This window comes from Sardina pilchardus, chromosome 19 (genome assembly GCF_963854185.1).
Source record: "Sardina pilchardus chromosome 19, fSarPil1.1, whole genome shotgun sequence".
NCBI classification, from domain to species: domain Eukaryota; kingdom Metazoa; phylum Chordata; class Actinopteri; order Clupeiformes; family Clupeidae; genus Sardina; species Sardina pilchardus.
Genome location: NC_085012.1, coordinates 27,160,840 through 27,226,210, shown reverse-complemented (window position 1 = coordinate 27,226,210; position 65,371 = coordinate 27,160,840). Strand labels below are relative to the sequence as shown.

General features: G+C 42.0%; 3 protein-coding genes across 3 annotated transcripts; all 3 read right to left on the bottom strand.

Annotated features, from left to right (window-relative positions):
- Window positions 1–17,570: 17,570 nt before the first annotated feature.
- On the bottom strand, window positions 17,571–26,161 carry LOC134065641 (ras-related protein Rab-18-B-like). The gene is made up of 7 exons (XM_062520612.1): window positions 26,004–26,161; window positions 22,888–22,943; window positions 20,787–20,848; window positions 20,038–20,110; window positions 19,634–19,752; window positions 19,465–19,531; window positions 17,571–17,892 (listed from the first exon to the last, which is right to left on the bottom strand). The coding sequence occupies exons 1-7, from the start codon at window positions 26,069–26,071 to the stop codon at window positions 17,723–17,725; spliced, it is 615 nt and encodes a 204-aa protein (XP_062376596.1). The 5' UTR covers window positions 26,072–26,161; the 3' UTR covers window positions 17,571–17,722.
- Window positions 26,162–28,092: 1,931 nt separating this feature from the next.
- Window positions 28,093–34,413, bottom strand: LOC134065640 (tripartite motif-containing protein 16-like). Its single transcript, XM_062520611.1, has 6 exons — window positions 33,754–34,413; window positions 31,079–31,174; window positions 30,627–30,860; window positions 30,048–30,201; window positions 29,891–29,950; window positions 28,093–29,516 (listed from the first exon to the last, which is right to left on the bottom strand). The coding sequence occupies exons 1-6, from the start codon at window positions 34,342–34,344 to the stop codon at window positions 28,978–28,980; spliced, it is 1,674 nt and encodes a 557-aa protein (XP_062376595.1). The 5' UTR covers window positions 34,345–34,413; the 3' UTR covers window positions 28,093–28,977.
- Window positions 34,414–37,689: 3,276 nt separating this feature from the next.
- On the bottom strand, window positions 37,690–39,704 carry LOC134065811 (E3 ubiquitin/ISG15 ligase TRIM25-like). The gene is made up of 5 exons (XM_062520900.1): window positions 39,098–39,704; window positions 38,597–38,692; window positions 38,225–38,458; window positions 38,040–38,123; window positions 37,690–37,710 (listed from the first exon to the last, which is right to left on the bottom strand). The coding sequence occupies exons 1-5, from the start codon at window positions 39,686–39,688 to the stop codon at window positions 37,690–37,692; spliced, it is 1,026 nt and encodes a 341-aa protein (XP_062376884.1). The 5' UTR covers window positions 39,689–39,704.
- Window positions 39,705–65,371: the final 25,667 nt, after the last annotated feature.

The window sequence follows — 65,371 nt, the reverse complement described above, 5'->3', positions numbered from 1 at the left end:
TTACAGAGGGTACGTCTGTTTATGTCTCTGTTTTATTAGTCATCCCAAAACCGTACCGTCTGATGACTCCTCGGGCTGGATGCGAGTGGAAGGAATCTTCCTCTCCCGCTCCGAAAGGGTGCTCGGCACTTAAGGGCTATTTACATTGTCACGACGACTCCAAATACACAGTGGACAGAAAATCAACGGTGACTGTGCTGAGTTAAGCGCTGTTGGCCAGGCCTGTCCAGCTCAGTTTTGTGGTTGTGTATTTCAAAGGTACTGCTTAGCGCGTGTGTGTGTGTGAGTGTGTGTGTGTGTGTTGGTGTGTGCACACGTGCGGGTGTGTGTCTTTTCACATGAGCTTCCTTTGCGTCTTTGCTGTGTCTGGTTCCAGGTTCAGATGTGAGTGCGAGACAGAGCGAGAGCGAGAGAGAGAGAGAGAGAGAGAGAGAGAGAGAGCGCAGTGGGGAGAGTGTTACTTCATGCAGAGGGTGGCCTAAACGTCTGATGAAGAAGAGCTATATATTTGCTCTTCCTCTGACAAACTCCTAATTGTGAACGTGCCGACAGTTGGAAGTAGCACTTAAACATAATTCAGACAGGAGGGAAGGAGAAAGAAAGACAGAAAAAGAAAGAAAGAGAAAGAGAGAGATAGCAAGATAGACTGTTCCCAAGGAGGGATAGAGAGAGTGTAAAAAGAGAAGAGTTGTCTTAAATGCAAACACATCGCCTGCTGTCCTTAAGCTCCCCTGACACTCATGTGGAAAGGTAATATTAGGCTCGCTGCCTCAAACCTTTTCTGGGCTCCGGTCTTTAAGCTGCAGCACACACACACGCACACACACACACACGCAGTCTTTCTATTTCTCTCTCTTTCTCTCTCACACGCACACACACACACACACACACACACACACACACACACACACACACACTAATGTGTTGTACCACGCCGTAGGGCAGTATCCTGTATTCAGTATTCTGCACATGGGAATGCTGAAGTTCGCACCTTACAGATGGAAAATGTTTCACCACTGAGGATCCTTTGTCACCTGCACACACACACACACACACACACATACTTTCTCACTCTTTCTCTCCCGTTTCTATCTGTATAACGTACACACTACGCACACACTCACTCACACACAGCCATTTCACATGGAAACCTATAAAAAATGGTTACTCCTCTGTCCATTCTCGGTACTGTAAATTTACAAGTGATATGCACAAACCCTGTTGAGAAAACAGAAAGCAATTACTATGTTCGTACTTCTACAAAACCTTTAAATTATTAAGGATTGTAAAAAAAAGAAAATAAAAAACTGGGACAGACAGTCTGATTTTTTTATTGTTGTTTTTAAGTTATATGAACATGTTTTCTGTTAGAGACTGGATGTTTATCCAATGACCAAATGCATAATATCTCATTATATTGTCTCAATTTCTTTTGACGTTTTTTCCAAGAATTATGGTTACTTCTACAGAACATCGAATAAACATTTGGAAAAATGCTCCTAGCCTCCAGCTTTTTTCCTTCAAGTTGAGAATTCATATTCACTGTTTTATTAATTTTCAAAATGGTTCCCTTGAACTTTTTTTTTCAGTGAGACAAAGGAAGGTAATAGTTGGATACATTTGTATTCATTTTAGTAATGAATTAATTTCTAAAGAAACAGTTTGGCTTTGATCCCAAATGTAATCCAGTAACTACAGAGACAGAGTAGTCATGTAGAGGGAAGAATCCTTTTTTGGATCAGCACAATTAAAATATGATGTCCAAACTGTCCGTTTTCATATGATATTCCTCCCATTCCATTGTGTGCCTATTGAAGAAAAGGAAACATGGATTTATGATGGATAATTCTCGCAGCCACATGCATTACAACACTATTAATCTGCAGAGTTCGTGCCGAGTTCAAACGATAGACATTTGGCTTATTTAGCCCCCCCACCACCCCCCTCCCTCTCTTCTCATTCCGGCCTTTATTTCAGCACTAGTCCATTAATTAAAGGAGGGAAACACTCTCCTTTGGTTTTCCCCCAACACACTTGAAAACACACAGTCAAAGCACGGGTCAGACGAGAGAAACAGCGTCTGTTTGATCAGCACGAACGCCGGGGTCCTTCATTTTGGACGGGAGGGAGGCGACGGTTGACGTTAGCGGTCCTGTTGTGGGGAGTCGTTATTTACCAAAGATGTTTACAGTGTAGAGAGGTGCGGCACCCCGTGGCCTTGGGCTGGCTAAACAAACTAATCAGGCCAACCGCGCTCTTGCTCTCATGCGCTCCCCCACCCTCTCCCATTCCCTGCCTCTTTTAGGACTCAAACCAGGGAACATTTGGAGCCACAAAGAACTGAGGGACCCCCCACTCCACCCCAGCCCAGCCTAACCAATACACACACACACACACACACACACACACACACACACACCCTCAAAGGATTTAGTGCCTCCTTTAGATCAGTGTTGGTGTGGGTAAAAAGCTTTGGGCAAAGTGGTATGTAACAAGTGCCACTGTGAGTTTTTTTTTCTTTTTTTTTTGTACGGTGCCCCATTCTAATGGGTCTGCTGGGTTGAGCATGGGAGCTGTTTGAAATTTAATTTGTTTGAAATACAAGCATTATTTTTGGACCTTTTTGGCGTGCTGAAGTTTGCTTCAATTTACAGCTCAGCTGCGGTGCCAACTGCCCTGTGATGATGTGTTGTGGAGATACTGTGCTGGTTGTCAAACCGCAGAATCTTCATATAGCGTTGGACACACACACACACAACACACACACACACACTCCGAGTCAATAGGTGTGTCCTCATCCTTCTGGGCCCCAGGGCTGGGTCGGATCCACCCACCCTTCTGCTTTCTCTCGTTCTCCCCATCTCTCTCTCTCTCTTTCCCTCCATCTCTCTCTCTCCCTCCATCTCTCCGGTAATGGGTCTACCATGCCACCTCTCCCGCTCTGCTCCACACAGTCTAAACTGAGCCGCCGAGCCAAAGACCCAAGTATGCCAACTCCTGGAGAGAGACAGAGAGAGAAAGGGAGGGAGGGAGGGAGGGAGGGAGAGAGAGAGATGATCAGGGCATAAAACAACAGGCAGTCGGGGTAGAGGACAAAAAAGGAGGGATTGGGGTAGAGTGGTGTAATGGATTATTGGGAACACATGATGCCAAAATGAAAAGAAGCTAGGATGGAGAACAACACGAAATAGCCAGAGATAACAGAGAGAAAGAGAGAGAAACGGAGAGACAGAGAGAGAAAATAAAAAAGAGGAAAGCAGACAGATCAGTACGAATGAAGTGTTGAAAGGTGAGGGAGGAATGAATATTTCAGATTTCAGCATCCTGAACAACTATTTCCATTATTTATTCTGAAACGCACTTCATGAACACACAGACAGTGTGTCTTCTGGGGCAAATAACCATATGTAGTCACTTCCGCACACACTGAAAATTCCCTCCCCCTGCCTCCATTTGAAGTTGTAGAGTCATGTGGTTTTCTCTCAGCCAATTAGGGAAGATCAAGCTATCTTACAAATATTGACATCATAGCATCTGACCAATCAGCAGTGGACTACAGCACCTCAAACACAACCATCTGGCAGAAATTACATATTTTAGGTTTTTGAACCTGGCTCATCCCACAACTATCATAATAGCATCAAAACTAAACATTGTAAGTTGATGTAACTCACACATTATTTGGTTGAATAGTTGTGTTAAAGATTGAGATTGTTGTTATTTGCATAGCATTTTTAAAAATGAGCTTATTGTTTGGCTAAAAACTAAATGCACTATATTTGATCATACGCCCTATTCACATAAGTGGCACAAGTGTCCATTTTTAGACATATGCCTGATATATGTATCTTTTTTAAATATTATTAAATGACACACAGGTGCTTATTGTTAGTGTGAAACCTAGTACTGTGTGCATTTATTTTAATGACTCAATACTGGTTAGTGATAAAACACAATTATGAGCAAATATAAGTGGTAATTTAGTGATTATAGTTGTATTTCGGTTTTTATACACTGGTACATAGGAGTATAGCATTCATAGTACTAGGCACCTGTATATGCCATTCATGCCATTTAATTATATTAAAAAGATACATGGTACACGAGTCCATGTACCAAGTTTGGTTTTGATACATGCAGGGGTTGCTGAGATATAAGCTCACTTTCTGTCTGGCGGCTTCACAAAATTGGCAAAAATGGGCAAAATTGGCTGTTACGGGCGAACGGTAAAAGTTCCGAAGAAAAAACTGAAATGGGTTGGTAAGGCATCAGCTGAGGATGCTCTGTGTCAAGTATGGTGTTGATCGGAGATTTTTTTTTCAAATTCACCCTCTGTTTTTCCCCCCCCCCAGACGGGCAAGGACACACATATGGTAACTTCATTGACCATGATTTGCTATGCCAAGATGAAAAAAAAAAAAAAAAAAAAAACATTATTTATGTCCTGAAACATCACCCATTAACTTTCTGAAGTTAAAATTTAGAATTTCCAAAGATTTCAATGAGTGCCCTATAAAGGGTTAAACAAAGAAATATAAGATCCACACCCCACCCCACCCCCACCATCATACACACATGCGCGCACGCGCGCACACACACAAAGATAAATGCTGATGTCTAAAGTCCAACACATCAGAGTAAAACTGCACTGACCCCTCCCTTCTGCCCCCTCCAACCCCCCCACCCCATCCCACTCTCTCATCTCCCTCTAAGTGTACTAGCTGGCAGAGTCCTGCACACTGAGCAAGAGTTTCCATCAAGAACTAAGCGATGTTCCATCGTGTTGTTTTATTTATTTATTTATGTATTTCTGCTCTCATTTTTGGGGCTCAAATCATGCTTTTGCTGAAAGCTGTGTGATGTGCTTGCGCGGATCTGGGACGTTATCTTCATGTGCGAGACGTCTGCTTGGAGATGGATGCATGGATACGCTGCCTGAGCCAATCACGTAACAGAGCAGAAACCCCATCCAACTCTCCCCCAGCTCTCCTTCCTCAGCTCAGTGCAGTGGATGAAACTTAAGACCTCCCGTAGAAATCATCAAAATTACTGCAGTAAATAAATAAATAACGTAAAACAGGCATTTCCGTCTGAAGGAGGAAATATGAACCATTCTGCATGCTGAAGTAATTAGCTAACTTGCACAGAGGGGCCAATTCTTCATTAATTAGACAGGTCCAATATTGTGCTTGCTTACTCTCTTTCTTTCTCTCTCTCTCTCTCTCTCTCTCTCTCTCTCTCTCTCTCAACTCACAAATGAACATACAGTACTTGAGCTCAATATATTTCCTCAAAAATTATAAAATCTTTAAAAAGTCAGAGTCATAATAATCAGTAATAAGCACAATTGCCATGCTTGTTAATATGTAATAACACATGAACAGGTGGTGGATTTGAGAATAAATCCACCATATGTACACACCGGGGTGGAGGCGACAGAGAGCATCCCAGGGGATTGTATTGATCTCTGATCAGTCCAAAAGCTAATTTTAATTTTGGATTAAGTCAAACAAATCCACCCAGCAGGTGTTTGTTATGTCTCGCTCTCACTGGAACATGGAAAAGCTCTCCTCACAAGCACAGGACATTAAAGCTCCCTCCTCGTCTGAGATAAATCAGATGTTCTTTTCCCGATCCGCAGCATTATGTAGGCCCCGAGGTATGATGTTTTTGCATGGTGCTGGACTTCCAGTCATATGCTGTTTCCAAAACATTCGACAGCATTCCACTCCAGATCCCCATGTGTGATGTCCTTTGGGAGAGAGGAGAGAGGCAAAAAAATTGACCAATTTTAGAGACATTTTTTCACACAGTGATGGGAAATTAGTGACATTGTTTTGGTCAGAGTGGAACAGGTTTAATGTATTACATTAGCGGGCTTAATGGTTTATTTCCCCTGTGATCCATTCTGTCAGGGTTCATAGGGGGACAGAAAGGCAGAATACCACGCTCATTTTCCCACTACTTTCATTATATCTCCCCGAGTCACAGATGTTTGACTGTTTGCCCCTATTTCTTTTCTCCCTTTCTTTATTACCTCCATTTACTCTCTATTTCTTTCATTTTTCTCTCGCTCTCTGGCTGGGATGATGCCCTTTGCGTCTGTCTTTTTAGTAAACTAACCTAAGGTGATGAAAAACATTTCCTGGCTTTATTTCTTAAAACACACCGTCTAAGAAACCATCTCACTAGTTCAATAATGTCAAAGAGGGCCTTGTGTGTGTGTGTGTGTGGGGGGGGGGGGTTGGGGTCGGAGAGGCCTTCTGAACATGTGAGCCTTTCGTTGAAAAGTTTCTTGCGTTAATGACGTTCTCCCACGCCAAACAATACCAGAACACATGGAGTATTTAGTCAGGTGTGTGTGCGCTTTCATTTGGGGTTGGAAATTCCTGTGTCTTGTTCGGAGGGAAAACAGATAGCGATCAACGTCCAGACTGACCGCTGAGCGAACGAGAGGGGCGGGCGCTGCCAAGGCGGTGGCAGGAGTGTGTGGTCAGCTCTGGCATGGTGTCCTGAGCGAGCGGAAGGGAAGGGGGAGAGGGTGGGATCCCCCACCTCAGATCAAAGCAGGGCAACACTGCTGCCAAATACGGCAATTACTTTCAAAGGGGAGCGGGGTGGGGGAGTGTAAGCCAGGTTGGGTCTGTTCTATTATCCTGAGCACTGTAATGATGTGGGGGCCTCACTCAGCGCTTACAGGGTTTAGGAGAGGTGAAAGGTCACTGTGAGGGGAGAGGAGGGTAGCGCTGGGTTGCACATGTCTACATGTACTAGAAACCCACACACGCATCACTTCCTTAAGCATCCCTGAGTTGAGGTTGGTTGGGGAGACATCCATCCTGACACTACACACTGTCTCACCGTTAGCCCTATCATCACCATTCATTTTCTCTTCACTTTATGTGCAGCGTGTGACTTCATGTAAAGTGTCCATGTATATATAGCGTTATCCCTCCACTCATCTGTTCATATTTTATAAAATGATCTCACGCTCTCTCTCTCACTTCCTCTTCACCCATCCGACCCCTCCGTCAGAGAGGAAGTGTTTTCACAGTAATATGTCGCAGGTCCAGTTTTTCCTCTTTGTTCTTTTTTTCCCCCTCCTCTCCAGAACTATTTGGTTTTGACTTTCATGTCCTCAGCGAGCCTTGTGCGGGTCAGAAATGTCATTCCGCAACAGCAAGTAGCCTAGTGCACGAGGCTCCCTGAAACCCCGCGTGTGATCTAATGACAGCTAAGGGGGTCGCAAATGCGAGAGAGAGGGAGAGCGAGCGAAAGAGAGAAAACACCAAGTCCGTGTTCCCCCGTCTAAGATTTCAGAGGAGACAGTTAAATAAATTCCCTACTACAGTCAAGTGAAACCACGTCAAGGCAACAGATGGAGAAAATGGCAGCCGCTGCAGGAATGTGGTTTGGCTTGGCGCTGCGTGAGTGAGTGAGGGAGGGATGGAGTGCATGCGCCCCTCTCACGTTAACACTTTGTGTTGTGAGGCACGCAGATACGCGGGAGGGGAAACGCGCCGCCGTTTCCGTATGCTGTACGTGCGCTATCTGTGCATTTTGGCGTTTTCTAGCTCCTTTCTTTTTCTTCTTTTTCTTTTCTTCTTTGTTTCCCTCCCTTTTGTTCTCTCCTCTTCATTTCTCCCTTGCGCTCTACTCATTTTGGGTCGTATCAGTCTTTCCGACTGAGACACATGGACTCCGTGTCTGCTGCTATTTCGGTCTCTAAATGGCTTTACTCAGCGTTGCCTGTTTATCACACGTTTACTGTCTCTCATCACCAATCTGTTCTACCCAAACTTTCTCTCTCTGTCACACAAACACAAGCAGGCGCGCACACACACACGCACACGCACACGCACGCACGCACACACACACACACACACACACACACACACACACACACACACACACACACACACACACACACACACACACACACACACACACACACACACACACACACACACACACACACACACACACACACACACACACACACACACACACACACACAGAGAGAGAGAGAGAGAGAGAGAGTGAGAGTGAGAGACACACACACAGACACACACACAAGCAGTAAAGCATTAAGGGTGTTGTTTACTCCCGGGAAGCCATAAGCACTCATCCCACGTTGGCTAGCCTGATGGCATCACTGCCATGGATGCCAGCAGCAGATGCCAGCAAGTAAACACAACCAGCTAGCTGCTGGCCTCCGCTCCCTCTCAATGGCTGCTGTAAATCTGGGCACTGACAGATGAACCGACAGGCCTATCCCCACAACCACCCGCCCCCAAAACACACACACACACACACACACACACACACACACACACACACACACACACACACACACACACACACACACACACACACACACACACACACACACACACACACACACACACACACACACACACACACACACACACACACACACACAATCCGAGTTCTGCCTCCACCTCCTGATTTACTCTGGCTCTAATGTGCCTTTATGTGTTTATATTTTGATAAAGCAGCCACATCTGAATTTATGCTCCGAGGGTAACCAGTTAAATGAGCTCGCTTTACAGTTCTCTCGGCTCGAACCGCTCCCTCTCTGCCGAGCTAGAAATTTATGACAGGACCCTACATTAACTACTGAGCATTGAACTGATCCAAGGTAAAGCAACGGCGGTGGTTTGGATCATACAAAGTTTCTTATCGCACAATTTAATGCATTCAGAAATGTCAAGGCACTGAAGGTCACACTCGGTGACCTTTTGTTATACAACGCTTTTTATATGAAATAAATGTGTACGTTCTGTAGCCACTGGACAACAAAGGCAACATTTATTTGATGTGTTCTACCTATTCACCATCACGGCTATTGTTCTTTTCCCCCGTCAGTTTCTGTTTAAAGATGATATACAGTGCACGCTGTCCAGACGTTCCACTGTATGTTTCCAGGGAATGATCGATTGGCTTGCTTAATTGAGTTAACTTTGAATTTATCTTGATACACATGCTTATCACATCACACATACTGCTCAGACTGTTTCTCTCTCTCTTTTTACTCTCTTTCACTCTTTCTCTCTCTCTTTCTTTCTCTCGCTCTATGTCGCTGGGCCAAAGCAGTAAAAAGACAATAAAAACTCGGAGATTTGCCTGGGAATCATACACGGACAGTAATATATGTCTCTCCAGATTGTCTGGCACCAACCAAGCTGCTTCTTTCCATTCAAACAAACGAACCTCTAAAAGGAGACATCAGGTCCAAAATGTTATTCCTGACCCGACCCAGAATCAAAGATTACTTACCCAAACTCAAAGTCCCTGTGGAGGAGTGGTCTTCACCTGGCCAGGCCCGTTTGGATTTTAACTGTGCTCCCACAAAGGCCAACAATGAAGTCATCAGGGAGTTCAAAACCGTGTTGTTGTAATATCACCTGCTTTAACCCTTCAAGTTCTGACAGTTCCTGAGTTCCTTGTTGCTGCAGACATAAAAAGAAACAAATGGCTTTGCCTTCTCTCAGGGTGACTGGAGATGTCGCCCATAAAGATTCCATTAGAATCTGGCACCATTCATTTTCCAATCTCTGGGACAAAAACAGGCCCTAATTTTTTCACATCCCACGCATGCAAAAATGGCATGTGATGCATCATCTTTTATTCCTAACAGCACTGCACTTTCAATGCTGAGTTGAGTCCTCTTCACCACCACTTCACTGTTTTGAGGACAAAGTTGTATGTAGGTGACATTAACCAAAATGTCATTAGCACTGAGTATTCAAGACAAAGGCAGATGGCAGGTAAGCAAAGTGTGACCAACAGTGACCTCTGCCAGATCTATGATGAGACAGGGGACGTTACACTTTGATGTTAGAGTACTTTCGGTTTAAGGGGCAGAGGGAATGGATTGCATGAAAGAAACATTATGAAAACGTCCTGTATGTTAACAGTATTGTGTATAAACACTTGACAGAATTTCATGCCAATTTAAAAAAACAAACTCATCCGTGCATTAACCACAGTGCCCAATAGACTAATGAATCAAAATCAAATCGTGCTTTAGTCATCATAAACATTTGCATTTATTCCTTTAGCAGATGCCTCTATCCAAAGCAACTCACATATGTCAAGTATATTTCAAGGGCCTTTGTCCCTGGAGCAACTTGGGCTTAAGAGGCTTGCTCAAGGGCACAACAGTGGAAACCGGGAATTGAACCCACAACTTTTCAGCCTACTATACGCTAGCCCAGCTCCTTCACCACCACTGCATAAAGAACAAAGAAGAAAAAAAATGTTTTTTCGTGCATAGCCTGACCCTATATTAACTTCATAGCTGAAGAAATTTTCTTTTGTCTGAAACAAACACCATGTTCTTTCATCTCTCATTTGTGCACAGTACTACGGTAACATAATATGGACATTTACACGTCAGAAAATTGTAAAACCTATCAGAAAAATCATTTTTATACTGTATATAAAGGGATGCCTAGTATTGGGTCTATGTGTTCCATGCTAAATCTGTTTATCAGCTTATCTTCTTTTTGGAGAAAAAAACAGGCAGTAAAGGACAGCTTACATATGTGGGTAAGTGAAAGTGTGTGTGTGTGTGTGTGTGTGTGTGTGTAGAGAGGGGTTGGGGTAAAGAAACACTAACTGTCTGGCATGATCAGATGAAGATATCCATCTACATGAAGATAAGTCTCCACTGGAGGATGTTTGGAGCCAGACTGCTTGGGGGTTGGAGCAGGGCTGGACGGCTGGGAGTTATATCCTCACTCACGTTTCACGTCGCCGCAGTGACGAGGATGACTCCTGTCTGGTGGCTGACCCCCGTGACCTTACCTGAATCTTAGCTGCTGCCGTCTGCGACACTGTCTGGATGTGAAGATTTAAACATTGACATGAGCCCGGTATGGGGTTAGGAGCAGGCCTGCTGGGAATGAGGGGGTGGGAGCCGGGTTGCAAAGTATATGATTTAACACAAACAGTGGTGCGTTGAATACTCTGTATGCTTGCTCACCCAAGCACTCTGAGAAGGTCATTGTCAGTTTTCTTTTTTGAAATGTATTCTGAGCAACCTCTGGCTCTGACTCACCCACCAAAACCCAGAGACAACCACCTAAGAAACCTGTTGCATATCATTGCACACTCTTGCGACCAAACTTGGTGTTCAGACCGGAAATAGTAGCAAAACAGAGCAAAATATTTTGCTTCTGAACATGGCCCTGGTGCACAGTCTCCAGGCCCACGCTGGCGTCCTCTCACAATGTGCTGCCTCTGGGTCCACACCAACTCAGGATTGGCTGTTGTTAAAGGGCCCGTCAATCAATCAGCCATTCCTCTATTCTCCGACACGTTCCTCAGTCACAATGTAAGATGACAACTGCGCTTGACAGCTGGCACGCTGCACAGGACACAGGTGGCTAACCCCAGATGAGCAGATCTGACCTCAGTGCGTCACTGCGGCGTCTGTTCGGTGAGGCCTGGGCAGCCTTCGCAACCGCCGATCTCCCATTCAAGTGCACGTTGTTTGCTGCAGCTAACATTTACGCCGAGACCAGAGGGGCTTTTAGAGCGTCCACAGGGTGCTTCACACAGAGCTGCCTCTTGTTGGGGGATGACGCGGCCAAGCTGCTTACGGGAAACAGAGGAGAGGTTTGGACTGAACAGCATGTCCAGAGAGCGAGCGAGAGAACGAGAGAGAGAGAGAGAGAGAGGTGAGACAATTACAATGGGTAGACAAAGACACATACTGGTTCTAACAAACAAGTCAACATCTGGCTTAGACAAGCCCATGAACAGCACCATACGCTCTGGATGTTTCTGAGTAATGAAGCTAATTTCAGATGTTTTACTTCATTCATAATTGGCTGTAATAAGGGTAATCTTTTCTCAGGACAAGTAGTGGTTGGCAGGAGCACTGGTCATTATAGCGGAGTATTCACTATGACACGTTAGCATTTACTAATTATAAATCTGTGTTATTTATTCATTTTGAAGATTGGAACACTGTCCTTTAAAAAAAAATGTTTGTGGTAGCCTTCACTGTAATGAAGTGAATTTTCCAACCGATCGATTTTGGTTCTAAATTGCCCGAAGCTTTAATCATTTGTGTGAACAGAAGACGTGTTGCTACTGGCTTGAACCAACAGCTGCTCTCTCTGTTAGCATTATACTAATGAATACATCATTCATTATAATGATGTTATGGTTAACGAGCATTAATGTAGCATTAATTTCGCCCACTAACAGGAGTTTATTCAAATGTTTTCACATCTAAATCCATATTTATATAATCTAGACTATATTAACTGATATAAACTGTCACAACTCTGTCTGTATCTTACATTGATGTTTCAGTCATCAAAGAGATATATTAACTGATCCCATATACATTCCAAATTAGAAAATCTACCCTATTAAACCCTAATAGACACATTTACTGTGAATTAAATTGAATAATATTTAGGATAGTTTGGATTATTCACACCAGACTTTAAACTAACTTTAACCACGTATACTGTACATAAAATATATAAAATACAGATTGAAGAAGAAAACAGCTCACCCAGTCTAATCGGAGGGAGAGGATTTTGTTGGCCAGTTCAACACAAGTGCCTGATTTAATTGTTCAGGGTGCAACAGTGTTACACTTGGATCCAATGCTGTTGACAAGGCAATGACTGACATGCTGTTGAGGGAGTTTAAAATAGAGTCTTAACATGAAGAGACCTTCTACACACACACACACACACACACCCGCTGGGTAGGCATGCCCCTCCCTGCACAGCCTTATCTTGGGTCGGACTGGCGGCTCTTGTGTGGTTAAGGCTGAATTCCCTGGCACAGGACGCGGTGATGGATTGGCATAGTGAGACAAAATAAACCCAGTAATTAAAACACATGGTGCCATTGTTTATGCAAAATAATGAATCTGTCTATCCATGTGCCAATCACCAGAACGGCAGTACGGCTCGATCCCCTCTCTCCCTCTCCAGGTCGGCCGTCGGGACCGCTGGAACGGAACCGCCACGGTGAAACATGCGGTTTTTCCGTGGAAACAGGTCTTTGGCCGCGCGGTAAGAATACACTCCGCGCGTGTTGATACAATGTGATTAGTTTATTATGGAAGTTTGCAGCTAAGTTTTGTGGCTTCGCCTGTGCGGTGCGGTGCAGTAGTAGCAGCCTGGCAGGGTAACTAGAGGACTTGTTTGATTTCCCGCCGTCGCTCTCGATCGCGTCCTGAATGACAGCACGGCACAGGAATCCGAGCGCGCGGCGCACAGCGAGACACACGCCACACAGGAAGCCAGGGAGGCCGGTGGCATCGTGGGGGGCTCTGGGCCGAGCGTACTGAGCTACTTTTCCTGACATCTGACTTCCCAGAGAAGAGGCCCCTTCATCACTCTCCCTCCCCCACTGTCCATCATCTCGTCGCCATGGCAACTCAAAGCCAGTGAGGGGGATTTCACAGAAGATGTTATCTATGAGGTATGATTTGTATTCTCGGGAGCTACAAAACACACTTAAACAGTGAAGAAAGGAGCCAGCAAGAAAGAAAGAAACCATGTAATAGCAAGACAAAATGGATGGATGAACGAGTGAAAGACTGGGGACAGATAGAGGAATAGAAAGGAAAAAAAGAATACGCACAAAGAAAAGAAATGTTAAAGAGACACATCCATCAGTAGATTGTCAAACACAGAAATCGGAAGCTCATGACGCAACATCTGGGAACAAATGTGGCAGACCCTGACTAAGTCCAAACAAGCAATTCAGCATAATTAAAGTATTTCCACTCGCACTGACACCATCATCTGTTCTGGGAGGCTGTTGCATGTGACCTCATAGGCCCGTACTCCTGCAGAGAGAGTCAGAGCGAGAGGCTTACAGCTGAGAGTACAGTCTCTGCTCCACTGTATGGCTGTCTCGCATAAGGACTTTACACATGACTGTTGTCCATTAAGGGCTTGTGTGATAAACAGTGTGATAAGCAACCCATTCAGTCCAAACTTCAAAATCCAACATTTCTACACTACACTACACAAGACTACACTTGCATGTACTCTACCACCCCACCAAATCTATTTCTGTCATATGAGGATGAGTTTGAAATGAGGGCTGTAAGAGCACAATCAAAAGACCACTGTGGGCCTTAGTATTGCAGTTGGTTTCATCAGATAAGTCAATACTGAGGCCAACTGGCTGACTTACAAATGCCTCTTTCATTCTTTTGCTATAGTTGGATGGCTGCGCAGAGGGAAAGCTCAAACAGACTGCTGGAAGTCTGTGGAGATTTTGTTTCTCTTGCGGAAGCCTTAATAGAATTCTTATATTTTCTTCCTTTGTTGCTTATTTTCAGTTGTCAGGAATTCTCAAAAGGGAATTAGAGACATGACCATCAAAACAAAGAATAATGCCAGTAAACACTTTACCTTTAGTGTATTAGTAAACCTAGAATGATAGCTTTGAGTAAAGCATCTCTTGTTATCAGCAACACTGACATTTTAAGATGGTAAAACACATGGTTGAAATGACATTTTTATACATTCAGATCATTGATTCCAGTCTGCTTTTGCCCATCGGGAAGAATGGGAACATCTAACGGAAAGAGGTCTGCGAGTCTAACAGGGGGGGCTGAGAGAGAGAGAGAGAGAGAGAGAGCGCAAGAAAGAGAGAGAGAGAGAAAGAGCAAGAGAGAGAGAAGCCCACAGGAACCCAACACCTCATGAAGCCGAGACTGATGTCCAGTAACGGTTTTACGCATGACAGTGTGATGGCTCCTCAGAGAATACGTCTGAGCGCCGAGTCCTGCACCTGAGAGATATGGAGAGAAAGAGAGAGATAGAGAGGGATGGAAAGAAGGGAGGGGGACTGAGAGGAATTAACGGACACTCATTTCATTTGACAGACACTTTCATCCAGCGCGATGGTTCAAGAGGGCTATACGTGTTGTCAGAATACGTGCTTTCTGGGAATAGAACCTACGGGCCTTGGTAGTTTTAGGTCCTTGTTTCACAAGTTAAGGTAAAGCATAAAAGTATGGGTATAATGATGTGGAATATAGAAGGTGGGAATGGCCAATACAAAAATGAAATCTGACTCAATGACATAGGTTGTGGCTGTGAACCAAACATTTTTGTCTTTCTCCATGCAGTTCTAAGAAGCCTCCAATGCCTTCTGTGTGTGGACAGTGAACTGTAGCCAACAGTTCAAACATAGCATATATACAGTACCGGCTCATGTAGAGTGTGTTAGAGTTTTGCGGTGTTTGATCCGGGTGAAAATGATTGATCCCTCTGCGAATCCTGAAACATGTCGCACGGAGCTGACACACAGGCCTGTTTTCCTGGAGCTCGTTTTGGGAAGGAAATGCTGAGAAGATTCTGGAATGGAAAATTCGAAAAAAAAGAAAGAAAGAAAGAAAGAAAGAAAGAACGAACGAAAGCAAGAAAGAAAAAACTGCTGAGGCTTGCGAGGTGTGCATGCTCGGTCTCTTCAGAGGCCTGAGAACCAGGCTCGCTCGGCCCCGTGGCGCTGTGGTCTCTTTCCAGGCGTCCATCAGCGGTGGCGGGCGGCCCAATGCACACCGCCATGCGCTCGCTGCGTCCGACGCACTTGGTGTTTGACCGAGACATATTTTCATCCAAATGGCGATGCTCTCGCCAGGCTGCATCCATGGCAACAATATGTCACGAGTCCCCTTTCATGCATGCACAGGAATTACACATCTCCCAGTCAAACCCAATTATTGCCATAGAAACGGCCTTGGGCTGTCAGAGGGACGGATGATTTAGGTCCATGTGAGGACACCGCCTGAACAAGCGGAGATTCCAAAGAATTCCCACAGCAACGCTAGCGTTCCAATTACCAAAGTCTGCGGAGGGTCGCTGAGGAGATTTGGATAGACAATTTGAGAAACACAAATGTCTTTTTTTGAGTTCATTTATTGTAAATAGTTGTTTAGGATTTTTTGAAGTTACAAACAAGAACAGGTCATATACAGTTAATTTCAGTCTGTTAAAAAAAACATGCAATAAGCTCAGCAGGTGCTATTCACACTATGCCACTACACTGGCTTTACATTCTTCACAGCTCAACAGGATGTTTTTAAAAAAAGAACTGACATCCCATGGCTAATATCTCTGCTCTTCCTTTCTGTGATTTCAACCAATCATGTATCTCCAGTCCTTAGAGTAAAAAAAGTAAATCTTTGGAAAACCTTCATTGGAAACAAATAAATATTGGGGAATCAAAACACATGGTCATACATAAACACCCAGTCCCATTCCCAAGAAGAAAACATATTTGAGCTTTCGTGATACATACAGACACAAAACGAAAGGGGGAAAAATAACCAAACAAAGACTACAGACAATATAGAGAAATAAAAATAAACCCCTTCCAAGACAAACCACCTGCATAGTGTTATGGTGAGACTGAAGGGGAAGGCCCACGTTGCCAGGTTACTAAGGGTCAAAGGTTATTTTCAATTTTAACAATAGCACTGACAACCCTTTGGATGGAATTAAAAGCTCAAAAGTAATAAATGATGACAAACTGCATGGAAAACAACTAGGAACATGAGTAAAGGGCGTCCCACTGCCTCTTTTTCGCTGGCAATACGCTCTTTCTGTCTGTCTGTCTGCATATGTCTGTCCGTCTTTGTGTCTGATGGCTTGTGTACACACCCTTATGACTCACAGTCCTCTGCCGCCGAACAGGCGATACTTTTCCATATTTTTCCACCTCACGCGGGCCGACTAGCTGGGACGCAGACGGCTCGCACCTCTCGGCCAAAACACAAGACTACTGCAGGGCTTTTATCTTTCATCTGTGGGGAACTTTCTTTCAGCACGTGAGCGCTATTGTGGCAGTGTGCATGTGTGTGCACTGAAAGAGACGATCAACATCAGAGCCACAAGAAAATAGAAAAATGCTGCGCATGTGGAGCAGGCCGTGCCATGCCAAGCACACAACCGGGGCTGCTCTACTGGTCTCCTGCTGCCATGCTTACGCACCAGCATACCATACAGTTCCACCAAAAAAACACAAAACAAAACAAAATAAACAAAAGAAAAATCTGATCAATAAGAAGGGGATCAAACTGATCCTGCAAAGGAGAACCACGTCATGTTTTTGCAGGGTTTTTTTGTGTGGTAGCAATTGAGTGTGTTTGCTTTCTGCAGTTGAAGTTTCCATTTTGCAATAACTAATTCTACCTGATCTCTCCTCAAAGAGTAGAGCGATCAGGCGTCTTCAACAGAGGAAAGGCGTTAGGCTAGCATTAGGGGCGCATGCTAATGGTAATGTAGGACTGCTTAAAGTCATGGAGACTCCCATGCAGACAGTTAATGGATCATTCCGTCCCGGCAGATGCCATAGCCTCTGGATTTCTCCTTCAGTCGGTCATGAGCTCATGTGTATGTTTTCCACTGATAGCGTTAATGTTTTTGCGGCTTTGCGATAAAAGAAGGAGGTGAACTTGGGACATTTTTTTTCTGATGGCTAAAGGAGATTTGTGTTCCTGTAGCGTTTTCTGTGAGTGTGTGTGTGTGTGTGTGTGTGTGTGTGTGCTTTTGTCTGTAGGTAAGCACTTGCATGCCTGTGAGACGTACCTGCCCAAGAAAAGAGGCTATGCACGTGTGAAGTGTTTTCCCTTTTTAGAAGATGTCTGTTTCCTAGATGTACGCGATAATGTGTGGTGGTGATGGTGGTGGAGGTGGAGGCACTAGACGAGGGAGCAGTAGCCCCCGCATGCCCCCGGCGCCACATCCTCATCGTCGGACAGCCGCACGCCGCCTCTCCCCTCGCTCTCCCACAGGCCCGGGGTCTGGAGGATCTTCTCCACAAGCTCCTCAAACGCACACTGGACCCCGTCTTTTGTCTTCGCACTCGCCTCTGAGAGGGAGGGGAGGAGAGGAGAGGAGAGGAGAGGAGAGGAGAGGAGAGGAGAGGAGAGGAGAGAGACAGATAGACGAGGGAGGGGCAGAGGAGAGATCAAATGCAGACCAAAGCAGGATGGGAGGAGAGAGAGAGAGAAAAAAGAAAAAGGAGGGAGAAGAGAAAGAGAAGAGAAGAAGGAGAAGAATAACATCCATTAGTGAATTCCATACAGTTCATAAGGCATAACAGAGTGAACGCTGACCTTCATGTTGCACTTCTGCATGGTTCACTCGCCCGGGCTTGGCAGCAGAACACCTCGTGCAGCTGAAGCCTTCATGCACGACCGACGCGGCCACTCAACTGCCTTACTCCGTCGGCCAGAACTAATGGATAATGTGGAGTGGACTGCAGTGGAGACCTTAACGACTCGGGGAACTTGAGGATGAAGAGGGCGCTGGAGAGGGTGCTGGGTGGGCCCCAGCAGGGCCAGCAGAGAGGCCGAGTGATGGAAAAGCCAACAGCACGGGGTGGAGGAGGGTGGAGGAGGCGGAGGCATGGGGAAAAACACTCAGAGCCCCACAGAAGGGAGCGTGCCCGCCGATTGGCTCGCCCGCCTAAAGCAAGGGGGCTTAGTGCCCCAGTGCCATCTGCTTATGTCTTCAGCGGGGCTGCCCTCATCGATAGCCCGTCTAAAAGACAGCTAATTCAGACAGATATGTGCTTACACAACATCTGAGACACACACACACACACACACACACACACACACACACACACACACACACACACACACACACACACAGTGTGTGGCTCTGCCCTTCCATCTTGGAGGAAAAGACGTCAGCTCAAGATATACACAGTGCGCGCGCACGCTCGTCTCGGCTCGGCTCGGCAGAACTGCCAAAATCGGAGCGGTCTGAGGTCGCCGCGGCGCGTCCCGGCAGAGAGCACGGCGTTCTAAAAGCGGAGCTGAAACGCGAGACGGAAGCACTCTAATTTCAGTGTCACAGTGAATTTTTGCCTTAATCCCTAATTCCTGTTTGACGCTTCGAAAAAGAGATGACCTCATCCATAATGCTATGTACCTCATAATGTAAAGTGCAGGCCACTGTCAGGGGGACAAGCCAACGGCGCTGCCTGAAGCAAACCATGAGCTGGAAGAGGAAGCTGTCCGCTAAGAAGGAAACTCAACTCCTACCAACCTCGAGCGGCTCTCGATGTTCGCAGTTCTCGCTAGCTGCCTGTCGAGCGCTGTAGGAGGCCCACAATGCCCTTCAATGTGCTACCAATACTCAGGAGAATTGGTTGGTAGGGATGTCTGTCTCTTTGGAAGTCCCCTCACTGCTGAACTGTGTCGCATGGATTTGAAAGTTGTGGTTGCTAATTAGGCCAGTAACAATCCTTAAGACGTATTGAGGGATTCCAGCTGCCCTCTACTTGGGCATCTGGAGTGGTAGACATGCCTTACAAATCTTCAACCTGACTCGGCATTGGGTCTACACAACAGTGTACAGTGTAATGATTCACACACACATACAGAGAGGACATCTGCAAGTATACGCTCATCTGCATATCTTCAGGCCTTACCTATAAACAGCATGGAATGTTTGCGTGCAAACTTGAGTCCTTCGCTTCTGTCCAATTCGTGGCCTTCCTGGAAAAAAAACAATGAGAAGGATTTTTGAATTCCCTCTAGTTTATCAACACTACGGAAGCCACATCATGCAGGTTAACTGCGGCCCAACGGCACACTTACTTTGTCGATTTTGTTCCCCACCAGCATCTTCACCAGGTCATTTCGTGTGCAGTACGTCTCCAGCTCATTCAGCCAGTTGTCTAGTTTGGCAAACGTATCTCTTCTTGTGACATCATAGACTGAAGAAAAATAAATAAATTAATAAATAAAAAAAACAATGTGTTCAGGGGAATCAGAAAGACGACTTGGCACCGAAACCTAATTCGATCAAGCCACAGTCTTCAGCTTGCTTTTGTCTAAAAAAAAAAAGCACATCGCAACGGCCATCAGCATGGCCTGCAGCAGTTTCTGCGTCAGTATACGGCTGTGATCTCTAATGAAGTGGAGGAAGGACACTCCTGCTGATCCACTCCACTCATTGTGTTGGTGTGGAGTTCATGTTTGTGTTGGCCGTGCCGACTCACCCAGGATGACTCCCTGAGCTCCTCTGTAGTAGCTGGGCGTGAGTGTGCGGAAGCGCTCCTGACCGGCAGTGTCCTGTGGAACAACACAACACAGGCTGCTCAGCTTACTACGCCAACATCACACAGTCTCAGATCTACTTTTGAAAATGCACACACTGCAATTACAAAAAAGAAAAGAAATTCGCTCAAAGTCATACATCATAAAATGCTGACTCCACAGTCCACACATGTGAATATTAAACCACACTCAATTATTTGTTAATCCTCCAGCAGAAAAACAATTCTGATCACAATCTGATCAGAATAAAATAAATAAAATGTACTGTACTTTTCTCAAAATATTCTCTCTCTATCTGAGTGAGTGTGCCTAGGAAATTTGAAAAAAAAAAAAAAACCCACAGCAGTCCCATCGGTATCTGAAATGGTGCCATTCCACAGAGTAAAATAGTTCCATTTGTTGCACAGTGAAGTTCAAGTGTGGACCTATATCGCCCTCTGCAGGTATCTGGACAAAACGTCCCAAGGATCATTCACAAAAAGCCGACTCAGAGACAACAGCATGCGGGGAGGCTTCTCTTCTCTCTCTCGCTTTCACACACACACACACACACACACACACACACACACACACACACACACACACACACACACACACACACACACACACACACACACACACACACACACACACACACACACACACACACACACACACACACACACACACACACACACACACACACACTCACCCAAATTGCAAGTTTTGCCTTGTTACCATCGATCGTGAGGGTCTTCACCTTAAAATCCACACCTGTGACACACAAGCATAAAGGTAAGCAGTGGAAACCCAACACTACAGTACCTGGGTAACAGAACAGGACAACAAGGCCAAACAAGGCTTAGACTAACAATAATGGGGGCATCTCACAAAACAGGTTTAGTTAGCTAAACATGTCTTCTGTGCCAAGTCTTTCACACCAAACCACCTGAAATTCAAAAACATAAGTTTCAACTAATTAAATGATCAAATAATGAAGGCTGCAATTCATCATACTGCTTGCGACTATAAGTACTTTGAATATCTTGGTTTTATCAGAAATGATGTGTAAACAAGGACACAAAGGTACTATGCAAAACACTATGCAAAACAGCAGCTAGCTCCTGAGGCTACATGACACACATTTGAGAACGCAACACAGGCAGCAGTGAGATTAGAGTACAGCAGAAAAGTAGTGCTGGTGCTCAATAAGGCTAGAGCAAGCAAAAGTCAGGGAATCATTATATAGTAAATATTGAATTGAAGCGCGACTTTCAGAAAATGATATCGCACAATGACGCACATCAAATCACAATATCTGTCAGAAATAAAATGTAATTAGATATTTTCCCTAAGTTGTTCAGCAGATTTATATCAAGAGTTTTTCTTTGGGGTTTGATGGACGGACACTAGATCATGTACTAATCCTGCATTGTGAGACGCCAGGTATTTTATGAATAAGTTCAATATTATTAAACACGGTAGGGTTCCTAGTCTTCTGCGTAGAGAACAGACTGAAGCAGCCCTGGTATGAGACAGTATGGACATGCATCACAGCTGAATGACAGCCAGCATTAAGCCTTGGCAGTAGAGCCAGTGAAAGCACGACTGCTCTGATGATCATATATATTCGCTCTCGCGATCACACACAAACCACACTGTCTCAGACACATGCAACACACATTGATTCTATTCTTGAAGCCCAAGGAGATGGGGCGTGCTCCTGTTGAGTGATTTTACAGACGTCTCTCGACAGTATATCCACAAGACAGGCCATTCAACACTCACTCAGGAGCACAGAGAAGAGAGATTTAATAATGGATCAGGTGATAGTGTGCGTGCATGCGTGTGTGTGTGTGTATGGGAAGGACAGAGAGAAAGGGAGACGGAGTGTGCGTGCGTAATAAATAAAACGAGGCGTACTGTTACCACAATATCTCCGAGACATGTTTTACCCATTGATATAAGTATGACAGATGAGCGGACAGGACACCTATAAAGGGCCCCAGGTATAACTCTTCTGGTGGGGCGGGCCGGCGCGGCGCTTCAGCCGAGCTCCATCTGTGTGCCGCGGCCGTCAGCGCCGTCACAGATCAGCGCATCACAGCCAGAGGCCGTACCCACTGGAGAAGCACTTGTCCTGCTACCCGCGCAGCCACAGACCTCGCCCCTCCAGTCCACATAACACCGAAAGATCCTCAATGACTTCCTTCTTCTCCCAACACATGGCGGGGGCTGTCTGGCAATTCGCATGTCTCAGGTTATTGGCAGACTGATGAATCTTATCCCTCTATGTGTATTTTTTTTTTTCCCTCAGTTGAGTTATTAAAGGTTTTCAGGGTCGCCTGGGAGAGCACGCAGAGACCTTGAGACAGGAGGCTCGTGTTTTAAAAGCGTGCAGCCCCACAGTCAACAAGTGCGCTTTACTGGGCCTGGACAGGAAGGGCCAGCTCTCGGTGAAGCCATGAAGAGCCGTCATCTCTACCGCAGGACACCCGATTTATAGCACTCCTGCTCTGACCGTCCTGTGGCTTTTGTGTGTGTGTGTGCGTGTATGTGTGTGAGTGTGTGTGTGTGTGTGTGTCAATGTGTGCCCATTATCCAGCATAGCTTAAGCATGTCTGCACGGGGCCTCCTTAAGAAATACTGTTTTAATGCTTTTACCGGGAGCGACGGCGCGTCTAGATCACTGAATGTGAAACAGTTTGTGTGCAAATGAGAGAGAGGGAGTGAGATTAAAGGAGAAGAAGAAAGGGAGAAAGAGAGGGACAGAAGGAATAATGTGTCGTCGCATTCCGATGATTAACACTCACCAATTGTAGCTGCAAGTTCTGGATCAAATGTGTCATCTGTGAATCGCAGCAGAAGACTGGAGACAAGAAACAAAAAAGGAAGAGAAAGATGTGAACAAACAAAAAATGACAGCATTTCACATCACCTCATAACAACCAGATCAGAATGATGTGCAGTTCTTCTTTGTACATCCTGTAAAGTTCTGGCTCGAACTGTCCCCACTAACCCTACTCTTGAGGACAATTCCTTACAGGCAGCCTAATGACCAACATTAGGCTGGGGGCCTACCCAAATACATTTGTGTCTTCGGTAAGAGCAACAGACCAGTCTCTCTCCACAGACTGGCGGCCAACAGGGCTTCCTTTACGCTATAATGGTGATCTGCAATATTAATGAGCGCTACCTTGCAGCTACCTCTCCAGTTTCCCCTCATTCTTTCTGTCCTCTTCTGGTTTCATCTCTCAACTTGACAAATTCTTGTATTTCCGTGAGCGCACATACGAGACTGCGCATTTGATTAGATGATCCCTCTCATTTCCTTTCCAGCTGTGGCACAATTACTCAGCCGCCATGCAGAAGATAAAGGTCAACCTGCCGACTTGCCAGAAATGCTCTTCATATTTACTGGAAACGGGATAGTCTACCACTCGACTAGTTTACGCCAGGTGCACCAATATCACCGAGGAGGTCATTAAGAAATGGCCGCTGGGTTTGAGACAGTGAGGTAATCATTGGAGTATATCCAGATATAAAACACCTAGCCCAATATGTAGATGAGTTCCCCTAATTCTCTTGAAGTCGCACCAACTTGGGAGGATTTTATTGAAGATTTAGCGCTCTACTTTAGAGATGGATGTGAAGCACACCTACTCTTTCCAGCAGCGGATATTGGAAAATTTGAGAGTGAGATCATGTATTTAGTAAGGTAATAAAGTGCGGTGGATAGAATGTAAGAACTCCAGAGAAGGACAGGGGGAGGGAATGTAAGAAATGTCTAATCCTACTAAAGCTTCCAACGAAAGACCTAGCCTAGCTGCTCACAGACACTTTACATTTGCAGAGAAGAAAATAACAGAGATTTATCGTTGTTGCTGTCAATTGTGAAATGTCATAGTCTGCATTTCATTTAGCTGTTTCTGCCAAAATTACTCAGAAATCCAGTAGGCTATAAAATAAATGACCATGGGTCAATAAAAAGGGGGTTAAAACTAAAAGATGCAACACTTTCCACAAAAATACATGAAAGCTAAAATAAATAAACAAACAAATAAATAAATGATAGATTATGTCAAGATGTTACAGACCTATAACTAGAAAATGACCCAGCATAATTAAAACACTGAATTCTGTTGCAAATAGAAATACACCAATGTCTCGAGTACTTACATTTGTGCACTTGCCAACATGGAGTACCAATATAAGTACTTAATAAGCCAGTGACCAACCTAGACTTATCTTTACCATGATACAATTAGTGTGAATCACAGCATGAGGAATCAGAGGACAGGTTTATTTCTGATAGATGCTCTCTAGTTATCATAAAATAAAATATAAATAAGATTGATAAAACACAATTTAAAAATAAAACCAAATGCATTTCAGGACAGCATGCCATTTAGAAAAACAAATCATACAATGTTGTTGTATTCCATAAATAGGCTATTAGAGCAATGGACTGGAGAATTTTGCCATATGCCATATGAGTAGGCCATAGGAGCACTCGATGTCAGCATCTGGGCATCCCCAAGTGTCAGAATCTACTATTCTAAATTCAGAAATACGCTAGTTTGTATCTCAGATGGTTGTCCCAAGAGATATCCTCCATGAGGTAAGCCAATGTAGTATATTTCCCATAGAACAAAATGTACATGAGTGCTGGGTACTGTGGGTCTGACCTACTGTAAGTATTGATGACTGAGACAGCTAGTTATTCATAGTTAGTCAGACTTCATGGGTCCAGAACATGTGAGAGGCACAGGCGCCTCTCAGATATGTCAACCTAAGTAAAAACTAGCCTTCACCTAGTTTGCAAGGAAGATGTGCACCTGTCTGCTATTTTGAGTGACCACAGATATGTTACAGTAGTTTCACCAGGTATAAAAGCAAAGTGACATTTTGTACTGTACGAGCATGCTTCATGAACCGTGGCTCTGGGAGCAATAAACACAATCTTCAGTATTCTTTCTTCTTGCAAGTTTGCATTATTGAATTGTTAAATACCCACATTTTGACTCGACACCAACTGTCTCAGAATTGGCATTCTCTCAAATGTCACCAAATGTCATGATAAATTAATAATTGGAAGTGTGGAGGCCTATTTACACCCTACTTGTATTATTTGCGCATGTAGGCCTATCCTAATTGTATTCCCATGTACTGTAGGCTATCCTAATTTTACTGATGAGGTCTAGAATGAGGTCAAGAATGAAAAGACAAATCCTTTTATGGCCAAAGAGTACTGTGAAGTAGGCTATACACTTCAGGAATAACATAGAAGCTTGCACGAAAACAGTGCCATACACAAACATGTGTCATGTGCTTCTCTTCACTAACGAGATGTCAGCCTGTCAACGGCCACCCATCAATTTGCCAGGCTCTCCTGGTAGCGATAGCTTGCGTAGCTTTTAACTGGTAAAATTGATGCCACTGAATGGCAAACCTGTCACAATATCACCATCTTTACCGTGAGTAGCATAGTAACTATCGAAGCTACCCTGTTTGCCCCAATTAAAGACTTCTACACCCACTAGTAGCAATGTGAGGGAAGCCATATCAACACACACCTTGCCGACTGCCAGTCGGCATAATTTCAGTGAAAGCTTTTTAAAAGTTACCAAACTTAATCATGTCATGACTTCGCACAACCACACACACATGCTTTTCCCATAAAGTATCCAGGGTCACAGAGCAATGTCTCAACCTTGTGGCAGCAACACTGGTGATAACAGCTGTCCTATGAGCGCGCTAACTTGATTAAACACAACTGTGCCGCTATTTGGCATTGTGGCATGAACAAAGATGTTACAGACTCACGTCATTAACGTTAGCCACCTGAAGCTAAACACTGTCACAGCCACAGCCTAGCTGAAATTACATTGATCTAAACACCAACAAGGAGGACAAATCTTGACTTGACCTTGACTTTCCAACACCACTTTCTCCGATGATCAATATTTTCAGCGTTGTAAGAACGTCGTCCTCCATGTTTACAGAGTGATAAAATAATCTACTAGAAAAATAATCCAACCGATAACAAACAACAGTCGACGTTTCTTTTTTTCTTTTTCGCCTGAGTTGAAGTAGTATACCGAAAAAAAGGCTCAACACTGCCCTCTACAGTATTGGCTGCCCTCGTCAACCACCTTGCTGGATATTTTAGTGGGGTGTCGCACAATGCACATATTCATTACCACCTTTGGGTGGAAAAAAGCACCACATTTGACATAACCCTTTTTACGGACCTAGGCTAGGCTACTAAAGGATTTTAGTCAACATATATTTGAATAGGGCACCTCAGTCAAATAACACAGGTCACACATGATAATCTGTTGATGGTTATGTCATATTTAGTTCCAAACTCACCAGAAGTCAAAATTGAAGGGGTTATTTTTCAAGATTTTCTTATGGAGGGGCAAGCCATAATCCATCCATGCTCAAAAAGTGATTAGCCTACAGGTGCAGGGTAAACTTTTTAACAAGGCCTAATTACTAAATGTCACCATGAAACTATCATATTAAGACAAATATGTTTACAGTTTTTCTCAGTCGCGTTGGTACATTTCTCAGATCAAAATTGAAATTCTCAAAACAACCTGTTCAATCTTACATATAATTTGCACATTTAGCCTAAACAAACATAAGATAGGCCTATCAGAAAATTTGCAAAAGGGTGATGACCCTTCAACAGCCTAGTAGGGTTTGCTACAACTGTGGTAAAGAGTCATGCATATACAGCCATACACTTTTCAATTATTTTGTAACTTTCCCTGAAATGCTTTTGTAAAGTCTGGAAAGGTTTCATTGTCATCCATAGCATTCCTAGTCAAAGGTCTCCCTACTTTGAATGTGCCAGGGTGCACAATGACAGTCTTGCACTGAGTATGAGTGCCAGTTTATAATAATTTCACTGATCACCATGCATATCACTGTGGGCTAGTGCTACATCTTGGATAGTGATGGCCTGGTGGACCAAAATGTGCAGCCCTTCAACCACCCAGCAGGGTTCACTACAACCACTATGGTAATGGGAGTAACCTTTCAAAGATTTTGTAACCTTTACTGTAATTTTGATACTAAACTTCACACACATACTTGCCTTTATTTGGATTGTCATCTAATCCAGATCTTTAGACATCTTCCAGGTGTGTTAAGGTTGCTGATTGCTATGCCTCCATCTCAGATTACTGTGATTCAGAGTAAAAGGGAAAAATAGTGCCATATCAGGCAAGGGGAACAGCCCAGAAAAGTATCACTTGACGTCATCATACATCTAGCTCGGCTACAACATTTGATCTGGATGACTAACCCTTGAGGATGATTTTCACATCTTGCATTCATGCTTATGATACCAGTATATCTATGAATATTATACTCATTCAAATTGATTCCATTCAAATAAGGGTGCGGTAATCAATTTTCTTCAAAGTCTCGATCTGGTCATTTACCACTTTTAGACCAAACTGTAGAAAGAATTTACTTTTAGTTGTACTTAATGTAAGTGAAATGTAATGTGATCCGTATATTTGTATATCTCATTATACATTATAACACGTCAACATACAATAAAAGAGCTTACAGTACATTAGTGCTGTATACTTATATCTGCCTTGATTTCGCTGTTCCTGTCTGTGCATTGATTGGAACTGCAAAACCTGACCTGTGTTTCGTCCAAATTCTGTTCCTGTTTGTCAGCATTAAAGATGTCGTCAGCTATTCTGGATGACTGATGTGAACCAAACACCAACAAAAATACCAGACTCACCAGTCCACAAGTTCCCATAATTTCCCTCAACTCCCATCCCTGACAGTGATTGGCTGGAGGAGTTTTGTAATGTTTGGGACACACACTTGGTTGGTTACCAGTTCACAAATCCTGGGTGAATTGCGAGGAGATATATTGTGACAATTAAATGTTAAGGGTAAGACATGACTTTGAATATGACCGTTTTATTTTAAATTATTCATTTAAAAACGTCAAAGGAAGTCTTCCAGACAAACATACACAGTACAGTTGTAAATAATGAAAACAATTGGGTCAACAATCAAGCTGCAGTTGGCTTGCCATTGAGGTCCTCCATAAAGGTCCTCTTGAGATGGGACTACCACATAATGGCAGTGGTGCTCGGTTACCAGGCTCAGAGAGGGCCAGTCCTGAATGTGATCATCTGGGTAATATCAGATAGACATCTTAGATATAACACAATATAGAAACACTTCCATTTCTATTGATAGCCACGAGAGGGAGCAAACATTTCAGTGGTGTTCGGCAAAACATTCTTGTATGTCGTCAAGGCACAACTTTTAGAGACCAATTTGTCTGTTTTTATAATGAAATGGCTTTGCACCTGTTTGCTACTTTGTGAGATTTTTTACCAAAATAAAATAAATGTGTTATAAAGTGTTATAAAGTTGACTGGTATTTAACAGATGCCTCTATAGTGACATGGACTTGCAATGGATGAGAATTGAACCCGGAACAAGCAATTGTGCGATAATGCTGCTTCTCCACCATGCTCAGTATAATGTGCCAAGCCAAACAGGAATCATTTATTGATTTTGATACAACTCCATTTATAATGAAGCGCACTCAAGTACAAATGACAAGTTATTAATGCATTAGACAGGTATACAGAACATAATGAATCAGATTTATAATATGAACCATCTGGAAGAACCTTAATATGTGTTGTTTTATTAAATAAGAAATGCATGTTAGAACCAAATCAACATGCATTTGATTGAGACAGGTGGATTTTCAAGGTAAGTCAGTCAGAAATATGATAGAAATCAGTAAGAGATAAGCATGATAGATTTTTGGGTGCATCAAGTAGATGGAAAAGGCTCGTCATGATCTACTGTACCCCTGATGACACCCAAACAAAATGGCATACCTAAAGGCATAGCTTCAATATTGAGCCATAATATTGTACCCAAAAACCAGGACAGAGCGGCTGAGTGAATGTGGTCTGGACTTTGTGCAGGAGGGTCATTTTGTCACCACTGATGCTGTAAAAAGACAGAATTCCAGCTTTGTGATCCACATACACTCCGATTCTTCTGTTGGGAATTACATTGAGTTCTGTCACCTCTCCATTGTGTACGAAAGAGCATGCAGTGGAACTGCAGCGTAAACTCCAAGAGTGCTTGTTGTACCCAAACCGAACCTGTTGGTCCCCTCCCTTCCTGCAGATCTCTTTGTAGGATACTGCTACAGAACCACCCCAATTGTCTCTGTCCGTGCTCCACTCCACCTCCCAGTAGCATCTTCCAGTCAAAGCCTCCTTACAGAGCACCTGTACCCGAATATCAAATCTCTCGGGATTGTCAGGATATGACTGCTTCTTACGTTTACAAGTAACTTCATTATTACTTTCAGACAAATGTAGTCTTGGTTCAGCTGTGTTGGGATCTAAATTGAGTTGACACAAGCCTGAGGAGAAAAAATGTATAATAACAACATTGAGATGATAATCATGAGTCTTTCATTTAAAAAAGCACTCCTGTGTAGTTCTAGAACTAGAATAGTAAAGCACTTGATGTGTTAATTCGTTTTAATGTACAAGGTATTGTACAGGAATGTGTTGTTTTTAGTGAAGGTATGATAGAACAGTAATGTGTTAGTTATTTTAAATCAACATTGTGTAATGTGGGTTTTTTTTGTTAATCAACATGCATAGTGCGGTAATATGTTGTTAATCAACATATTGTAATGTGTTGTGTTACTTTTAATGTATCTACTTATTGAGTTAGTTCTGTGTGCTAAACAGCCCTGTGTCTCCTAGCTGTACAGTGCATGATTCTTACATGTTAAGAAGTCTCGTCTGGTCAATAGCTCATGAGGAGAGGATATTCTTATCGTTTTTGCTGTTGACACAGAAGAGATCAGTTGGTTTTACTAAGATAAAACTATATTTACCAATGAAGGCGGAGTTGTACAACATGTTCTTTGTGTATTCATTACCTCTCATAGAAATCTGGTCTATTCCATACTTAAGTAAATCTTCCACTTGATCTTTCAGTTGAGAAACGTTGTCTTTCACTTCTTCAAATGACACATCTGAAGAGAAACTGATGTTGGATGATGAATCTTCTGGGTCAGTCAAAGAACTAAAAGACTGAAAAAACAAATGACACTCCCTTTATTAGTGAGAGAAAACACATCACATTTTTGTGTCATTTCATTAGCCTGGAAAACCAGCGCCAACTGCTGGACGGCAAAATGTTTTGCCTGCATTTGGGTCTGGCCTCGGACCACTGAACATTTTGAAAACACTGCCCTGAATCTGGCAGATGGCAACTAAACCAATCACAACGCAGAGATGTGTTTTGAATCAACGCGGGCGGGGCAGAGGGCTCTGGGGCGGGGTTTTGAGGGAGCGTTGGCCTATTAGGCACAGACACGGTTTGAAAGACAACGGGTTGTGCTCATCAACAATGTTCCGTTGTATCCATTCATCGAGGCCAGACTAAATTAGACATCCAATCCATTTAGGCTGGTTTATCAGGCTATCATTTCATCATATCTTTGTAGAAATATTACCTGGAGAAAGCTAGTATGATCCTCTGTTTGTGAAAGTTGCTCCAACTCAGCATCTCTCTTCTTCAGCTCAGCAATCTCCCACTCCATTTTCTCCATGAGTTCTTCAGCTTGACTCACTTCAGCCTTCTCCTGATCTCTAATCAGCTGTGTCACCTCAGAACGTCTTCTCTCAATGGAGCGGATTATTTCAGTAAAGATCCTATCACTGTCCTCCACTGTTACCTGAGCAGAGTGCTGTTTGGAGATACAAGAGGACAATTCAATTTTGTAGTCATATTCTGTTTCATAACTACCACGACGGCCTGAGTAGAAATTGTGCTTAAGAATAATAGCATAAATGTCAAAACTCTACAGCATGCCTAGAGTTGATCCTCATCTTTCTGGACCCACGTTCTGGTCTGGGCAAATTGAACCCTCCAGATTGTCCCTCTACCTCTCAGATTGGAACTCACCTTAAAAGACTTAATGGCCTCCTTCATCTGCTGCAGGTGCTTATATCTCTCTTGGATTGTCCGCTGGGTTTTTCTGCAGCTCTCCTCCAACTGTTTCTGTGAAGAGGAACATTAATCCATTTGTGTATTAGATGTTAACACAAACACACCCTCTTCAAACACTTTTTAAATCAAACCGAAAGCAATGCAGTTTGGTGCAAAACAAATATTTTTGAAAATAAGTCATGTTGTTTTGATTGAGTACAGATAAATCAAAATAATACATGTTCGACTGAAATTACTTGGAAAACAAAATAATAAAAAAATATTTATGAAAATGAATTAAACAAAGGATATATCATTTGGAACCAAACTCTTCATATAATCTTTGATGAGAAATACATTTAAAAAAAATGCTACCAGAAGTGCTGAACATTTTGTGAGCAACCTGTTTGGCAGGTGATTTAATCAAATTATTATGAATATTCTTGTTTGACTACTATGATATGACACTCATGCATTAGGCTAATTTTGGAGATCATCTACGTGTTTCAAACTATTATCCCTCTCAAGCCGATCATGAAGGGGGTGTGTATATGTATGTAATCAAGGCTGTAGTGGAGGTTAAAAGGCAAACGCAGCGTATCGACGTTTGAAATTTCAGAAATAGTTTATCCACATCTGAAGAGAGTTAATTCACCAAATTGCACCTTTTAACATTCAAAAATCTGAATGCCCTTTAAAAACATTTTTTAAAAATCTGATACCGCATGGCACAGTTCACCTTAGGGTCGTTCCATGTTTATTCAACCAGGGCCCACACACTTAGGTCTGTAAAAATACCAAATGTACTGTACCTATGTTACTCAGGAGATACACGGTAAAATTACTTTTATGTAAGATCAATACTTTCCAAGATACAGTCAGTTTTAAGGGGTGCATAGGAATATTACATAGGATAAGCATCACGTTTGGTCTGGATGATCCTCCATGGTCATAGCTGTCCCTCAAAGTTGATCAAAAATGTGTTTGAGTTTTTGGCTGGGCTCTGTTTAAGCCCTCAGAAGACATATTTGTACTCAACACAGGCTCTAAATATATTTTCCTAATTGAGATAAGTAGAAACACTCACACAAAAAGCAATGAAAAGAAAATAAAATCCTTCAGGGTCTGAACAGTAGACCTCACAATTCTGAAAAAAATAATTTTGGCTCTCATTTTCAGAGCTTACCACCTCGTGGGAATCTTTATTCTCCATGATTCCTTATTTTTAAAAACACCAAATAGACCTGTCTTATGCAAGTCTTTCTTTTTTATTTTCCACCATGAACATGGGCAAAATGCACTATTGAGATCAATATGCTAGGGGTGGGGATATCTTTTTCAATTTCAGTGATTCAGTGATTTTAGTGCCTGGTTACCTACAACACATATTGATCTAAGTAGTGCACTGTGCTTAAAGGAGCATTTCGCCCATTTACATTAAGCTCTCTATTGTTAGAAACCCAGCCATATTTTCGAATGGTTGTGCATCATTTCCTCATTTCCCCCTGAGATGGGAGAAAAGGAGAAAACAGCCGAAAATGTATTTTTGGGTCATGTGGATAAAATCCAACAACTCCCAGAATTCCCTGCCTTTCACTGCCTTACCAGCACACACCAGGAAGTAGACAAGTACACAGAAGGACTCATTAATGTAACATTTTGGCATTAATAACAATTCTAAAATTAAAACCATCATTGTTTTATGTTGTAGCCTACTCAATCGTGTGGCCATATATCAATGTTGCTGGTCTTCAAAAGGAATTAGCGAAAAAAATCGCGAAAAAAACCAAAACGTTAATTAACATATTTCCATGACAAATGTCCCGCAAATTGACATATGCTAGAATACCCGACCTTTAACAAGTATTAGTATCGCTAATACTATTTGTGCAATAACTTGTGAATAACATTAGGATAACTGACCTTGTGAGAGCTAGGCTAGTCCATTCTAGCTTGAGCTAGCCCAGGCAAATTGACAGCCAATGATCCTAATCGACGTCCAGGCTTGCTGCAGGCATTGGTGGAGGCCTTGATGTTCTGTGCTGTATTAGCCTACAGCTCGTACAGGTCATCTCGTGCATCAAATTCGCATACCAGATCTTCAGAATTCCCATTTGCCATATCAGTTTCAATATCAGCATTCAATGAATTAGTATTTAATATTAAATCGTACTTATCAGCTTTCTCCACAGTGAAGTAAGTGAAGTCCCACCGCTAGCGCCCCCCTCTTGGAAAAATGAGGAAAGTGTTTGTAGTTTCATCTACTCGACAAAGATATAGGACTTCCTGCTTTCAATGATGTAAAATTACGATTTTTACATCATTGAAGGCAGGAAGTCCAACATTGAAAACCGTATTTCTCCCGTCTCAAGGCAAACTGAGGGAATGTTGCATGGCCATTCAAAAACATGACTGGTTTTCTAAATATACAAAGCTTAATGCTAATCGGTGAAGTGTCCCTTTAATATTACCCCCCTCAAACCTGGCCGATCATAAAGGGGGTATGTGCGTGTACTACAGTCATCAACAGGGTTGGGTGCAATTGGGGCACATATAAGTCGTGTACTTCATACACAAAGGCAATAGTGCACTTTACACATTGTTTATTGTAGTCGTAAAGAAACTAGTTAATGATTACTGGGCTCTCTTACCTGCTTTTCAATTCGCTCAGCTGCAGCTGAAACTGTCTCATGTCCTCTGTGTTCATCCATGACACACAGCAAACATATGCATGTCTGATCAGTGCGACAGAAGACCTCCAGCAGTTTATCATGACGAGAGCAGATCAGACCTTCTAGTTTACCAGCAGCATCAATCACTTTGTGTTTCTTACCTGGGTTGAGATCACTGTGAACTCTGAGGTGAGTTTCACAGTAAGAGGACAGACACACCAGACAGGACTTGACTGCCTTTCGTTTTCTCCCAACGCAGACGTCACATTCCACATCTCCTGGTTCAGCATAACTGTGAGCAGAATGAGCAGCCTGGAATCCCATGATCTTCAGTTTGTCCACCACTTCAGCCAGCATTGTGTTCCTGGCCAGAACTGGTCTGGGTGTAAAGGTCTGTCTGCACTGTGGGCAGCTGTAGACTCCCTTCAGCTCTTCCTGATCCCAGCAGCCTGTGATACAGTCCATACAGAAACTGTGGCCACAGGGAATAGCAACCGGATCCTTCAGTAGATCCAAACAGATTGGACAGCTAAATGCATCTTGACTCAATACAACACTGGCCTCTGCCATTTTTATGTACTTTCTGTCTGTGGGTTATTCACTGTTCTTATCCCCTAGACAAGTTGAAGGCAGAACTGACTTTCGTTTCTGTGGAAAAGGCTGGGCACTGAGCAGAGGGAGTGGCCTCCAGAGTGAGTGTGTGTGTGTGAGGAAGTGGTAGGGGCAGCAGAGCAGAGAGCACAAGAGAACAATCAAAGATAATTAAGGGCGGTGCAAGATAGTTCACGAGAAGTCACTTCCTGGAACCCGAATCGCAAGAGGGAGGGGGGTCAAACTCCCCCTTTATGCAGGGCAGAGGCAGCGACTGATCCATTGAAGTCTATGGGCATAAATCAGAACTTCATATATATGCTAAGATCTTGCTTCTATAGAGTTAGGAATGTGAATTTTGGGCACGGTTTCATGAACCTCAACCCCTTCTGACCACTTCAGGAACATTTTTAGCATTTTTGAGCATTCCAGTCTGAGAAAATCGACTTTATATCAGGTGTGCCCCTTTTGTTTATTCAACGACGCGCAATGACACACCTCTTTATGCAGAGGAAGTGATCCCCATTTTGCGCCCATAGACATGAACTACGACGTAGTATCTTGCTCTGCCTTAAGGATCTTTGGAACAACACTGCATCAGGTGGAGTGTTGCATTATGGGGAAAAGAACAGATAAGAAAAATATGACATAGAGAGGTAGGCCTACTGTACAGTATGTGTAGATTACAGTTTTTCTCAATTGTTTACACACAATTTCTGGTACTTGAGACACAATTCCAATAATATGTAGCTCATGCACCAACCTCCTGAGCCAATTCTGCTGAACTATAAGCACAATTTCTGCTTTACACTCAAATTGCCGTTCTAAAACACACTGTTTTCAAAACACTACACACAATACTCTCTTTTTCAATTTTCATGAAGAAAATGTCTCTCAAGGAACACATTCAAATTCTAAAGCTAACTGCCCTACCATGCACACTGACTCATCACATGGGCAAACACCTGTCACACAGTTTTACAATTATCAATCACAGCTTCAGTATACAGTAGTAGTACAGGCAGAGGCAGAGCCAGAGGAGTGAGAGTAAGAGGAGTACGGGGAGGCCAAGGACCGTAATCTCTGATGAGATCCGAGCCACTAGAACATTGCAGTGCTGCGTATCAATACAGTACAGTACCGTACAGTACAATACATGAGCACAGTAGTACAGTATTGCTGTGGGTTGTTCTGTAGGACTGCAAAAATAAAGCATGTTTCAAGTATTTGGGGAAAGTATTCCTACTTTGTATTCCTACACAGTATTTTACTATTTGTTTGGCAGCTGGAAGATTACCAACACAAGGGCTTCTGTCTCCTGAACAGGAAAATGAAATCATGAGCATTGTCCTATAGAAGAAAACGCCATAACATTACGGCAAATACAAAGAAAAATGATAGAAAACAATGAGATATTTAAAAAATATTGATAGGGTAAGCATATCAACTTACTGTATCAGCTTATCTACTGTTTGTAGTACTGTATGTAGTGTAACACTGAACAAAAAAAGGCCCAAGTCATTACTGTATGATGAATGGAGAAGAAGTGTTTTCAATTCATCGCAGTGTTTTATACTGAGCACATCAGTGTTAAACTGGTCCTTATAAATGTCTTGATATGATGGTTTGTGTGTGTCTTTTGAGAACAAAAGACCATTTTGAGGAGAAAGTACATTGTTTTGAAGGTAAAGTTTCATTTTGCAGGAGAATTGAGGAGTTTTGCCCATTGTGTGTGTGTTTTTGGATTTGTGTGTAGAGTTCTGAGAGTATGAGGCATGTTTTCAGAAAATGTGTGTTAACAATCGAGAAAAACTGTAATACCTTCTCCCAGTCCACTTCATGGGTAGTCGTAAAACGAGACGATTCAAGTCCTTTTGTAGTGGATCAGTAAATATGCAATACCTCAAACATCCAGCAGGGTTCACTACAACCATCTGGATTATGGGGAAATGGTTTGTGAATCTCTAGTGGTGCCAGTAAAAATGACAGTCTACAAGCCACAAGGCACGCAACAACCCAATGCAGAAGCCAAAATGTTCTTTTTTTTACAGAGTTCTGTATTTGTATTATTCTTTCTATTTGGAAATGTTGTTTCATATGTTGTACAGTATAGTGTGTATACAGTGAAAGTATATAGTATATACTTTCACTGTATATACAATAACAAATACTGATAATTATTTGCCTGACTTTGCTTTTTTGTCTTTGCTCTACCCTTATATTCTAATCCAAATACAAGAATAATATAAGTAGAATCGTGATGTTTATAAACAACCCCCGGTGACTAAAATGCTCTGTTAAGTTGGAGTTTATTGTCACTTGTGGGAACTACTAGTGCATCCTAATTCTATCAATGACCCTTGAGATGCTTTTAGAACTTGATTGGAGTCCACCTGTCCCTAAATGTATTCATTGGACATTATTAAATGAGGCACACATCTGTCTGTATAAGGTCTCAGTTGATGGTGTATGTGAAAACCAAGCCACAACATTAAGAGAATGGTCCGTAGACCGGCAAGATTGGGTGTGAAGTGCCCAAGAGCATGACAGCTTCCATCACGCCCAAATGAATAAGACTGGAACAACTGTCTTCCTACTGTAGATCTGGCCACTCAGCCAAACAGAGATGAAGGGGCTTGGTCAGACAAATCCCATTTTTTTGCCAGGAGTTGGAAAGAAAAGCACCTGAACGACCCTCAGACCATGTAAAGAAAAAAACAGTCCAGATGAAACGAAGATTGAACTATTTGGTCACAATTCCCAATGGCATGTGTGGATGAAACCAGGCACCGAACTGCACTGATGGCCGTGTTGCAATGTATTTTCTTATCTGAATCTGGGGTAGATGGCAAAAGCCAGGATAGAGGGGTTGGGTGAATTTGGTCTGGACTTTATGTAGGAGAACCATTGTCTCAGACACACAATAGAAGGAGAGAATTCCTGCTTTGTGGTCCACAAACACTCCTATTCTGGAGCAGCTGGGGAGCGGAGGGAGTTCAGTCTCAGCGTTATCATGGAGGAACGAGCACTTGTTAGGAGCGTGGTGCAAACCCCACGACTGGCTGTTGTGACCAAACCTGCTTTCATTGCCACCTCCTTTCCTGTGTATGTCTTTATATGAGACTGCAGTGTAGCCTCCCCACAAGTCACTTCCACTCCACTCTGCCTCCCAGTAGCTTCGGCCAGTTAAGCCCTTTCTACAGAGGACCTGCTGCCAGCAGTCGAATCTCTCTGGGTGGCCGGAGTACAACTGGACTGTGCCGCAGTAGAAGACCTCTGTTTTTTGTCTATTCAGACAAAGCTTTCTGTGCACAGTGTTGAGGTCTAATTGCAGATGGGAGGAATCTGAAGATGACGACAGACATTGAATACAGACTTTATTAATATTTTCAGCATTTTAAAATCAATCTAACAATATATTTCCTTATGGAAATGTATGTATAATGTAATACTTGTTAGTTAATGCTGTGCAGAACAGTTTACTAGCTATATATACACATTTAGTGTGTGTGTGTGTGTGTGTGTGTGTGTGTGTGTGTGTGTTGGCCTGGATGTGATTTGAGTAGGGGGGAGAGGGAAGACTTACATGTTAATAAATGCTCTCCAGTCATTTGCCCAACTCCCAGTGAGCAGAAGTGTTCTATTTGCTCTTTGAGAAAATAAATATTTTTCACTATCGCCTCAAAGCACAGATCTTCATTTATACGGACTATATCTGCTATCATGGATTCAGAAGGTGAAGAAAGAGATGGACAGCTCTGTAAACAAAAGTGGAGAAACAAAAGTTTGTCTCCTTCCCTTATTATCAATCTGTTTGGATGAGTCAGCAAGGCAGATGGATAGAAACAGGATGTCATACCAGTAGAAAAAGGATGTGGTCCTCAGTATGTGAAAGTTGCTCCAAGTCAGCCTCATTCTTCTTCAGCTCAGCAATCTCATGCTCCAGTCTCTCCATGAGTTCTTCAACTCGACTTGCCTCAGCCCTCTCCTGATCTCTGATCAGCTCTATCACCTCAGAGCGTCTTCTCTCAACAGAGCGGATCATTTCAGTGAAGATCCTCTCACTCTCCACCATTACTGCCTGAGCAGAGATCTGTTAAGACATACAAAGGACTGATGGTTTAGAGGCATCACAGATGTTTCACCATACAGTTTGAATATCATCTTGGAGAGCTTACTCTTCACACTCTGTGCCATTGAGTCACCTCACTGCCTTAACTTGAAATCTTACCTTCAGATTATTCACATCCTGTCGAAGCTCCTTGAGTTCTTTCACTTTCTCTTGTATTTGCCACTGAACTTTCAACATCATTTCCTGTAACTGCCTCTGTAGGTAAATTGTTCATTTGCACTTTAGTTATGAGCAACACAATGTTATACTTATAGCATAACATTGTACTTATATCGCAACAGTATTCAGCTTTACTTCTTTGGCGGTGTATTATAGATATTATGTTTTATAGACATGTAGTATGGACGGGCCAAAATGGTTTACAAAAGTCCTAAGGTAAAATGACAGCTGCAGATTATGGTAAAATAACACCACTTATTCTATCCTGACAAAGGACAGGGTACGGCTGTGTCCCATGAGAGACATCTGAGCAAAGTGACAATGCTGAGCAGAGCTCTGACCCTAAGCAATGTCTTTCCTGAACACAAACTCTTGATCTGATGCCTATGAGCGATAATTCATGACACCAGACTTTATAGGAGGACAAGATCACATCCTTACCTGTTTCACTGTCCTCTCTGTATTGGCTGCAACTGTATCGTGTTGTTTGTGTTCATCCATAGCACACAGCACACAAATACATGTTTGGTCAGTACGACAAAAGACCTCCAATAATTTATCATGATGAGAGCAGATTAGATCCTGTAGATTTCCAGTGGCTTCAATAACTTTGTGTTTCTTCCCTGGGTTGAGATCATTGTGAACTCTGAGGTGAGTTTCACAGTAAGAGGACAGACACACCAGACAGGACTTAACAGACTTTCGTTTTCGCCCAGTGCAGATGTCACACTCCACATCTCCAGGTCCAGCATAACAGTGATCTGGTGGTGTAGGCTGGAGTCCCACAATCTTCAGTTTGTCCACCACATCAGCTAGCATTGTGTTTCTCCCCAGAATAGGTCTCGGAGTGAAAGTCTGTCTGCACTGTGGGCAGCTGTAGACTCTCTTCTGATCTTCCTGATTCAAGCAGCCTGTAATGCAGTCCATACAGAAACTGTGTCCACAGGGAAGAGTGACAGGATCCTTCAGCAGATCCAGGCATATCGGACAGTTGAAGTGCTCCTGAGTCCACAAGTCTATTACTGCAGTCATTTTACCATGCACATTATCTCTGACTCCTCTCAAGTACAGAACTAAACTATTCACTTTCAGTTTACTGTGAGAGGAGAACTGAGTATTGGGAGTGGCTTGATCAAAATGAGATTGCTGGAAAGGGAAACAAGACTAATACTGAATGAAAAACCAAGATGTCCAGGAAAGGCTCATAGTAAATAAAACAACAGAGGTAAAGATGAATAAAATGAAGAGCAGACTGCCTGTTGTTTGAACAATTATGCCCATAAATCCCCCGAAACACTACTGTTCACAAAATCATTTATTTTATTTACTGATTGGTTGTAGGAAAGTAGCCTATAAGTGGCCTATATGTAAAAGTTGGGACACTATATTGCCGCATGAGACAATTTAAAGTTGTGACACTTTGTAAAATGTCAATACAAATGAATGCTATTAATGCGATTTATAAATCAATCCTATATTTAATTATAACATAGTCCAAAAACAACATACAGTATTAACTGTTGAAGGAGAGAACATGTACTATTTTGTAGGAAATATCATTCAAATATTTTTAATTTCAAGTTGAAGTTAGGACAGGGGACACAAAAGGTTAACAAAAGGAGGAACTACTTAGGTGAATCCATCTTAGGCACCATCCCAGAATGACTGAGTCTCTCATAAGTAAAGATGTGGAGGTGAAAGCATCAGCCAAATGTAATGTAATGCATTCATCACTCTGTGTGGGCAAATTATGAAACAGTATAAGAATAATATTTCTTAAAGGCACGGTTTAGAGTAATTTCACCATTGGGTTCTTACCATGACCTTGAGCCAGGGTTGGGTTAACTGTTTTTTATCATTACAGTGCATGAAAATGCACTGTACTGTTATTCCTGGAATTCTTATTCCTCTTCTTCTTATTCCGCTTACCACTTTTTTCTGCAAGCAATTTCTCTTCAACCGTTTAACTTAGAAACTTCATTCAAACTCTGTAACGTAGGTCTTCTAATGGATCGGGTTGGTATGACTTTTCAACTTTGTAACTTTTATACTTTTTGAACTATTAAATAAAAACTATTAAAATTTCCCCATAGACTTAACATTGTGATCATGACATCATAGAATCTTTATGCAAATGTGAACCACTCAGAGCAAATCAGAAGCCTGCGTTGTACACAGAGGCAGGAGTAACAAAAAAATCAGAAAACAATGGCGGCGTCCCTGGGGATCGTACACTGTAAAAAATGACACAGTGGAAATGCAAGAAAAAATTGAGGCAATTTATTACGACTGAAAATATTAGGGGAAAATATAACCCTTTTATTTTCAAGAAAATAGTCTTAAAAAATCATGGAAATTTACTCAAATTATTCATGTATATCAAAAAAAAGTTGTGTAAAATATCTCAATGCAATTAAGCATATTCAAAATAAATCAAGGAAATTTCCCTGATTTTTTCTGGTTTATTTCACATGATAAAATCATGCGTAATATAATTGCCTCACTTATTTTGAGCAGTTACGCATGTTTAAAGTAAGTCTGTTACCATATTTTTTCAAAGGCTGTGGTATGTGGTGTTTATACACAAATAGACAATCAGTATTTCAATTAACAACATTTATTCAGTGTACATTTAACCTGACATACAAAAGATGACCTTCCAAGACGACCACAGCATCGTTCTACTCAGTACACTAGCCTATATTGGCCAAAGTACTGAGTTGCCTGCCTTGACTCGCATATGAACTTGAGTGACATCCCATTCTTAATCCATATGACGTTGGTCCACCCTTTGCAGCTACAGTATAAAAGTTTCTATTCTTCTGGGAAGGCTTTCCACAAGGTTTAGGAGTGTGTTCATTTGAATTTTCGACCGTTCTTCCAGAAGCGTATTTGTGAGGTCACACACTTACTTAATACTTGTTGTTGATTAAAAAATATATATATATATAAATAAATAACCAGGCATGAAAACGGGTCAGGGGTGAAAAAGGTGAGAAGACTCTTCGAATCCCCCCCCCCCCCCAAAGGAAAAAAGAAAAAGAAAAGGACAAAAATCTTCCAAAGTGTGAGGGACCCGCTTTCTTTCTTTCTCTTTCTTTCTCTCTGTGCTTGAAGTTATTACACATTTCTGATGATTTCATAGGCCTAATGGACACTTAAACAGAATAAGGATAAGTCTGAATATTTGTTGGACCAAACCAGGTAATCAATAAACTTGCTTGAGACACTCACTATTTCAAACTAATATTATTATATAAAATAGGGTAGATAGGCTTTAATTTTTTTAATTGTTTTTAAACGTTTTAACATTCAGCCTAGGCTACTACAGATTGTGGTTTATATTGCTAGTGTGTTTAACCAACCAATAAAGTTATGTGAACGGTCTTCATATTACAGGTTAACCTGTAGGCTACCTGTAGGCACAGACTAGGCTTCTGATCAGGGTCCTGCAACTCGACAATCAAATGTAAATTTACGTTACGCATGGCTTACGAACTCGTAATGATCCGGGTGTAACTGAAACTTGTCGCAAGTCACACACATAACTCAAACGGTTACGTGCGTTACGTGTGGTCTGAAGCAGTCGCAACTTTTTTTGGCTACGTTACGAATCATTTGCGAACCATTTGAGTTGTATATCTTTTGCGTAGGCTTTGCGTAACGTCTATGCGCAGTGTGCTTCGAGTAACAGGGCCCACGTTTCTTAAAGACAGCATTATCATGTCAATCAACTACGTCTCTGGACAATATGAGCATTTAATTCAACTGTCACACTAGCCTTTGATATACTGATAAAGTCTGCCTATTTGCTTCACCTATTGCCGATCTAGATGGTTCAAACTGCACGTATTCTTCATCAAAATAACTCGTTATGTCTACATGTTTGTCTAATTTCGCTAACTTTCAGAACATTAGAGGAAAACATCCTGCTACGTTGCTACTAGTCTCAGCGTCTTTTTCTAATAGAAGTTGAAAGTTTCAACTAGCCCACCTGTGAAATCCCTCGGCATCTCTCCTCGCCAGGATCACTATTCCACCTGACATCTCAGACGCATCTATCTGCGCTCACAACAGGGAGGCTATACTTGGCTTGCGCATTCTGTTCGCGTTGCGTCTATGTCAACAATTAGCTTCCACTAATGTTTATTAAACGCATAGGGCAGGGGCTACATTCACGCATCCCTTGCTGATCAGGCACGTTTTAAATGCGGCTCTGGAAACACCTCAAGATGCGTTAGCGTCTGCGCATGACTCAGTTATAAATTCAATTCACCTTGACCCCCCCCCCCCATTTTTTATTCAAAACGGCGAATTTCGCCGAAAGGTGAGGAGTTTTCATGCCTGAATAACACAGGAAACTAAATGGAGACATGATAGAATGCCCATGCACAAACTACTCATGAAATAGTCTGCATATTGGCCTCCAAAATGTTGTATAGAAATACAAAAGTGTTCATACAGAGGCTGAAGCTTCATATGTAACGCTATTTGATGTCAGAGTGACGGCAAAATGAATAGAGTTATTACAGTAAATGGAATAGATGGCACTGGTCGTCTACGCTTGCAGATATTTTTGGGGCAGCCGTGGTGTACTGGTTAGCGCATCGTGCTTATAACCGGAGGGTCGCCGGTTCGATCCCCGACCAGTCCACCACGGCTGAAGTGCCCTTGAGCAAGGCACCTAACCCCTCACTGCTCCCCGAGCGCCGCTGGTTGGGCAGGCAGCTCACTGCTCTGGGTTGTGTGATTCACCTCACTGTGTGTTCACTGTGTGCTGTGTGTTCACTAATACGGTTAAATTGGGTTAAAGGTATACTATGCAACGTTTTTCAGTTAATCAATTCGTTCCATACTGTTATATATGATTAAATGAGTCATTACCGGTCGAACGGTGTCTTTTTTGGCCGCTCTAGTGGTCTGTAGCGGTAAAACCACACTTGCAACTTCAGGAGACACCGGGCACGCACCCATGCTCAACTCCAGGAAGTGTCATGTAAAGTCTCATGAAAAGGCACGGCAGACTGACCGATTGAGGAGTTTTGTCAAATATACACGCTAAAGCTGTAGGGGAAGCTCTGCAGAGAAATATGCAAGCATAAAACGAGCGAAAATGAAAAGTGAAAGCGAAACCGGCGATGAAATCGCGAATCCTGCATAGTATACCTTTAAATGCAGAGAACTGAATTTCCCTCACGGGATCAAAAAAGTATATATTCTATTCTATATGTTAGCCTACCCCCGCTCTGCATAGGCATCTCTCAGATGTTGGATGAGGAGACTGGCTCTCAGTTTCCACTGATTCATCCCAAAGGTGTTCTGTTGGATTGAGGTCTGATGAAGTCTCCTTGAACCGCTGCCTCTCACTGTAGAGCACACAAAAATACCAAAGATCATTCTATGAGTCTGTACATATAAACCAGAATAGATTAGTACAGTACACTATATCATCACAGTTACTTACACTGTACTCCTGGATTAAGTCTCCTGGTTTCTCACACAGGTATCGAATCAGCCCTTGCAAAACCATCTCTCTGCTTCTGTCAATGGAGGAAGTCTGAAATTGGTGAAATACAAAAATACAAAAATAAATGGTACTGTAGGCCTCCTCGACAAGATACAACTTCTAGACTGCCTGCCTGTTTATTTCTGTGTGTATACATGTGTGTATGCACAACCCCTCCCTCTTCCCCCCATATCCATTTAATACTAATACTTGTTGTTGATTTTTTATACATACATAACACGGGAAACTATAAATGGAGACATGATAGAATGCCCATGCACAAACAAGTCATGAAATAGTCTGCATTTTGGCCTCCAGAATGTTGTATAGAAATACAAAAGTGTTCATACAGAGGCTGAAGCTTCATATGTAACGCTATTTGATGTCAGAGTGACGGCAAGATGAATAGAGTTATTGCAGTAAATGGAATAGATGGCACTGGTCGTCTACGCTTGCAGATATGTTAGCCTACCCCCGCTCTCTCACGGTGCAGACACATTTGTCCGACACTTCACTCTGTCGTGTCGTAACCCGCTATTTCCCTATGGGTGACGTCAAGCGACTTTAACGGACCCGCAAAGCATTCCGGGAAGGCAGCGCTGCATTTGAAAACGTGTCGCGCGACAGAAAAGCTGGCCGATCCCCAGCTCTATGCAAATGAGTCCGTTGAACGCGAGGCGTCTGTCCAATGAAAGCACGAGGTAGTAGGTTCGTTGTTGTACTACAACAGTGCCTGTGCAACTTGGTTCCGTATACAAGACAAATTCATGTTTTAACGAACTCTTCCACGACCAGCTAGTGGTCCATAAAATAAACGAAACTTGAATTTGGAGAAATACATTGACTGTTGGTGTTTCTGGTGAGGATTTGAGATTGCATTGAGTAGTTTAAATAAAACAAGATTTCAAAATGGCTTGCATAGTTTGTGTAGGCTATTAATATTTTCGTATACTGTTAAATACATGCCTAAAATGGTGGTCCATTTGTGAGAAACACTTGAGACAAGTTTAAACGAACTGCTTATGAACTGCTAACTGACAATTCAAATGAAACGCCCACTCACGACGAACAAGGGGAAGACGTGCGACACCCTCCGACACATATGTCGCGCAAATGTGTCCGCACCGTCACGGTACGGCCAGATTTGTCCGACACTTCACTTTGTCGGGTCGCAACCCGCTATTTCCCTATGGGTGACGTCAAGCGACTTTAACGGACCCGCAAAGCATTCCGGGAAGGCAGCGCTGCATTTGAAAACCTGTCGCGCGACAGAAAAGCTGGCCGATCCCCAGCTCTATGCAAATGAGTCCGTTGAACGCGAGCCGTCTGTCCAATGAAAGCACTAGGTAGTAGGTTCGTCGTTGTAGTACAACAGTGCCCGTGAAACTTGGTTCCGTATACAAGTCAAATTCATGTTTAAACGAACTCTTCCACGACCAGCTAGTTGTCCATAAAATAAACGAAACTTGGATTTGGAGAAATACATTGACTGTTGGTGTTTCTGGTGAGGATTTGAGATTGCAATGAGTAGTTTAAATAAAACAATATTTCAAAATGGCTTGCATAGTTTGTGTAGGCCATTAATATTTTCGTATGCTGTTAAATACACGCGTAAAATGGTGTATATTTGTGAGAAACACTTTAGACAAGTTTAAACGAACTGCTTATGAACTGCTAACTGACAATTCAAATGAAACGCCCACTCACGACGAACAAGGGGAAGACGTGCGACACCCTCCGACACATATGTCGCGCAAATGTGTCCGCACCGTCACGGTACGGCCAGATTTGTCCGACACTTCACTTTGTCGGGTCGCAACCCGCTATTTCCCTATGGGTGACGTCAAGCGACTTTAACGGACCCGCAAAGCATTCCGGGAAGGCAGCGCTGCATTTGAAAACCTGTCGCGCGACAGAAAAGCTGGCCGATCCCCAGCTCTATGCAAATGAGTCCGTTGAACGCGAGCCGTCTGTCCAATGAAAGCACTAGGTAGTAGGTTCGTCGTTGTAGTACAACAGTGCCCGTGAAACTTGGTTCCGTATACAAGTCAAATTCATGTTTAAACGAACTCTTCCACGACCAGCTAGTTGTCCATAAAATAAACGAAACTTGGATTTGGAGAAATACATTGACTGTTGGTGTTTCTGGTGAGGATTTGAGATTGCATTGAGTAGTTTAAATAAAACAATATTTCAAAATGGCTTGCATAGTTTGTGTAGGCCATTAATATTTTCGTATGCTGTTAAATACACGCCTAAAATGGTGTATATTTGTGAGAAACACTTTAGACAAGTTAAAACGAACTGCTTATGAACTGCTAACTGACAATTCAAACGAAACGCCCACTCACGACAAACGAGGGGAAGACGTGTGACACCTTCCGACACATATGTCGTGCAAATGTGTCCACACCGCCTACTACAGATCCTGTTTCACTGCTTCCTCTGTCCACAACTGTTTCAAAATAAGGTTCCTAACGGCAATAATTCACTATTAAACTATTGCATTTATTGTACGTTTTATTACCTATGGTTATTACAGTGCATGAGAATGCTGTCGCAAATTCTTCCGACCACTTTTTCTGCAATAAATTTTTAATTTAAATTTAAATTTAAACGATTTAACGTACAAACTTAGTTCAACCATCGTTATAGGTCTCTCAAACGACAGGTGTGGTATGTAACTTACGTATGTAACGTTTGACAACTTTGTACTTTTTAAGATATTTGTTATAAACGTGCTAAATTTCCCCATTGTGTCAATGGGCCGAACGTTCGTGTGTTAAAAACGATTGACTTTTTTTTTTTCTCTCTCTCTCTCTAGATTAGAACCACTGACTGTTCAACGGGCTTGAAAATCGCACTTTCAGTCCCACGTTTATCGCCATCTCGGTATCTTTTACTGTCACCTTACACTACACCCTTCCGTTCCGCTAATGTGGTTTGATCCATGTTGGTAGCAGCCAACCTGTTCACGCTCAAGATAGTCTAGTCGTAATTTCTTGAACCCAGAAATGTTGAGTACCCTAAAGTTTTATTGCAGAAATGTCATCTATAGGCGCAGGCTCAGGAGTCGTACATGTGACGTAGGCACTTACCTCAGTAGCAGGTTCCATCTTCACGCTGTTCTTCAACGGCTTCAACTGACTGTGTTTCAAACAAGTTCGAAATGGGCTCGGCGGCTACGGCTTCCCGCCTCTGTTTCTCTTGTACATGCGCAGAGTTCACTCCTGTCTCCTTTACGTGAACATTTATGTGATTTTTTTTATCAGAATTCGTGAAGTTATTTTAATTACTCATTATTTCAATGACTGATTTTTTTCCATCTGAATTTTTCCTTTTCAGAGGGGAGAAGGCTAAAAACCAAGGGGGCAGCGAACGTTCTGAGAGTGTAGACAGTATGGCGGCCACCATGCTAACGAGAAGACCGTGGCTAGCTGGCCATTCCATTGAATCCTATGGGGCGTAAGCGCCACTTTGACATCAAATTACGTTAGAGCTGAAGCGTTTTAAGCCTTTATATGAACATTTTCTATTGTCGGGGTACATACTACATTGTGAAATTGACATAATAATCTCGTAACTGTCTTATCGGCTGAGTAATTAACGTTTTTCGAAAGTCAATGCTAAAGTGTTAAAGGCGCATGCGTCCAGCGAGAGTAAAGCGTCGCCATAGGTCAGATTGGACAGCTTAAGCAAACTGTTTCATGTGCTTGCATAGGTTTACGTTTTTTCCTGATAGCAATGATAATGCCAGCATGAATCACTTTGGGTTTAAATTAGACACGTCGACACATAGTGGATGCCTCTCAACATCCCTCCTCGATCCTCGGTCCTCTATCCCATTGTTGCCGCCCCATCATTCAGTGAGGACGAGGATCGAGGAAGGAAAGGAGGATCTATAAAAGACAAGTGATAGGCATCCAGTGACAGAGAATTTCTAGTGGGTGGGGTATTATACGTTGACACTTTTTCCACGAATGAAATGTGCCGCTGCGCCCTCAACAACGTTGTTGGAACAACGGTGTTCGAACACCGGAGGTAGCGAATTGCGACACAAGTACGATGCTTTCTGGAAACAGGTGTAACACTGTCGTTGTTTGATCGCAAGTTGCGTCGCACCACGGTGGTTTAACAACGCCGTTGCTAACTCTTCTAGAAACGCACCCCAGAAGCATAGCTTCAAAGAGTTTGGAGAACCCATATCCGCTCAGTGGAAGGTGGTTGAGCGCAGGGCTTTGACTGATGGGAAGACCATCTATGCTCTTTCCATGCCCGAGAAAAACCCTGACCGGGTACAGTCAGGGCAAACTTATATGTTCAAACGATTAATACTTAAAGACGATCGAGCCTTTTTTAATGAGGACACGAGCGTCTTTAAGTCCTACGATCTACAAATAGACCCTGAGATCGCAGAGAAGGGGAAATTAATGTTGTGCCCTACTTCACCCAAACTCCCTCTTCGCGAGCTCCAAGGAGCCAAGGGCTACATCACTGTACAAGGGAAAATAGATTCCGTGAGTGCACAATACAAGCAACCTCTTACTCACCCATTACAACCTCACTTTGTCATTTTGTTTGTTCAACTTCAACTTCCTTCTGTTCAGCAGTCGACTTGATGTAGGCCTATAGCCGTCTTTAGACGAATGCACACATTTGGATTTGGTCTTCTCCACTTCTTAACTTTCTTATCTTTTCTGTGTGCCACTTCCATGCTTACTAATTGTTGATTACATTGCTGATTCGTATAACGTATTTACAACACATCCAGAAATAGCTTCACAATGCAACGTAATCACGAACGACAGGCTCATTGGATAAACATTCACATTCCCAGCAGGCCTTAGTTCGTTAAGTTTGCAATAAAACACCACATTTAATAAGTTGCAGGTATTTTTTGGACTTCAAAGTTACAATTGTATGTTGTAAAATTGTAACATAAACAAAATGCAAAAAAAAAAAAAACATATACAAATATGCCAACCATGACTAGTACTTATAGACCATAACTTTAAAGCTTGTCATTGCTTTTTCCTCTGCCAACAAATCTCTGGGCCCAAACAAGTTAGGATTAAAGAATAAGGGGTGCCTATCACTGACTTGGAGATGATTCAAGGAGACATGGCAACAAATGTCACGCTGTGGAGAGAAGCAGCCTTAGCCACCGTGAGAGTAGGGACTTGGGTAGAACTGAGTTATATGAGGCCCACCCATCATGCTTCCTTTGGTTTTAAGCTAAGCTCTTCTGCTTATACTACAGTAAATGTAAGTGAATCATGAAGCAAAAAGTGTATTGATCATCCGAGTTGCAGGTCCAAACATTATTAAACAACAATAACTAAGAAAATTGACAAATAATAATAGTATTAATGTCTGGCAGTATTGCATTGTGCAACCAATGTCAACAATATTCAGAAACTCTGCTGTAATCTTAAATTGATTGGTTTATTGTTTATATGGCTATTCTCCCTACTGTACTCTCACCAACTTTTTGAAACTGTTCACTGTAGAATTAATTATTGTATTGTTTTTATTGTATGTCACTTTAGACAATGGCGTCTGGCAAATAGCATAACCATAACCATATTTTTGGGCACAGTATAATGGCAGCATCCTACTATTGTAATCTTATTGATGATGATGATCTTAAAAGTCATAAAACATTTAGCATATGTCACCATGCCCTATCCAATTTTAAAGTCTTGATAAATAAGCGAATTTGAGTCCCATACTGCTTCAATCATAGTGCCTTAAAGGCAACTGAACAAAAGCTCCATGTGTATAGTCTGTTTGTTCCACCCTATTGTATGATGACTATTTCTATGTTATGTTATTAAAGGACGTGTTGTTTTACCTTTCCACAGCAAATTGAAGCCGAAGAATGTGCGCTAGAGTGCACAATCGGCGGGGTGGAGGGAGGGCTCGAGTTCTACACTCTAATGTTAGAGAGTGGGACAGAGTTCAGGGTGCCCACCACTGCCTGGAGAGGGACGGAGGAGGAATTTTTGAAGAGGCTCCCTCTGACAGTCACACTAAAACTCCAGGGGGATATAGTGATATCCCCCGAAAAGCTTTTTGAGGCAAGTGTAGTTTTACATAGGTCACACCATATTAAGTCTGATATTCTGAATGAGTAATTCATCTTTTTAGTGCAACTGTTCAGTACAATTTTGTTCTGTACAATAGCATCAACTGACCTTAAGGCATAACTCATTCACCCCAAACTCTTTTTCTGCATTAAAACACATCAAATAACATTAATTATTTTGTTTATGTCTACCTTTTATCTATTTTCAGGGAGTGTCAAAGCAGGGAGTGACGCAGGGAGTGTCAAAGCAGGGAGTGACGCAGGGAGTGACAAAGCAGGGAGTGACGCAGGGAGTGTCAAAGCAGGGAGTGACGCAGGGAGTGTCAAAGCAGGTGGAGGAAGACCTCATCAAATTTAATGATGCCGTTCTGATGGAGGATGGAGGCCTAGACGACTCTGGTCTTGGAGTTGGAGAGGAGGAGGAACCCGACCTCACAGGGCTAGACCTGCTGGATTTACCTTAATTTGCCCCTGCCCCCACCCCACCACCAACCCCAACCCCAACCCCCACCCCTCTCTCTCTCTCTCTCTCTCTCTCTCTCTCTCTTTGTGTGTGTTTGTGTGTGTGTGTGTGTGTGTGTGTGTTTAAGAGGGAGGTAGTTGTAGTTGTTACGGTTTAATAATAGATTTTGTGCTTCCTTGTTTTCTGTTCTTTCTTGTTTACAGTTCTTGTTATTTAATAAATGTTTGAGTTGAGCATGGATGTGCGTTTTCTGGAATATTTAGGCAATGTTCACTTATCTTTAAATGCTTTATGCATTCACTGCTTGTCTACTCAGGGACTGCATGAAGTTAATTAACAGTAATGCCCTGAGTTCATAGTTGATCAAGCCAATAGCAGTTAAAAGCAACAGGATGACAACTAACACTAATGTTAGCACTTATTATTAATCATATAGCTCAGCATATGTAACAAATATTTAGTCAAAATCCAATTGCCTGAATCCCACCAAGCCACTTGGATGCCTATTAGTCCATGGGCCAGATGAGATGTCGGTACCACTCAAGGTGGCAAAGGTTGCTTATACTTTTTGAAAACATACATGTCTGTAGTTAACATTTTTGTATGATAGCCCTTCTGGAGTCACAGCTAAATTAGGGTTATCACCTGTTAAAGTTACCCTCCCCCATTGAAAAAAACACATTTTGACACAGGTGCATATCTTGCTATCGGCCTTTGTTAAAGACATATTTACATATTCTATTTTATTATGCTTGGTATAATTTTGAAGGGGACAATCTGAGCTTTCATTCAAGTCCTTTTGTGAACACTTTGGACAAGTACAGCCAACCCTGGAGCTGTTCAAACTTTTAATCACACACATTTTCCTGCCATTCCGCCTAAATCATATTTTTTCTTTTAATCCTGTGGCATCAGGGAGCATCAAAGATACAAAATGCAAACATTGAAATACTGTCATGACTCTAAGGATTCAGAAAATGTATCATTTGCCAATATTATCTCATTCTGAGGGGGTGATATTCAGCCTTATATCAGGCATGGCGTTTTTCGAAGAAAGCAGACCAAACAGTAGCAAACCATGTCAGTATAAGATTCACACTCATTGATACATTGTTTGAAACAATGGGAATACAGCATAATCCTTTTACATTCAATTAACAACTATGAACAACCAACAATAGATTTTACATTTGTCAGGTACTGTGAAAATATCATTGTAGGCCTACAATGGTAATAATACAAACAAAATGATATGATAATAATAAAAGATTATACTACTACTAATAATAATGATAATAATACTTAACAGCCTTCAGAACATGAACGGTACTAAAACAGGTCATCATTTTCTGAATCTGACTCCCCAAGTTCAAATGAAGAGTTCTTTTCCAAAACGCTACATCCACCGTTTTTTTTCATTTGTATTTTCATGAATTATTTTTTTTAAATGTTTTTTTCCAAATAATTTCAGAGAAACTGTATTGGGTTATGTTTAGTTGATTTATCTTTACTCAATCAAAACAAAACAACAGCAGTTTTTATTGATATTACCTGAAATACACAATTAAATAACATGAATTATTAATGTTTTCAGAAATGGATTTATAGCATTTTGGAAAAGAGCTCTTCAATATTGGCTGTGACTCCTCAGCTTTTTGGTTGCTGCAGGTCTGCAACCTACACATGTCTGTGCAGGACAGTCCATTGGATAGGTATGTGCAACCTGGCAGTTTGCATGAACGCACACACTTGCACGAGAGCAGCTCCAAAACCACCTCTGGTGCAGGTGGAGAACGCATCCAGTGAATGGCCAACTTGCCATCATTGGCCATCCATCCATGCTGTGTTGGGCTTGGAACCATTGGAGATGTTTGCAGACAGCCCCTCCAGACTTCTGCTTGGTAGTTGGCCCATTCGATGTGCAGGTAAAGCCAGGCAGCTGGCTTGATTCAATTACTCCCTTTTTGGCACGAAACAGCTGGTGACGCAGTTCATTAATTTTACCTGTGCTGCTATTAGCTATGTACATGCAACAGGTAAACTGTTCAATCTTCTGGAGAAGATCCTCAACTTTCCCAGTTGACTCAGATAATCACTGACTTTGAGCCGGCATTAGATGCATGCAGTAGCAAACGCGTGTTAGCTTCCTCGTGCATTGAGTGCAATTTTGTTACTTCCTCACACTTCTCCTTTGTCAGCTTGTAACAAGTTTCTTCACAGGTGATGAACAGAATTTTGCCATGCGGCAATTGTCTGTACTGTGGATGTTTCCATTCTTCCACCAGAAACTTGATGAGGCTGCTCTTGTTGGAGGAAATGCAAAGGAATTTCCGCCACTGTCTCACATGGTGTCCACCTACCAAGGTCCCTGTGCTGGAGAGTGGAGTCTGCACTCTTGTTTACTTGTTCAGCATCTTTGATGGAAGTTTGACGGTAGATATCGAAAACAAAATCTAGCCTCTCACTTTGTGCACCTTCTTGCAGGACTGACATCATCGCTGACTTTGCCACCTGTGCAAAGGTTCTATTGTCGCCATTCATTTTTTGAATAAGTCTCATCCCATCGATGATGCAGGTAGATGGTGTTGGGATGTGTTCTGCTGGAGACACATTCTTTTTGAGTTCTCTAGCAAGTGCAGCTTTGTTGGTTTTTCGCAAAGTGCCATCAGCATTGGCCAAGTGGGTGAGCAAGAACATCCTTCATATTAACATTCCTGCTTTCAGCCACAAGGATCATGTGGCTGAACAGGTTTCTGTCGGCCTTCAGAACAACATCTTGACCTTGCTTTCCATGAGATCTTTTTGTGTTAATATCAGAGAATGTTTTGAAGCGTCGCTTGGTCATCTTGTCAAGGAATTTCAAAGATGTTGGGTCCTCTTCTAGTCTTGAATGTTAATATGAAGGATGTTCTTGCTAGAACTCAAAAAGAATGTGTCTCCAGCAGAACATATCCCAACACCATCTACCTGCATCATCGATGGGATGAGACTTATACAAAAAATGAATGGCGACAATAGAACCTTTGCACAGGTGGCAAAATCAGCGATGATGTCAGTCCTGCAAGAAGGTGCACAAAGTGAGAGGCTAGATTTTGTTTTCGATGTCTACCGTCAAACTTCCATCAAAGATGCTGAACAAGTAAACAAGGGTGCAGACTCCACTCTCCAGCACAGGGACCTTGGTACAGTAGGTGGACACCATGTGAGACAGTGGCGGAAATTCCTTTGCATTTCCTCCAACAAGAGCAGCCTCATCAAGTTTCTGGTGGAAGAATGGAAACATCCACAGTACAATGACAGACAATTTCTGCATGGCAAAATTCTGTTCATCACCTGTGAAGAAACGTGTTACAAGCTGACAAAGGAGAAGTGTGAGGAAGTAACAGAATTGCACTCAATGCACGAGGAAGCTGACAAGCGTTTGCTACTGCATGCATTGCATGCAACTAATGCAGGCTCAAAGTCAATGATTATCAATGCTGAAGACACTGATGTCATGGTGCTTTGTCTAGCATTCCAGACAGACATCACCTGTCCTATTTATCAGAAATGTGGAAGACAGAATAGCAGAAGACAGAATAGCACTCATTTTGTTGACATTGCTAAACTGATAGGCTCAATTGGATATGGCGTGTGTGATGGCCTAATTGGCCTACACGCCTTCACGGGCTGTGATACCGTCAGTGCATTTGCTGGTCAAGGCAAGTTGAAAGCCCTGAAGATGTTGAAAAAGGACACCTCATACCAAGACACCAGTCAACTGGGAAAGTCGTGGAATGTAACTGAGGATCTTCTCCAGACAATTGAGCAGTTTACCTGTTGCATGTACATATAGCAGCACAGGTAAAATTAATGAACTGCGTCACCAGCTGTTTCGTGCCAAAAAGGGAGTAATTGAATCAAGCCAGCTGCCTGGCTTTACCTGCACATCGAATGGGCCAACTACCAAGCAGAAGTCTGGAGGGGCTGTCTGCAAACATCTCCAATGGTTCCAAGCCCAACACAGCATGGATGGATGGCCAATGATGGCAAGTTGGCCATTCACTGGATGCGTTCTCCACCTGCACCAGAGGTGGTTTTGGAGCTGCTCTCGTGCAAGTGTGTGCGTTCATGCAAACTGCCAGGTTGCACATACCTATCCAATGGACTGTCCTGCACAGACATGTGTAGGTTGCAGACCTGCAGCAACCAAAAAGCTGAGGAGTCACAGCCAATATTGAAGAGCTCTTTTCCAAAATGCTATAAATCCATTTCTGAAAACATTAATAATTCATGTTATTTAATTGTGTATTTCAGGTAATATCAATAAAAACTGCTGTTGTTTTGTTTTGATTGAGTAAAGATAAATCAACTAAACATAACCCAATACAGTTTCTCTGAAATTATTTGGAAAACAACATTTAAAAAAAATAATTCATGAAAATACAAATGAAAAAAAACGGTGGATATAGCGTTTTGGAAAAGAACTCTTCATTTGAACTTGGGGAGTCAGATTCAGAAAATGATGACCTGTTTTAGTACCGTTCATGTTCTGAAGGCTGTTTAGTATTATTATCATTATTATTAGTAGTAGTATAATCTTTTATTATTATCATATCATTTTGTTTGTATTATTACCATTGTAGGCCTACAATGATATTTTCACACCTGACAAATGTAAAATCTATTGTTGGTTATTCATAGTTGTTAATTGAATGTAAAATGATTATGCTGTATTCCCATTGTTTCAAAAAATGTATACAATTAGTGTGAATCTTACTGACTTTGGTCTGCTTACTGTTTGGTCTGCTTTCTTCGAAAAACGCCATGCCTGATATAAGGCTGAATATCACCCCCTCAGATTGAGATAATATTGGCAAATGATACATTTTCTGAATCCTTAGAGTCATGCCAGTATTGCAATGTTTGCATTTTGTATCTTTGATGCTCCCTGATGCCACAGGATTAAAAGAAAAAATATGATTTAGGCGGAATGGCAGGAAAATGTGTGTGATTAAAAGTTTGAAGAGCTCCAGGGTTGGCTGTACTTGTCCAAAGTGTTCACAAAAGGACTTGAATGAAAGCTCAGATTGTCCCCTTCAAAATGATACCAAGCATAATAAAATAGAATATGTAAATATGTCTTTAACAAAGGCCAATAGCAAGATATACACCTGTGTCAAAATGTGTTTTTTCAAAGGGGGAGGGTAACTTTAACAGCTGATAACCCTAATTTAGCTGTAACTCCAGAAGGGCTATCACACAAAAATGTTAACTACAGACATGTATGTTTTCAAAAAGTATAAGCAACCTTTGCCACCTTGAGTGGTACCGACATCTCATCTGGCCCATGGACTATATGGTCATGAAACATAGATTGGTGCCCGAACCACGTCAACTTTCCTAACCAGCCAAAGAGCATGTATAGCAGATTTCTAGATGTGCATACCAGGTTTTAAGTTGCATAGCCACCCTTTGTACAAATTGTACAAAAAGTGTGTAAGTACTGAGCCTCTGGAAGGCTGGCTGATCATTTGCAGTCGCTAACAAGCGTGTGTCCATTTATTTGACACATTTTCAAAACTCTAAACACAATTAGCACAGCATCGGTCTTTTGTGGCCATACCATTCACACATTTCATGTTGTTTTCACACAGTATGCAGTCAGTGAATACTTTTCCACAATGCTTACATTTTCTTAACAGACAAGCTATACCTCTTAACAAAATTATGGATCGTTTTTCTATTTACGAATGTTAACACACAACATCCCACAATAGCAAACACAATATTCCAAACCTTAGATACAGTGTAAAAACCTCTGCTTCTGCAATGATCAGTTCAAAACCAATATATCTCAGCTGATAATAAACAAACAATTGAATAAATGACACACATGATGTTGGGTAAATTGGGCCAACCACAGCCAATTCCAGTCTGGCTTAGACTCAGTGGCAGGGGTTATTTTTTTCATATGACATTGACACAATACTGTAAAAGGAGGACTTTGAGGAGTGATGTTTTTGGAAAACAAAAACAGAAAAAGACAGAAAAAGACAAACACTGTGATGTCTGTACGAGGAAGAGTAAGATCAAGGGGCCCAGAAAGAAGGGCAGAGCAGTGAGAGGAGCAGGGCCAGGGAGAAGAGTAGGCCCAAGAGGGCAAGGTGGAGGTGTAAAAATGTGTGGTCATGGCATTCCAAAGGCTGCAAGAACAGTAGTCAGCGATGAAATTTGTGACACTATCATTGCCCATGTAATCAACCTAGGCCTTTCACTAAGAATGGCTGGTGAGAACACATGTAAATATCAGATACAATGTTGATGACACAGTATTTTTTGTTTTTGTTGTTGTTCCCCACTTTTTAACTGGGCTTTTTGCTGTTGGTTTTTGTTCAGAATGCTCTTGTTATATATTGACTTCATGAAACATTATCTACCATTACATTACAACACAAACATGAAATACATATCATTACAATTCAACATACCGTGTGAGCCTTCCGACCAGAAATTTAGGAGTTGCTGTAACATTATTTACAGTTTTTTTCAATCGCTAACAAGCGTTTGTCCATTCATTTGACACATTTTCAAGTACACTAGGTTTCAAAATACTGGCTACTGTTCACATTACAAAAAATGCATAGACTTTTATGTTTCAGTTTTACAGGTATTTGCATGCAAAACATGCAATCCAGCATTTTTACACTAAATTTCTTGGTTGGGAACTGTATGTCTAGATGTAATGTTCACATTCAAATGCATTCCAATAAAAAGCAAATCTTTTTTTTTTTTTTTTTTTTTTTTACCGTTCACTAGGCCTACAGGAGTGCAGTATAAATACTGTTTACAGTAGACTATGATAGAACAGAAAAAGTTTTACAGCATTGCAGTAAACAAAATATCCATAAAACACAAAAGCATTCTGAGCAAAGAAACAACAGCAAAAAGCCCAGATAAAAAGGGGGTGAAAAAAAAGCACAATATTACTGTGTCTAATCTCTGCACCTGCTCCTCTCAGTGCTCCTGCACCTCTCACTGCATCTCTCACTGGGCCTGCTCTTCTCCCTGGGCCCCTTACTCTTACTCTTCCCCGTCCAGACATTACAGTATTTGTCCTTTTCTGTTTCTGCTTCCAAAAACATCACCTCCTCTTTTTACTGTGTAAGTTTCAATGTAATAGAGATAAATAACCCCTGCCACTGAGTCTAAGATAGACTGGAATTAGCTGTGGCTGGCCCAATTTACCCAACATAAATCATCTGTGTGTCAATTATTCTATTGTTTGTTTATTATCAGCTGAGATATATTGCTTTTGAATTGATAACATTGCAGAAGCAGAGGTTTTTATACTGTATCTAAGGTTTGGAATATTGTTTTAACTATTGTGGGATGTTGTGTGTTAACATTCGAAAATAATACAAAAACGATCCATTGTTTTGTTTGGAGGTATAGTTTGTCTGTTAAGTAAATGTATGCATTGTGAAAATGTATTCACTGACTGCATACTGTGTGAAAACAACATGAAATGTGTGAATGGTATGGCCACAAAAGACCGATGCTGTGCTAACTGTGTTAAGAGTTTTGAAAATGTTTCAACTGAATGGACAAACGCTTGTTAGCGATTGAAAAAAACTGTAATCATTTAACTATTCGCTGCTCTCGCACACCTAGCTCTGAATGCAGCGCAGCACCAAAAGACTGTGTGACCATCTTGCAACGCTATAAGTTAGGCTGATCACATGACTTAAATGAAACTTAAATGAAATGCAGCTCAACAGTTTGGCCAGAAGGTGTCAGTATTATTGTAACCTTTTTAAACATGAAATTAATAATATTCACATTACATAATAATAACAACAACATAACAAATCCATACTTTTAAGGCTTAAAGAAAGAAAATACATGCATGGTTTCAGCGACAGCTACACTGCCACCAAAATTACCAAGATTTCTGTCAACCATATCCTAAAGAAACTGAATAAATCATGTAATTTTCCAATACATTTAGCAACTAATTTTTTATACTTGTTTTGAACAGCTTAATCTGAAAGTTTAATATTTCCTGTTTAATATTTAAGGATACTAGTCTATGAATTCTGCTCAACTAGCACCACTAATTTTTGAACTGGACGCTCAAGCAAAGAAGGTTGCGTTAAGCGCTCACCTTTCTTTCCTAAATTACTCTGTCCTATTTGAATTTTGACCTTTCGCACAAGACCATCATCATCTGCCCTTGTCTCAACAACTCGGGCTAGCCTCCACTCATTTCTGGGAATATTGTCATCCTTGACAATAACGACATCCCCAACTTGGACATTTCTCCTGGGCACATGCCACTGTTGTCTGAGGCTTATGCTGGCCAGGTATTCCTTGCGCCACCTGCTCCAGAATTGTTCCGAGAGGTATTGCACTCTACGCCACCTCTTCCTGGCATACAAATCTCCTTGGACAAATTTACCTGGAGGCGGGAGGGGCACAATGGACTTCATTGTTAGCAAATGGTTAGGTGTCAAAGGTTCAACACTTTTAGGATCATTGATTGTGTTTGTTGTGAGCGGACGACTGTTAACAATTGACATGGCTTCATAAAAGAATGTCCTCAAAGAGGTGTCATCCAGTCTTCCTTTAGCCTGTGCCAGAACAGAACTCATCACGCTCCTAACCGTCCGTATTTGGCGTTCCCAAATGCCTCCCATGTGGCTTGCTTCAGGAACATTCATCAGGAAGTCACATTGCTTTCTTGCAAGGTAAGTTGAAATCCTTTCTTTGTCAAGTTCCATTAGACCTCTCTCCAACTCATTTTTTCCTCCAAGGAAATTTGTACCTTGGTCAGATCGAATTTGTCTTACTGCTCCTCTAATTGCTATGAAGCATCTCAAAGCATTCAGAAATGCATCTGTTGTGAGATCTTCCAACATTTCTAAGTGGATGGCCCTGCAGCTTAGACATGTGAACAACAGACCATACCGCTTGAATTCCTTTCGACCTTGTTTTGTGTAGAACGGCCCGAAACAGTCAATTCCTGTGTACAAGAATGGAGGAGATGGATCTACTCGGTCAACTGGTAAGTCCGCCATTCGTTGTTCTTCAGTCCGTCCACGCACCTTTCTGCAAGTGACACAACTCTTGATGTGCTTTGCCACTACCTTGCTGGCACCTATTATCCAATAACCGCTGGCTCTGAGCTCATTCAAGGTTTGCCCTCGGCCTTGGTGCTGAGTCTTTCTGTGACAGTGGTCAAGTATAAGCTGTGTGACAATTCCTTCCTTAGGAAGGATCACTGGATGTTTCAACTCAACTGATGTGGAGGACATTCTCAACCTGCCACCAACCCTGAGCAATCCATTCTGAAAGATAGGGTCCAGCTGAAACATCTTGTGAGTTTTTGGTAGCTTTGTGGATTTTTGACTGAACGATTTCAGCTCATTTTCAAAGGCTTCTCTTTGTGCTGCTCTGATGAGCACAAGAGCGGCTTCTCTTCGTTCCTCTACACTAATGGGTCCAGACCTGTCCTTATGTGCCAGTCTCTGAATCCGAACAATAATGTTGAGGGTTGTATTCCAATCTGAGAGTCTTGACAGTTTTCGGAGGAAGCTCTCGCTTTCAACAGCATCTGTTTTCATAACTTTGACCTCTGGGTCACCTATAAGAAGCTCTGGGGATCTTTGGTTCAAAACTATTTCTTGTTCCCATAAGAACTTCGGTCCTCTGAGCCAATTTGAATCTATTAGGTCTGCCACCTTGAGACCTCTAGATGCATGGTCTGCTGGATTCTGACTTGTTTCGATGTAGAACCACTGACTAGGATCAGTAGTGTCTCTTATTTTCTGGACGCGATTTGCTACAAACACGTGAAAGCGTCGGGCGTCATTCTTGATGTACCCAAGCACCACCTGTGAATCAGTCCAGAAAAACTCTTGATCTATTTTCAGCTCCAGCTCTTCTCTAAGGACGCTACTCACAGCAGCAGAGACTGTAGCTGCAGTGAGCTCAAGTCGTGGAATGCTGACTACCCTTGTGGGTGCCACTCTGGCCTTACCCATGACTAACGCACAATGCACTTGTTCATCAGCGACAATCCTAATATATGAACATTGTCCATAGCCATTGTTACTGGCATCCGAAAAATGATGCAGCTCATTTTTTTGTATTGTGTTGAGGTGGTCAGGAATGAAACATCTTTGTATTTGAACTTTTTCCAGATTCTCTAGATCATGGAGCCATGTTTCCCACTTTGGCTTTAGTTCAGGTGGAAGAGGTTCATCCCATCCTACACCTCGTCTGCACATCTCTTGCAGCACTCTTTTCCCAGTCAAGATGTAGGGAGAGAGAAATCCTAATGGGTCGTAGACACTAGCTACCATTGATAGGATTCCTCTCCTGGTGGCTGCCTTTTCATGGAGGACGACATTGAATGAGAATGCATTCGTCTCGATGTTCCACTTCACTCCCAACACACTCTGCATTGGAAGCTCGCTGTAGTTCAGGTCCACATCATTTACTGCACTTGCACGTTCACTCTCTGGAATTGCATCCAAGACCTTTCTGTTATTCGAGACAAATTTGTGTAAGCGCAGCTGTCCTTTACTACAGACTTCTCTTGCTTCATTCACAAGATGGTTGGCTCTTTGAACTGAATCAACACTTGTAAGTCCATCATCCACATAGAAATTTTTCCGGATGATGACTGCGGCCAATGGGTACTCATTCTCATATATTTGGTGGCGAGGTATTTCATGCCATAGTTAGCACATCCAGGCGATGATGCTGCTCCAAATATGTGAACTCGCATCTGGTATTCTTTGGGCTCTGTTGCTGTATTCCCATTTTCCCACCACAGGAACCTCAAAAAATCTCTATCTTCTGGTGTTACGTGGAAGCGGTGAAACATTTTCTCAACATCACAATTAATCGCGATCGGATGCTGGCGAAATCTACACAACACTCCAGTAAGAGTATTTGTTAGATCAGGTCCTGTGAGGAGGTGGTCATTCAGAGAGGTGCCTTCATATTTGGCAGAGCAGTCAAATACGACTCTAATCTTCTCAGGCTTCCTAGGATGATACACTCCATGGTGCGGAATGTACCATGTGTTGGATTCCTTTGGAGTGGCGTTTGTTTCCTCTGCATCACCATCTCTAAAGACATTGTCCATGAATTTAATGTAATCTTCCTTGTTCTTTGGACTCTTTTCCATTTTTCTTTTCAAATGCTTCAATCTGACTGTAGCTAGCTGCTTGTTGTTTGGAAGCTGAGGACGCTCTCTGAATGGTAGAGGCATCTCCAGATGTCCTTCTTCATTATGTAGAATTTTCCCATTCAAGAGATGTAGAAATTGAATATCATAGACAGGTCATTTGCTCAACTTTTTGGGCCTAGTTTTCTGTCAAAGTTTTCTCAATGGATTCCTGGTCAGAACCCCTATTGAAACAGATTAAGACTTGGGGCATGTTAAATTTTGTCCAAAAATTCAAGATGGCCGCCGTATGGGCAATTCCATATCAGTTGGAACAGGTCCGACACCATGGTCCTCAGTTTTTCCTGATTTTTGGTCAAAATGTTCCTCCATGTCTCATTAGAGGAAAACCAAAATTTTAGCTTGGTATCTTGTTTAGTTTCTGAGATATGGCTCTTCAAATGTGGATAGACGTGTCCTAAAAAAAAGGCTGAAAATGCCTGTATTTAATGAGCACCACTTTTTTTTAAACCCCTCTCCTGTCTTAAGCCTACCATATTATTTTCTAAAAAATTGAACACTGGGGCAGTACCCTGTTTAGTTGTCCAATATCACAAAGGAATTATAGTCCTTCCCACCATTGAAGACTTATTCATCGAAACAAACCCATATTTCTTTTAAAGCAATGAAAAACAAAAAACCTGTTTTTGTTCTCTTATGGTCATGAATGGATAGCACTCACATTTTTAAAACTTTACATATATATAGTCCATGAGTAAGAGAACATGTTGAAAAAAAATTGAGATGGTAAGTTTTCGTATTTCGAGGCTATGGGCCTTCAAAGATGGCCAAAATGGTGTTTTTTCCGAAAAATGCCAATTTCATTGCCTTTTTTCAAGGACAAGATGAAATGCAAATCCAACATTTCTTTTTTCCTGCAATAGTATGCCACTTTGTAGACCATGTGAATGTGGTAGATCCGACCTGTCCATTTTAATTTCCCCTCAGTACATGTCTGAAGTTAGAGAAAATGAAAAATTGTCTTGGCTGAAGGAGGTGTTGGTTTGATTTTTATGAACCTCCTAGAAGGACATTATGGGGTTTAACCTATATATACAGTCTATGGTTTAACCCCATTTTTTATGTTTGAGGGATCAGATTGCCATCCTGTAAACAGGATAACAATTTTATATCCCATTTTTACTCTTTATTGATCCCTTAGAATATGTCCAAAAGTTGTCAAAAATGAAAAAGGCGACTAAATTGAGGGGCTTAAAATGGCCAAGTGGATCAAGTTACACAAGGCTAAAAATGTAATATAAGACAGATGAGATACTGAGGGAGAACACTGTGAAATGTATAACCCCTGTTACGATGGCCTTTGAACCCACTGTGTTAACTGAGGGGGCTAAAAACCACCAACCACCGATCCGGTGGTCTCCAACTTTTTCATATCTCTTGATAGAGAATTTGAGACTTGAAACTCATACATGTTGTTCATCTCTTCAAAGCGGCTTTTTGAGACCATCCATGACTTCCTGTGATAACCGGAAGTTGGTTTAAAACAGGAAGTACACTTTAAAAAGGCTGTATCTCTGGAAAAAAAAAAAAAAGCTGTTGAGGCCTACACTTTTTGGTTAAGTTAAACCCTAAGGGCGATTTTTTTTATGTCATACAAAGTGGGTACCACTCAACTCCAAATGGTCTGAAACATACTCCTACACAATCTCTCAAACCATGATTTTGGCCTCAACACTTTGGCCCCAACAGCTTTTTGTTTTTCTTCCCCAGAGATACAGCATTTTTAAAGTTTACTTTCTGTTTTAAACCAACTTCCAGTTATCACAGGAAGTCATGGATGGTCTCAAAAAAACGCATATATGAGTTTTAAGTCTCTTAAGTATACATGTTATATCAAGAGATATGAAAAAGTTGGAGACCACCGGATCGGTGGTTGGTGGTTTTTAGCCCCCTCAGTTAACACAGTGGGTTCAAAGGCCATCGTAACAGGGGTTATACATTTCACAGTGTTCTCCCTCAGTATCTCATCTGTCTTATATTACATTTTTAGCCTTGTGTAACTTGATCCACTTGGCCATTTTAAGCCCCTCAATTTAGTCGCCTTTTTCATTTTTGACAACTTTTGGACATATTCTAAGGGATCAATAAAGAGTAAAAATGGGATATAAAATTGTTATCCTGTTTACAGGATGGCAATCTGATCCCTCAAACATAAAAAATGGGGTTAAACCCCATAATGTCCTTCTAGGAGGTTCATAAAAATCAAACCAACACCTCCTTCAGCCAAGACAATTTTTCATTTTCTCTAACTTCAGACATGTACTGAGGGGATATTAAAATGGACAGGTCGGATCTACCACATTCACATGGTCTACAAAGTGGCATACTATTGCAGGAAAAAAGAAATGTTGGATTTGCATTTCATCTTGTCCTTGAAAAAAGGCAATGAAATTGGCATTTTTCGGAAAAAACACCATTTTGGCCATCTTTGAAGGCCCATAGCCTCGAAATACGAAAACTTACCATCTCAATTTTTTTCCAACATGTTCTCTTACTCATGGACTATATATATGTAAAGTTTTAAAAATGTGAGTGCTATCCATTCATGACCATAAGAGAACAAAAACAGTTTTTTTGTTTTTCATTGCTTTAAAAGAAATATGGGTTTGTTTTGATGAATAAGTCTTCAATGGTGGGAAGGACTATAATTCCTTTGTGATATTGGACAACTACACAGGGTACTGCCCCAGTGTTCAAATTTTTAGAAAATAATATGGTAGGCTTAAGACAGGAGAGGGGTTTAAAAAAAAGTGGTGCTCATTAAATACAGGCATTTTCAGCCTTTTTTAGGACACGTCTATCCACATTTGAAGAGCCATATCTCAGAAACTAAACAAGATACCAAGCTAAAATTTTGGTTTTCCTCTAATGAGACATGGAGGAACATTTTGACCAAAAATCAGGAAAAACTGAGGACCATGGTGTCGGACCTGTTCCAACTGATATGGAATTGCCCATACGGCGGCCATCTTGAATTTTTGGACAAAATTTAACATGCCCCAAGTCTTAATCTGTTTCAATAGGGGTTCTGACCAGGAATCCATTGAGAAAACTTTGACAGAAAACTAGGCCCAAAAAGTTGAGCAAATGACCTGTCTATCATCTTGGGATATTGTCTTTTCTCTTGGATTTGTGTCAAGAAAATCTCTCTCTAATGCTTTGATCACAGAGGCAGGTGTGATAGGTGGAAGCTCTTTCACAGAGATGCGATAGCAGAACCCTTTGTCATCCCTCGTGTCAGTGCAAGGCATTTTGGCTCCAACTATACTCCAGCCTAAATCTGTCTTGACTGCATATGGTTCATGCTCTTCCCCTGATATCACTGCCTTTGGTTTCAGAGCCCTTGCACAGTCATATCCAATCAGAAGTCCTACAGGACAGTTCAACAGATCTGGCATCTCTTCGGCTATGCTGTGAAG

What these genes read in the sequence shown, in the direction of transcription:
- LOC134065641 (XM_062520612.1), bottom strand. Translation starts at nt 26,071, where the DNA reads ATGGAGGACGACGTTCTTACAACGCTGAAAATATTGATCATCGGAGAA. An exon ending in AGTGGTGTTGGAAAGTCAAG is followed by an intron (nt 22,944 to 26,003) that starts GTCAAGTCAAGA and finishes TCTTGTCTCCAG; the next exon opens with TCTTCTGCTGCGATTCACAG. An exon ending in AGCTCAGGGAGTCATCCTGG is followed by an intron (nt 19,753 to 20,037) that starts GTGAGTCGGCAC and finishes ATTTTTCTTCAG; the next exon opens with TCTATGATGTCACAAGAAGA.
- LOC134065640 (XM_062520611.1), bottom strand. Translation starts at nt 34,344, where the DNA reads ATGGCAGAGGCCAGTGTTGTATTGAGTCAAGATGCATTTAGCTGTCCA. An exon ending in AGGCCATTAAGTCTTTTAAG is followed by an intron (nt 30,861 to 31,078) that starts GTGAGTTCCAAT and finishes ATCTCCAAACAG; the next exon opens with CACTCTGCTCAGGTAACAGT. An exon ending in ATCATACTAGCTTTCTCCAG is followed by an intron (nt 30,202 to 30,626) that starts GTAATATTTCTA and finishes TTGTTTTTTCAG; the next exon opens with TCTTTTAGTTCTTTGACTGA.
- LOC134065811 (XM_062520900.1), bottom strand. Translation starts at nt 39,688, where the DNA reads ATGACTGCAGTAATAGACTTGTGGACTCAGGAGCACTTCAACTGTCCG. An exon ending in ACCACATCCTTTTTCTACTG is followed by an intron (nt 38,124 to 38,224) that starts GTATGACATCCT and finishes TTTTGTTTACAG; the next exon opens with AGCTGTCCATCTCTTTCTTC. An exon ending in ATCTGTGCTTTGAGGCGATA is followed by an intron (nt 37,711 to 38,039) that starts GTGAAAAATATT and finishes CGTCATCTTCAG; the next exon opens with ATTCCTCCCATCTGCAATTA.